The sequence below is a fragment of the Pinus tabuliformis genome, chromosome 9 (genome assembly GCF_031772625.1).
Source record: "Pinus tabuliformis cultivar Carrire ecotype Pingquan chromosome 9, CPIR1, whole genome shotgun sequence".
Lineage (NCBI taxonomy): Eukaryota > Viridiplantae > Streptophyta > Pinopsida > Pinales > Pinaceae > Pinus > Pinus tabuliformis.
The window spans coordinates 597557779-597629867 of NC_142307.1; positions in this window are offsets into that span (position 1 = coordinate 597557779).

Sequence of the window (72089 nt, forward strand, 5' to 3'; positions counted from 1 at the left end):
ATAATAGGCCATGTTGTCATACATTATAGGACAATACCAATGAACTGTTTTCAACATGCAGAGGGAGTGACATGGTTTAGAATAGGTGATGTTGTAGACTAGAGATTGTTATGGACGTAGTGGTTCCATGTGAGGAGTCAACCATTGGGAGACACTATGAAGGCATTCTCAAAAGATTGGGTGAATAGAGTGTAGGTAAAGAATATGGTTAGGATCCGAGGAAACTCAAGAAGGGAATCCCATTGGGTGGAGAAGAGAACCTTAAGTATTGAGTCATGGACAAGATCAATGCGTAAGGGTCAAGAAGCGGCATAGCAAGATACTAGAAATTAGAGGGTGAAAATTGATGAGAGGAATGAGCTGGTAGTAAACAACATGGATGGTAGCAGTCGAGAGGGCTAACCAACAAAATTTGTACGGAAGTGATGGGTGCCGAAAGGACCAGGCATATTTTTTCCAGTTAAGAGTGCTAGAAGGACTTAACACATATCTTCAATAGGATATAGTTAAGATGACTATAGTGTGTATTCAATTTGAAGATAGGATGGATGAAACCTCAATTTCCCTACCTTGGAAGACTAGGGTTACCATGGTTTTCAAGGAAAATGATCTCTGATAGATTATTGAGAATGTGATCTTAGAGTTGGAAGATGCAAAGGAGAAAGTTTCCCTAGATAAGAGGGAGATAAAATCAGAAAGGGTACTATTGGATGTAGCAAAGGAGCATTTGATGCCTCACTTCTCTGAGAATAAGTCATCCAAGGAAATATTCAATGCTTTGGTGGGTGTATAGTAGTGAAAGACTATTAGTGAGAAAATGATGTTGAGGGACAAGATATAGTCTCTGCAAATGACTAGGTATGACAAAATGATAAGATACTTGATAAAATATTGTTCATATCTGTGATCAACTTGCAATAGTGTAGGAAGAGGTGAACGATGCAGAGCTAGTGAATGTAGCATTGAATGGTTTCCTAGAGATGTGGATCCATTCATCCAAGGAATTTGTTCTAGAGATAATTAGAAATCATTTGTTAGGATATGGGATGACCGAATCTAGGAGGAGATGAGGGAGAAACCAAATGGCAAGGCTAGCAACTAGGAATTTTGAGAGTTGTTTGACAACATGGAAAATTGGGACTCAAAGCTGCATGTGGAGTTTGAAGCTGATACTAAACATGCAATGAATGGGTTTTGGTCAATGTCATTCTAACTTGAGTAAGGAGGCACGTGCTAAAAGTGAAGGATAAGCTATGTGTGCTAAAATATAGGAGAATTATTCTCTCATTCTTACGATAGAGAAGACAGGGCTTGGTATAGAATTCAAGGACACAAAAACATTAATTAGACCAATGGGATCTAGCTTTAATGATGGCTATGTCATTAGGGTTAGAGATGGAAACATGTATAGGCTAAAGGATAGTTGATTTGAGAAATGGAAAGAAGTAGAATAGTGGCGGAGAAAAAGGAGTGGGAGGCTCCAAATATTGAATAGTTCTGAGGGACTTATCCTTCAAGCTCATGTGGGGAGGAGCAGTCAACATATCTTTCCAAGTATATGAAGACAATCTCTTGGTATGATATGATCTTACAAGATGTTTAAGATTAAGATGAATCTAGAAACAAGTGTAAAGGGAGGTGGTATTTAAGAATGATTCAAAACAAGATGGCAATGAAGGCTTCTTGTTCAAAGGGAGTAGCCATGAAAGCCTCCCTTGCTAAGAGGGAGTGTTGATATTTGTAGGTTGGGAAAGTATACGTACACAATCTAAAGTATATGTTGGTTGGAAAAGTATATGTACACAATCAAAGCATATAAATGTTGCCCAAATTCTCCTTAGGACACTTTCTAAAGTATTGAGTAAGTTGCTATTGTAACATAGCCTAAGTCTAATGTAGGAAAATAACATAATTACCTATGGTGACTATTGAGCTAAGGAAAATTAGGAAATCTAAACTATTTATATTTGTGATTTTCACCTCAACTACTGATCTCAAGTGTAGAAGGATCTACTATTATCCATCCATCACTTTGGAGATTAGGGTTATGGATTTAGCTCAATGAAAAGTTATAAAATTAAGTCTAAGGAGAGGAGAAGGAAGTACGAAAAAGTGGCACAATCCATTGAGAAAGAAATTTTCTCAATTGAGGAGTGAGGTACTCAAGTGTTTTGGGTCTGAGGAAGGTGCATGGGTACAACATTGGAGATCCAAATAAGCCAATAAGATTAAAAACAGATCTAGGTCCTAGTTTATTGGATAAAATACAATGTATGTTGTATTTGTAAATTTCTATGTTGGTCCATTATCTCAGGATGGAAGCCTAAGTAGGTTTAGATTATTAATTTAATGAAGAATTGTGATTGGGAATAATTTGTATGTGTCCCATGTGATTGATATTGGTTGTGTAAATGTGTTCCACTTAAGAATTGTGTTAAGAACCTAGTTTTATTTTATTAAGTAGAACAATAATAATCTAGTAGGAACTAAATTTTGGGTGTTTGTAGAATCTAATGACTGTTTTGTTTTTGACAACATTTTCATCCACTTTTCCTCTTTTCATCATTGATATGAACTAAAATAAACAGTAAAATTATAGATTTTGACATGCAATGGTACTCAGATGTCTTATTTTTCATATTTATTAATGTGCCTTATTATTAAGTTAAATTTTGTAATAGCTACGGAATTAACATGAATCTATAGTTGTTTTATGTTTCTGCAACTATCTCCATGGTTTGTTAGATTCCAGTACGCCATCCAAGTAAAGAAGCACATGGGAATATAAGGATTGATCTCCTCCTATTCGCTCAAGGCAAATCATCAAGGGAATCGCCCAGTGGCGCATTCAAGGAAGCATGTCAACACATGGATGAACAGAGTAACGAGAGTTCAACTCAATCATGACTCTCTGATTTTATTTCCAAATAGAAAATTGTCAAGAAGTGTTATAAGTTCCATTATTAGATTAGCATTTAGATTAGGATTTCTTTTAAGTTTTCAAGGCATGAAAATCTCAAAATTGTTGGTCGTGAATGCCATATATATATATATATCTTTGTAAATAGAGAACAAGACATGTAGACATATATGTAATTTGTAATTGACAGTTTCAAGTTCCATGACTCTGTTACTTGTTAATTGAAGAAGTATTCTTATGAATATCATGCACAATTAGCTATTGAGATAAGATTTATAAACTTGATGTTTTGTGGAGGGCCCCTGCCGATAGTCGAGGTTCATTCATTTTCTTATTATCCAATTCAGTTCATTTCATTATTTTTCCAGAATTGCATTATCGTATTTTCATTTCTTCATAATTATTTTTTAACAGTCTTTCATTTTTTTTCTGCCGATTTCAAATCATTTACATCCTTTCTAAAATAGGACTATGTATATAAATTTCCTTCCTTTCATAATTAGTCATGTTTTTTTATATCACATTCTTTCTACTTTTGTTTTATTATTTCAATCAAGATTGATAATTGCAGTGTGTAGATCTTAATCTAGATTGCTTTATAGATTTTATCTTTGAATAGAAGTAATTCTTGTTAGAGTAGAGTAATTATATTTGTAGAACATTAGTTTATATATCTCTGTTTTTATCATTTTACATAGCAACTAACAGTATTTAGTTAAAGAAGATCGTGATAACTTTTCTTACTTTCCTTCTCAAGAATTGATTGTATTGTAAATCCTTAGTTTTCATCAGGAACATAGGAACAAAGAAAATATTTAAAATCATCCACAATCATTATTTTAATAAACTCAAAAAGGCTTCTAACATATATAGTGCACTTTCACTTCACAAGTTTACCAACTTCGGTCAATAATTTATGTAAGCAATTCAAGAACATTTAATTGACTAAACATTTTGGTGTCATTGTTGGGGAAGTGTAAATCAAAGTTTTGATTTCTTAAAAAAAACACACACACACACACACACATGATATGCATAGGGAAAGATACTCTAGGGGTAGATTTGTAGGTAGAGGAAAGAGCTTAATTCCAACAACATCACTCACTCCACCATGACCTCGTAGTGCCACACCACCCACACAAAATCGAATTCCATCCATAGCAGGTCAATATAGATTTCCTGAGGTATTAAGATCTGAAATCCAACCTAAAGATTTACCAACTTCATCAATAGAAGCGGTAATCGAAGAAGATCCCACATCCCCAACAAAAGGAATAATTTTTCTATCTTCAACTAGAGAACAACTTCTAGCTCAAGATTTGGAAGTTCCTATTGAAGAAGAGAAAGAAGAAACCTACTTCAAACCATTGATAGAATACTCAGAGGATATGGAAAACCCAATCTTAGAACAAGAATCAGAACCCTATATTAGTTTTGAAGAATGTACAATGGCTGGAGAAGGGGAAGGAGAGGTACATAATTTGAATGGTGAACAACCTAGAATTGGAGGAGGAAGAGGAGGAGGAAGACAAGGAAGAGGAGGTGGAAGAGATGGAGGAAGAGGAAGAGGAGAGAATATAAATCTAGAACCTTTTAGATTTCCAATCCTCGATGAAGATATAACAGTCACAATGAAAAATAACTCACCCTCTATCCTTCCAAACTTTGATGAATTAAGGAGCAAAGACCCTGAGACATTTCTCTTTGAATTTGAAGTCTCGTGTTGATCATATGATTATCTACATGATGCTCAAAAGTTGAAATTATTCCCTGCAACCCTTAAGGATGCAACATTAAAATGGTTTATGGGTTTAGGAATAAACTCCATAAGGACATGGGAACAAATGAAAACTGCATTCTTAGATAAATATAAGGATTATTGTATGCCCCATAAAATTACCGATGAAATATTTAAAATGATACAAAAAGAAGATGAAAATCTTGAAGATGTCGTTGAAAGATTTGCTTACAATATAAAAAGGGAAAAAATGAATAACCTAGATGAAGAAACTTTGAAAGCTCTCTTATTAAAATAAATTAGAGATGAATGGATTGATATTCTCAATCTAATGGGTAAGGGATGTATTTCTCAGTTATCACTAGGAGAAATTTGTGAGTTGTGCATACACATGTCAAGAGGTAAAGCAAGAACTAGGAAAAATCCAAGAGATCCTCTTCTATCAAGAATTAATAAATCTACAGTTGGGATAGTAAGTAGAGCAGAATTAGGAAATTTGTTTGATAACTTTAAAACATATATTTTAGGGAGTCTTAGTGAACAAACTGACACCCTTAAATACAAAAGAAACAAAAAGATGAAAATGTTGCATTGTCCATTTTCTGTCCTAAGTGCAGAAAGAAACATGCCTTGAGAGAATGTCCTCTTGATTTAAAAAATATAGAAACTTATGTTATTTGTCTGGAAAATCATGATACAAAAGAATGTCCCTCAATACCAGGTCTTAAAGTTGTTTATCAAGAAGAAGGAGTACCAAATCAAGTAGACCCTCTATGTTTTATTGCTAAAAGACCTTGGAAGAATCCACAACCAAATACAGCTGAAGATTTTAATCCCCAACCATTTGCACAATATTTGCAAAATAATTGGAATGCTCCAATGCCTTGGAAATATTTGCCACAACCTTGGTCACAAGGATGGAAAAATCCTTATGGGAAATTCCCTCAATATCCTTAATATCTACAATTTCAACAATCATATCCTACTTTTCCTCCACAATATTATCCTCAACCTGTTCAACAAACTCAACCTCACAATGTGAATCCACAACTTTCATTACCATTTCCTCAAAGACCAAATCAATTGCCTTCCCAACAACTTCCAAATCCAAATAATAATAAAAATTCACAACCAGTTTACAATATGGAAGGATAAAATTTTCAAACCTACATGATAACTCCACTAGATCTAAATAATGTTAAACTTAGATCAGGTAGCATATTAGAAAAGAAGTCCCTCTCAGTTGTTATTCAGGAAAGTGAAAAAGAAAATACCCCTGAAGAAGAAAAGTCTCTTATTGATAAAAAAGAAGAAACTCAAAAAACAAGTTATTTCAACACATCCAAATAACTCAAATCCTATTATGGAACAACCTTCAGTATCTATTTCAAAATCACCCTTCCCTGAAAGATTGAAAATTGATGAAGGAGGAGAGAAACAAATTCTATTACCTGATTATGACATGTTAGATAAATTGAAGAATGTTTGCATAAAGATTATTTTTCTTCAAGCTATTAAGGTAATACCAATTTTCGCAAAAACAATTAGGGACTTGAGCATAAAAAACCCTGAAAGAAAGCAAAAAGAAATCAAAAGAATCCATCTTGTTAGAAAAATTGCAGATATCATGATGGGTAAAACAATAATTCAAAAATATCTTGATCCAGGAAGCCCCATTTTGAAAACACACATCAATGGTATAGAGATCCCAAATACATTGATTGATCTAGGAGCATCCATAAATATCATGAGCAAACAAACTATGGATCAATTAAAACTTTCTAATATTCAATATACACCTACACTGTTACAATTAGCAAATAGGTTTGTAATCAAACTCGATGGTGTATTAGAAGACATATATGTATCCTTAGATTCTTGGGAATATTCTATTGATTTTATGATTTTAACACCCAGAATAACTTAGGAGGGCATCCATTTATTCTAGGAAGACCATGGCTAGCTACACGCGATGCTTTCATAAGTTGTAGATATGGTGATATGTTCATTTCTTATGGGAGTACAACAAATAAATTCACATTATATCCACCAACAAAAACAACAGTAGAGGTTGAAAATCAAGAATGGATAGATGATTACTTCGACATAATACAAATATTTGCTACTTCACAATTAGATGATGACGATCAAATTTTAAATTTAATGGAAAATAATGAATCTTCATTATATTGTGAATCTAGTCAGAGTTTTCAAGAACAATACAATATTGAATATTTATCAACTTTTCAATTATCCTTGCACTCTATGGAAAAATTTGGCAACTCTACAAGTGAAATATTTCCAGGAAAAATTTTGAATACCAATAATAATTTGGAAGAATTTCAAAAGAAAGAATTAATCAAGATGTTACAAAAAAATTCATTTGCTTATGCATGGGAATATACTAACATGAAAGGAATTGATCCTAATACTTGTAAACATCATATCGATATTGAATAAGATGCCAAACTAGTTCGACAACCTCAAAGAAGAATCAATTCAAATTTAAGGAAGATTGTTAAGGAAGAACTACAAAAATTGTTGAATGTTAATTTCATCTATCCAATATCAGACAGTCAGTGGGTTCACCCTTAGTAATTGTCCCTAAAAAGAATGGAAAATGGAGAGTCTGTATTAACTATAGAGAATTGAATAAATCCACTTTGAAAGATTACTTTCCACTTCCTTTCATAGATCAAGTTTTAGATACATTGGCAGGAAAGAAATATTTTTTATTTCTAGATGGTTTTAGTGGGTATAACCAAATCCAAGTAGCTCTGGAAGACCAATATAAAACCACCTTTACCTACCCATGGGGAACTTATGCTTACCGAGTACTTCCCTTTGGAATATGTAATGCTCATGCAACATTCCAAAGGGCAGTATTAGGCATTTTTTTCTAATCTAATTCATGATTATGTGGAATTGTATATGGACGATTTTACAGTTTATGGAAATTCTTTTAAGGAAGCTCTTGAAAAATTTGAAAAAGTTCTCACTAGATATAAAGAGGAAAATCTCCCATTAAGCCATGAAAAATGTTTTTTGATGTTTAGTGAGGGAATTGTTCTACGACACCATATTTACGGAAATGGAATTAGAGTGGACACATCTAAAGTATAAGTTACTTCTAAATTATCAATTCCAACATGTCAATGAGATGTTAGAAGTTTTCTTGGTTTCACTGGATATTATAGAAGATTTATAGAAAACTTTACAAAAATTGCATCTCCACTTTTCAAGATACTCACAAAAGACCGTGAATTCAATTGGGATTTTGATTGCCAAAAGCCCTTTGAGTCATTAAAAGAGAAAATCTCGAAAGCACCCATTCTTAGAGGAACAAATTGCAAATTACCTTTTCATATGTTAATTGATGTTTCAGATACAACTTTAAGAGATGTACTAGGACAAAACAACCTAACTCCATATGCCATTTATTACACCAGTAAAAATTTGACTCCTACAGAGTTAAATTATACTATCACATAAAAAGATTTTTTAGTTGTTGTTCATGCCATCAATAAATTCAGACATTATATTACTGGATATGAAACTTTTGTGCATACTGGTCATTCTGCAATTAGATACTTAATGAATAAATCAATCACTAATGACATAATCACTAGATGGTTATTATTGCTACAAGAGTTTAATATTACTATTCTGGATCGACCTGGAAAACAAAACATAGTTGCTGACTTTTTATCAAGGATTCAAAATGATAACAATGATATGCCTATAGAATATAATTTTCTTGATGAATATATTTTTGAAATATCTAATAAATCTCCATGGTTTGTAGATATTGATAACTATATGGCTACATGAAAATTACCATCATACTTGTCTCCTCGAGAGAAAAAAGGTAATTCAAATTAGTGCACCTTATTCAGGGATAAATGAAGAACTGTATAAACCAGGTCCAGATCTGATCATTCGAAGGTTTGTGAGAGAAGATGAAGTACCATAGATATTGAAAGCTTGTCATGATGAGCCATGTGGAGGACACTTCACTGAAAAAGAACTTCTTACAAAGTCTTTCTCTTAGGATACTACTGGCCTTCCCTTTTTAAGGATACCAGAGAGTATGTTAAGAGATGTGATAGTTTTCAAAGGATGGGGAAACATGTTCATTTTGTTTAGATGCCTCTACAACGTCAGGTACTTATTGAGCCTTTTGAAAAATAGGTTCTAGATCTTTTTCGTCCAATTAATCCACCTTCGAAATAAAAATGGTAAATTCCTGTTTGCATTGATTATGTTAAAAAATGGGTAGAAACTAAATCACTTCTTTCTGCTACGGAAAATTTTGTAGTTTCATTTATTTTTTAGGATATCTTTAGTCGTTTTGGTGTTCCAAGAGAAATTTAACAGATCAGGGTACTCAATTTAAATCCAATTTGGTACAAAAGATAATGGAGGAATACAAAATAAAACATTGAAAGTCTGTTATAGACATTTTTGTTCCTTACAGCATTGAGCTTGAAATGTCCATAATCCAAGGGATCCAAAGTCCCTAAACATGTTGTTCCTACCCCTAGAGGAACAAGGCTAACAAACCACAACAATTCACAAAAGTTCTCCACCAGAAACTGCTCAAAAACAAGTCAATTCAGGATCAATTCAGAGGCTCCACTAGCTGTCTGCGCTGAAATGCAAAGTCTGCACTGGCTACCTGCACTGCAACGTAGGTAGAAGCACTACCAGGGTGCACTGAGTGGGAATTGACAAATGGCAAGTTCATTCAACAAGGTGTCAAGACCCTGGAAGTTTCCAGAATCTTCCTCAATGACACTTGCCTCAGTGAATTCGACTAGTGATGAGTAAGAGGTTCTCAATCTCCAAGTGGAAGCAAGAACCTCCAAGTGGAAGCAAGAACTGACAGAGGGAGAGGACACTAGTCAGATCTCAAGCTCACTCATCCTCTCTCTAAACATCTATATATGGATCTCTCCTCCATGAGATCTAGAGGCTGGAATTTTGTTATTGCAAAGAATTGTTGTTGGTTTGAGACTGGAATTATTGGGTGCTTAATGCTTTGAAGGAAGGTGAAGATAGGAATTTCATTTGCTGGGAAGGAGATGCTGGATTGGAGCCCTCTGGGTTGTATCTCTTCCTGAGCCTTGTTATTCATCAATAAAGCTATCTTGGTTTCTCCTATATGCTGATGTGTCTTTGATGTATGATTGCATTAGTATGTTTAGTTTATTTCTAATCCTGAACTAGTTATGAATATGAATCTATGTCTTTGTGTAGTGTTCTCTTCTTGTGATCTTGCAGAAGTCTGTTGAAGCTGGGTGAGCGAGAAGGCAAGTAGCTGGGAACTCTCAAAGATAAGAGAAACCGGATTGAGGGACAAACGGAAGACACCGGTTAGTCCATCCATCTCTCTTCATTCTTAATTCATAAAGGAAGAATACTAGAATAGCTGTTTCTGTTTGTCGCTAAGGCACTGTCACACCTTAGGTGGATAGGATCGTCCTGCATAGGCATTTTTCCCCACAACAAATTGGCGACTCCACTGGGGAGATTTGTTTAGTCATTTTATTTGTGTCTCTATCATTGTTTGTTTCATAGACTCAACAACAACAATCGAACTGCATCTGCTATTCTCAGATGCAAAGTAGACAGTTGCTGCTTTGATCCAATCACTGGATTTGTCTATGATCTGAACAATGGACTCACAAATGATTCGATGATCCTTTGTGATAGATCTTAGCCCTCCCTCAAAGCATCCCTTTGATTGTACCTTGCTTGTTGCTTTGATTTGGCCTGAAACTGTAGATTAAATAGCAAACTGTGACCCAGAACCCAGTGAGAAACTCTCGTTTCTCTTTCAGCGCAGACTCTGTGAAGAGGTTCTGCATTTCAACGCAGGTCCCGTGAAGGCTACCTGAGCTGAATTTCAAAACCTCTGTGTTAGGGGTGCATTGATCCAGTTAGGCCTTGTGCAATTGGGGTTCTCTGCTCTGTTTTGCCTTGTTTTGATCTCTATTTTTTGCAGCCTGTAACCAGCATAGGTACCTGTCTAATAACTCCTTTTCTCTGCTTAAATTCCGCCTCCTTTTGTACAAAAAGACTGTGAGTGTTTTTATGTGTTTGTGGCATCATTTACAGTTTTCCTTTGCAAGAGTGAAATAGTCATCCTGTAGCCCTTGATTCAGATATGTTGATTGTGATCTTAGGAGAGAGTTCATTGGCTGTTTACAGTTGGTTATACATTAATTTTTGCTTTTGGTTTGAGTTTGTCTCTTTTAAGTGTCGAAACAAGTGTTCATTTCAAAAATCGTTTAGTGTTGTAATCTCTTCTACCCTTTCTGATTTCGAAAAAGTAAACTTGTTTGTATTTGTCATTTAAAAGCAAATTCAAAGTTGTACAAAAAGCTTTCTTTTTAGGCATCAATATTAAGAAAGCGGAAAACAAACACCTGCATTGTGCATTTGCATCTTGATAGTTTGCATGTTTGATTTAGGAAAAGTGCATTAGAGTGTGCTGATTGCTCTTTGAGAAAAGATGGTGTCTTTCTTTTCCCTTTGTAGCTAGGATTTTCATGGTTGAAAAGATATAGAAAGCTTGCTTATCATCTTTAGACTGCATTTAGGAATTGTATCATACATCTCGTGGTGAACCTCAAAAGGAAAACTTCTAAAAAGATCAACCTAAAATAAATTGAATGAACTTAACAACGCTTTGTAACTTAACACACAACATAGAGGTCTAGGCTAGAGACGTGTTCCGGCGTCGTAAAGCCTGGTCACTGTCGATCTCGCTGATGGTGGGTGATTCCTCCTGAGGGACGATAGTGCCAGTACGGATTGTGCTCCCACGTACCGTCGAGTATATATTGGGAGACCCCTATAGGCATAAAACCTTTATCCTTAGGAAGTCGTGTCGGACGCCCTACTGATCGCAATGCACTGAACACAGCATTCAGGAAGATCGACCACCCGTACCTTAAAAAGTATTCTGCGGTTTTGCGAAAAGTTTGGCACACCCTCTACCTAGAACTCCAGAGCAGTTCCTTTTGGCCTTTTTCAGACTCTATAACGGAAAAAGTCCATCCGAGCATTTGTCACTTCGGGCTCGTTAAAACATCGAAGGAGACTAGAGTCATCTTTAGATTTTTCTCGACTCTTTAAAAGTGAAAAATCAAGTTGTGTCTAAAGCGTCGTTAAAATTTATTTTAAACGGAACAACCACCCCTTCTTCCTGCATTGATCTTTAGGTTGAGAAAATGGAGCACACCAACCAAGGAATTCCCCTTGGTGGAAATCCTAGTCCCTTCTCCTCTTGGGGAGATGTTGGTGCGCCCCACATGGCCACATTGTCGCTTCCAGGACTGACAATTGGCTTGCCGGTCTGGCTCTTCTCAACCAATGTCGTTCAGAACACCACTATTCCTGAACAGTCGAATCAACAGTTAGACCAGACCAGAGTTTCCCACCAGCCTTCTACTTCATCTAATTCTTCCTCTCCTCCTTCCTCTTCGCTTGACGGAGCTGGTAAAACAAAAAACCAAGTTCCTAAGGAGAAGAAGGAAAATAAGAAGAAAGAGAAGAAGAAGAAGGAGCCAAAAGCGACTGGGGGCAAACATGTGTCATCTGACAAAAATCCACACACAGCACTGACTAGGCCTAAATCGCCATCTGTCATATGCAAGGGAGACCACTTCCACAGAGATTGTCCCTGCATCCCTCGGATACTAAGGGACTGGTCTCCCCGTTTGCACAATTCGGTGGCGTCAACCTCTGATAGTCATGTTGACAGTTCACCGTCAACTAGTGAAAGTGAAGCCACAGGATAGAGAGGGAAAGCTATATTTCCCTGCAAACTGTGTGAAGGTGACCATGCCATCCACCGTTTTCCCTTCTTAGACGAGGCTAAAAGAGTTTTGGAAGATCGCCCGATTTTACGAGCGCAACTTCCTCCTGGATATCAAAAACTCCTGCCAAGTCCTTCACCAGTTGAGAACCCTGCTGGCCCGCTCAGGTGGTCAGCCGAAGCACCTATCATTGAGGATGAACCGTCTGAATCCATACCCGAAGAAAGTCAAAAGGTTGAGGCGGCAGTTGACCTGGTTTTTCCTTCAGAGGCTCTATCTTCGAATGATACCATCACAGAGGAGAATAAAGACGACACCGTCCAAATTCTCTTCATCAACACAGACTCCGACGAACAAGGGGTCAATTTGCCCATTCCTTTATCACAGGAAGGTACTTCGTCAGAGTCATACCCGGCCATCTATTCGGTCCCACCACCAAGCAACCTAGTTGTCTCGTTCGACTGGAACCAAGTAGGCAGACCCCGTTTGCCAGCGAGCATACCATTCAGAATTATCGTTCAAATATAAAGAATGGTAATGAATGGCACCATCATTGATGAGGGGGCATCTATGAGTATCCTTTCCTCTATTGCTTGGAAAGTGCTTGGTTTGCCAGCGCTTTTTCCTGAAATGAGAAATCTGACAGGCTTTGATAAAGGAACCAGTCGACCTTTAGGGATCCTCCCCAATGTGCCTATCACATTGAAAGGGAAGACCGTTCAAATGAACGTGATGGTCGTTCAAGGACCCTTGGATTATAACCTACTCCTTGGATGAGACTATATATATTGCATGGGAGCCATCGTCTCCTCACTCTTTAGAGTAATGTGTTTTCCGCACGAAGGAAGAGTGGTCAAGCTCATGGACCAGCTTTCATTTCCCGGATCACGCATCGCAAATAGTCATATACCATCCCTAAATGGTCTCTTCACGTAAGAAATGTCTCAACCCACGGTCCATCCTCCCGATGAGCGTGAGTAATCCGGAAGGATATGACTGGACCCAAGGGGGCATGCGTCCTGGTCTGCTTCAGCAGGAAAACCTTGGGTATAGGGTAGGTTTCCGCGGGAGAATATGACTAGTCTATACCCCGTTCGTCTTGGAAGAGGGGTTATTCTAGAATAAGATTCTTTTGTCAAAGTTACGTGTTTGGCACTGAGGTCATTCACCTTTGTCCATCTCGGTAGATATCGCCGAAGGAGTGTTTTGTTTGAAAGATTAATGAAACAATCTTTGGGTAGCCTGAAAGAGGTAGGCCTTTCCTGCTTAAACAAATGTTTTGGCGGACAAAGTAAGGGTAACCTTGAAATCATATTTTATACCTGGGGGCATGCAAACCTTTTGGAGTGCAAGCAAGGGGCGGCTATTTATTTTTTAAATTTTTAGGTCCTCCCTTTAAACCTGTAGGTCTAACCCTTTAAACTCGTAGGATTAGTCGTTTCCAAACTTGCATAACGAAAGGATCCAGAGCAAAGCTTTGTAAGATGAAGCTCCATAAAAAATAGAATCTTAATGAGACATTCTTATCATATGACTGGGTATTCGAGCAGTTTTAGCACACAGTTCATGCTCGTTAAAAAATAAACGCAAGATTCGAGCAGTTTTAGCACACAGTTCATGCTCGTTAAAAAATAAACGCAAGATCCGAGCAGTTTTAGCGCATAGTTCATGCTCGTTAAAAAATGAACATAAGATCAAGCAAATGTTTCCACCTGCGTTTAAGCTCGTTAAAAAATGAACTATCCCGATAAATAACCACAGTGAACGTAATATCATCAGCCATTAAAGCCTTGGTCGTGTTTGCACCGTCACCTCCACTTTTCATTGGCCGATCGTTCACCTCCATATGATTGTTTACCCATTTTGAGGAACAGCTACGAAGAGTGATTTCACTAGCCATCCTTGTGACACTGCCGTGATTGGAAAATTCCAACCCGTACCCGGAATCAGCTGCTAACACGTTTTATCACTCGTTCCTCAAAAGACGAGTCTTCTTTAAGCTCTTTTCATCTGACTCATAAAATATGAAAATATTGCCGAGTTTTGGCCTTCCAGCTCGTTAAAGCGACCGGAAGTTGTTGGAAATAATACTGAGAGGGGGGGTGAATCAGTATTATCAGATCAATAAAACCTTTTCAATTTCATACTCAGAAACATATACGCGACTTCAGTTAAGTGAATCCGCGTGTACACGCGACTGTGTCTAAAGAAACTAGCGTATATGCAGATATCTTATGATTCAGTTAATCTTATCTTCAGTAAATGCATCAGAACATTATTAAGCAATTTAACAGTAAACAGGTGCAGTATCACAGAACAGAACTTCACACAAGAGCCACACACATGAACACCATGATATAAGGTGGAAACCCAATGTGGGTGAAAACCACCTGCTGCAATTCGTCTCTTTCTTCTTTAATGAGAAACTTCTTTTACAATATACTGGTGCAGTCCTTTACCAGTATGCAGGCTACAACCTGCAGAGGGCTACAACCCTCTCTTTCGTTTTCCAACTACTTCTGGAAGGGAGCTACAACCCCCTCAGCTCTTGTACTAGCTGATCCATTTACTAGTACGTAGGTGCTGACCCTACAACCTTCAGGGACCACGTTTCATCAATTTTCAGACTGGATCCAAGAGTACAAAGCAAACATTACCGCAATACAATCATCAACTTATACTTGCATCATAATTCATTAAACAACTCAATACCGAATCACTGAAACCCTGTCATCAAGAACACAGAACCCAAACCAGAATCTAGAACTCTGCAACAACCACCAGAATCAGCAACAACCTGAAATATCAACCCTTATCATGCATACGCTACTTCACTGTACCAAAACCGCGTGTATACGTGCTTTCTCCAAAGGCAACCCGCGTGCAGATCTAGAAATGATTACTTCTGCCTTTGTTATCAGATCCGACCCTTGTCAAGCGTCCCGAACAGATAACCAGCAATACCAGATCCTCTCACTGCGTCAGACACCCACACACTTTCTCTTTGCCTAGTGATCTTCTCCTTATATAGCCTTAGGCCTTGTTCAATACCAAGAGCCAAAACCATAGAAACACAATACCATCAACTTCAAAACTAGGGATCGACACGCCCGTCGAGACACAATGGTCCGAAACCATAGGCACAACTTCCAAGGACTAACCGCCATGGACCAAAGGTACTTTTCCACATACACGCGCTTTTTCTGAAGCCAACCTGCGTGTACACGCGACTTGGGCTTAACAAACCTGCGTGTATGAACTTCCTTGGCAAGCTGTACTAGGATCTGTCTTCTGAGTAAGTTGCCATCACCTGTACCAACTTCTGAGCATCTGTACCAACCTCTGAGTGAGTTGCCATCAAGGACAACACTTGAATCATAATGCCAACAATCTCCCCCTTTGGACTTGATGGCAACCACCACACCAAGTCACTCTCCCCCTTTGACATCAAGGGCAAAGGGCGGACCAAGATATTCTCTTCTTTGGTATACCTTCTGCTATCCATACTCCCCCTGAGTACTTGCTGAAATCTCCAACTGTGCTCCCCCTTTGTGTATGCCAAAGTGTACCAATCTATCCATCCTGCTCTTGCTGAATTGTGCTGTTCATGCTCCCCTTGACTGTAGGCAAGATCTGCAAAAGATGTTCTTCAAGAAGAACAAGGACTTATACATCATAGAAGACCTTCCTATCACCAAAAGACTCAACATACATTCATCATTCATCCCAGGCAAAGTGGGGAAACCAACATAGGCCGTTACATGACCTTGACACCATAAAAGAGATATCACAAGAGATACATGACATAGAGACGAAATATCTAGACCAAGACTTATGAAAGCCACCAACAGCATCATGATCTGTAGCATCAGCCTGCAATACCATAGTAAGATGTATCATTTAGCTTCATAGACTTTATCAACAACTTCTAACCATAATGCCAACAATGCATTATTTGAAGAATATTCTCCCCCTGAGTGTGAGCCAACCATGTCTGAACCATTTCCTGAGTCTGTTCTGCTCCCCCTGAGCCTGAGCCAACCATGACTGAACCTGGGTCTGTTCTGCTGCCCCTTCTCCATATACGCGACTTTGCAGCCTGTAACTCGCGTATATACGCGACTTGTCTTCATTATATCAGCGTATGCAGGATGGAATACTGAATTTCATCACTTTCAGATTCCCCTGTGTCTGTTATGTCAGTTGACTGAGTTATCCCACACCTTTCTGTCTCTGTTTTCTTCAATTCCTGCAACTGTGATGATGTATGGTCCCCTTGTCTTCAATTTTGAAATCTGCTCCTGCATTCCCTTGCTTTATGCCCATAGTTGTTGCATGTATAACACCTTATATTTTTCATGTTCCTTCTATCACAATCAATTGCTTTGTGTCCATATGCATTGCAGGCAAAGCAATACCCTCTGAAATGCCTGGAATGCGATGATCTTTCTTGAACCATTCTACTTCTGCATCTGGCTGCAACATGTCCAAGATTATGACATACATAACATTCAACATTATTCAGCGGAGGAAATAATCGTCTATCACGTCCATAGTTAGGAGTAAAGGATCTTCCTTGAGGAATTTCTTTCCTTGGTTGTTCCTTGAGCATTTCAGATTTCTCATTAGAGTTTCTTGCCTCACCTTGTGAACTAGATTCACCTTCACCATATTCATGAAAACCAAGACCAGTCTTGATAGCAGGAGATCTTTGACTATTAAGAATATCATCCAAGACTTTAGAACTATCTTGAAATCGTAAGAGCTTATCCTTTTCTTCTAGTTTACCTTTCAAGATATTTACCTCAACCTGATGTTGTTCTTCCTTTTTCAGATACTGCTTCCTTAGGTCTTCTTCAACTTTTCTCCCTTCTTCCACTTGTCGCTTTAGTTTGATCACTTCATGTTCTTGATCTTCAAGATCTTCTTTTAGAGAGAGGATCTTTGATTCAAGTCTCTGAATAGTTGTGCTCTGATCTTTTGCTATATCCTGCAATCTCTCCCTTACCCTGGTTTCTGTTTCCAATAGTTCTTTTAACTTGGCAGTTTCTTCAGTTTCTGCATTCATCTCTTCATGTGCCATGAGACTTTTAATATCCTCGCTATTATTGGATGAAGCATTCTTCTTCTTGTGCGCCATGAGACTTCTAATATCTTCACTATCATTTAATGAACTTTTAATATGGGAATAATAGCTTCTACCATCTTCTTCATATATCCTTTCTTTGTTATGAGGACATCTAGCAGCATAGTGACCAACTCTACCACATAGAAAACATTTGAAAGGTAGCTTATCTTTGAACCGTCCAGTTCCCCGTTCAAGATTCTTGACAAAATTTACCTCATCTTCTTCCTCTGATACTTCGAATGCGGCCTCTGGTGGTACCTCTTGTCGCATTTCAAAAGCAGTTAAGATCCCGTGAAGCTGTGACATGGTAATTTTCCGCACATTCTCCTTTTCTTCTATGGCAGATACTTTAGAATCAAATTTAGTAGACAGAGATCTCAAAACCTTTTGAACTAAGACAACTTCCTCAAATTCTTCACCCAGATCCCTCATACAATTCACAATCTCATCCATACGCAGGAAATAATTAGCTACGCTTTCATTACTTCGCATCTTAAGAGTTTCATACCAGATTCTGAGAGTTTGAAGCTTCGCTATTTTTACCTGATCATCTCCTTCGTAGCTTGTAACGATTTTGTCCCATATTTCCTTAGCTGATTTGAGATGCATGATCTTCATAAATTCTGATTGAGTCAAAGTACTCAATAGGACATTAACTACTTTGGCATTGAGCTCATATTGCTTTTTCTCTGCTGGATCTGTAGGAGTTGCTGATGGGAATTTGTATCCTCCTTCTACGAGTCCCCAAACTTCTGCTCCAAGAGACTGTAGATATGCAGTGGTTCTTATCTTCCAGTGAGTAAAATTGTTCCCGTCAAAGACTGGTGGCCTGATGTGTGCCTCTCTTTCTGGATTAGCCATTTTGATGGATCTTTTCCTTCAAGCGATCAAGCTTCCTCTGAAGGACCTGCTTTGATACCAATTTTTGGAAATAATACTGAGAGGGGGGGTGAATCAGTATTATCAGATCAATAAAACCTTTTCAATTTCATACTCAGAAACATATACGCGACTTCAGTTAAGTGAATCCACGTGTACACGCGACTGTGTCTAAAGAAACTAGCGTATATGCAGATATCTTATGATTCAGTTAATCTTATCTTCAGTAAATGCATCAGAACATTATTAAGCAATTTAACAGTAAACAGGTGCAGTATCACAGAACAGAACATCACACAAGAGCCACACACATGAACACCATGATATAAGGTGGAAACCCAATGTGGGTGAAAACCACCTGCTGCAATTCGTCTCTTTCTTCTTTAATGAGAAACTTCTTTTACAATATACTGGTGCAGTCCTTTACTAGTATGCAGGCTACAACCTGCAGAGGGCTACAACCCTCTCTTTCGTTTTCCAACTACTTCTGGAAGGGAGCTACAACCCCCTCAGCTCTTGTACTAGCTGATCCATTTACTAGTACGTAGGTGCTGACCCTACAACCTTCAGGGACCACGTTTCATCAATTTTCAGACTGGATCCAAGAGTACAAAGAAAACATTACCGCAATACAATCATCAACTTATACTTGCATCATAATTCATTAAACAACTCAATACCGAATCACTGAAACCCTGTCATCAAGAACACAGAACCCAAACCAGAATCTAGAACTCTGCAACAACCACCAGAATCAGCAACAACCTGAAATATCAACCCTTATCATGCACACGCTACTTCACTGTACCAAAACCGCGTGTATACGCGCTTTCTCCAAAGGCAACCCGCGTGCAGATCTAGAAATGATTACTTCTGCCTTTGCTGTCAGATCCGACCCTTGTCAAGCGTCCCGAACAGATAACCAGTAATACCAGATCCTCTCACTGCGTCAGACACCCACACACTTTCTCTTTGCCTAGTGATCTTCTCCTTATATAGCCTTAGGCCTTGTTCAATACCAAGAGCCAAAACCATAGAAACACAATACCATCAACTTCAAAACTAGGGATCGACACGCCCGTCGAGACACAATGGTCCGAAACCATAGGCACAACTTCCAAGGACTAACCGCCATGGACCAAAGGTACTTTTCCACATACACGCGCTTTTTCTAAAGCCAACCTGCGTGTACACACGACTTGGGCTTAACAAACCTGCGTGTATGAACTTCCTTGGCAAGCTGTACTAGGATCTGTCTTCTGAGTAAGTTGCCATCACCTGTACCAACTTCTGAGCATCTGTACCAACCTCTGAGTGAGTTGCCATCAAGGACAACACTTGAATCATAATGCCAACAGAAGTGCTATCCCTCCTCTAGATTTTAATCTTTTTGGACCTGAGGGATTATTGCACAAAAAGATCGAGCGCTTGTTTTGTTCGGCTCGTTAAAACTATCGAAAACTCATCCCTTCTGTATTGTTTTATACTTTTTCGGACTTAAGGGATTAGATGACGAAAAAGGACTTTCGGAGTTGACTTTATGCACCTTTTCAGACTCTCTAAAAATGAAAAGGACCGAGTTATCCTTGTCGTTAGACTCGTTAAATGCATTAAATAGCGACAAACTTGTCTTTAGACGAGAACGAGTTTCACTATCGCTAGGCTCGTTAAAACATAGCGATGGGCTTGCCCGAAGGGCAAGTTATATAACAAGCATATGTTATCCTCCTCAAGCTTGACAAAAATAAAGAGGTACTGGTCAGCAATGACTGGGGAAAATTGGGAGAAACTCAAGAAAACTTTGATGGTAGCAAGTCGCTCTTGAACATGACACTTTTCCTCCGTACCACAGTCGGGTTGGGTTGTTTCATTCATCGGTCACATCACCATGGTCTCGCCATACCATCCATATTTGGGGTAATGCTACCGATCCATCGCATAAGTGTCGCCATATGTTCAAGAGTAGTCGTTCAGAGAAGTCAACCGTGTCCCATCCACTGCCATACATTATCCTTCATCCTTTCATGACCGCCACCCTGAATCATATGTCACCAGATCGTTTTCACCTCCATCAAAATCATTTGCCCTGTTCCGTGTCACTGATGTGGGATTCATTAAAGCCCTCCTTTGACGGATCGCTTCTTGTCGACATCAGCTCATTATCCAAGAAGTTGATCTAGGAACAACCCCTTCAGTACTTTGAAGCTTGCATGCCTCAATGGCAAGTTTCTCACTTCCGGCGATAGGTATACATCAATGACCTTCGACCGAAAGATTTTGCGTGGTGTTCAACGCCAAGTCCTTTATTCACACCACGTGAATTGTACTACAGTACCTTGAGGGTCATTATCATTATCGGTGACTCCTCTCGCGCTTGTTAACGGTTTACCTCATTGACCGGTAATCAAGCGATGTCTTTCCATGTTCGACTTCAGAAACATTTCTCACATGAATCGACTTGTACTTAGAGTGAAGATCGAACGAGTTTGAAGACCCCAGATCTAGTTTCATCCATCCGGGCTGCGATATATATTCAGGAAAGATAAAGACATTGACATGTACATCATTGCAGCAGATAATCATCCTACCCAAAGGATGATAATTTCATCAAAATTATCAGTCTACCATCAGACGATTGTCTATTCTATGTACAGAAAAATGAATTTATAAAGCTGAGCATGGGAATGCCCACCTCAGCTAGATCATGAAAGTAGTATGAAAAATAATGTATTGTATTGTATTGTATTACAGGTCTCCTCCCAGCAATGAATGAACTTCGGATCCTCCTGATAAATCATTTCACCCGATAAACGGCCTCATACTTTAGGGGGCAACTGTTATAGACATTTTTGTGCCTTACAGCATTGAGCATGAAATGTCCATAATCCAAGGGATCCAAAGTCCCTAAACATGTTGTTCCTACCCCTAGAGGAACAAGGCTAACAAACCACAGCAATTCACAGAAGTTCTCCACCAGAAACTGCTCAAAAACAAGTCAATTTAGGATCAATTCAGAGGCTCCACTAGCTGTCTGCGCTAAAATGAAAAGTCTGCACTGGCTACCTGCACTGCAACGTAGGTAGAAGCACTACCAGGGTGCGCTGAGCAGGAATTGACAAATGGAAAGTTCATTCAACAAGGTGTCAAGACCCTCGAAGTTTCCAGAATCTTCCTCAATGACACTTGCCTCAGTGAATTCGACTAGTGATGAGTAAGAGGTTCTCAATCTCCAAGTGGAAGCAAGAACCTCCAAGTGGAAGCAAGAACTGACAGAGGGAGAGGACACTAGTCAGATCTCAAGCTGACTCATCCTCTCTCCAAACATCTATATATGGATCTCTCCTCCATGAGATCTAGAGGCTGGAATTTTGTTATTGCAAAGAATTGCTATTGGTTTGAGACTGGAATTATTGGGTGCTTAATGCTTTGAAGGAAGGTGAAGATAGGAATTTCATTTGCTAGGAAGGAGATGCTGGATTGGAGCCCTCTGGGTTGTATCTCTTCCTGAACCTTGTTATTCATCAATAAAGCTATCTTGGTTTCTCCTATATGCTGATGTGTCTTTGATGTATGATTGCATTAGTATGTTTAGTTTATTTCTAATCCTGAACTAGTTATGAATATGAATCTATGTCTTTGTGTAGTGTTCTCTTCTTATGATCTTGCAGAAGTCTGTTGAAGCTGGGCGAGTGAGAAGGCAAGTAGCTGGGAACTCTCAAAGAGAAGAGAAACCGGATCAAGGGACAAACGGAAGACACCGGTTAGTCCGTCCATCTCTCTTCATTCTTAATTCATAAAGGAAGAATACTAGAATAGTTGTTTCTGTTTGTTGCTAAGGCACTGTCACACCTTAGGTGGATAGGATCGTCTTGCATAGGCATTTTTCCCCACAACAAAGTCTACTCCATATCATCCTCAACAAAATGGACAAGTGGAGTCCGCCAATAAATTCATTAAAGAAATTCTCACCAAAATTGTGCACTTGCATAGAAGAGACTGGGCAGAAAAGATTCTAGAAGCTTCATGGGTATACTATACCACATGGAGAAATACTATAGGACATACTCCTTATGAGCTTGTCTATGGAAAACAAGTCCTGTTTCCTATTGAGTTTCAAGTCAAAACTTTCAAGAAAACAGTCAAATTGGGCATTGATCTTTCAGAAGCACAAAAACAAAGAATGGAGCAACTAAATGAACTTGATGAGATAAGACAAGATGCAATCCAAAGAACTAATCTAGTTCAACAATAGAGATTTAGATGGCATGAAAAATATATCAAAAAGAGAAAATTCCAACTAGGAGATTGGGCAATACTGTTTGATTCAACGTTCAAATATTTCCAAGGGAAATTTCAAACACATTGGCTTGGGCCTTATGAGATTGAAACAGTCTCTGAAAATGGTCCAGTCAGAATCAAAACTATTGATGAAGAAAGGACCACTTTTCTTATGAATAGTCATCAACTGAGAATCTATCATAAGACATTGACCAAGGAAAAATTTATCAAAAAATTGCAAGATAATACTGATTTAATGTTGGTGAAGAAGGATTTTCCTTCTTCTCCAACTTGATCTCAAAAAATATTTTTCTTTCTAAATTGTTTATATATATATATATATATATATATATATATATACTTGAAAACCAACAATGGTTGGAATGCTTATACAGAAAACCTAAGTTGAAAATCAATTTTTGACACCTTAAATTTTCTTTACATCTTTTGTAAACCCGTTTTCTTTATGTACCACTCTTTTCTTTTTCAAAATAAAATAGCTACAGAATTATTGAGTTTCTGTAGCTTTAACAGATTTTTGCAGCCAATTTGACAGAGATTTCTGATGGAATAATTGAAAGAGTGATTGACTCCCTTCACTGAAAGGCACCTGAAGACAATACAAAGAACAACAACCAAAGGTTATAAGCAATAATTCAATGGTATGAAACTCTTTAATTTGATAATTGGGGTCAAACATTAATCGTATGAATTATATAGACATCATACTACCGGATTCAAAATCATCATTACTAAACATTGATAGTATCGTGTCAAATCAGATCTAATCCGCCATTCACTCCTCATCATTATACCTACACTCCAACCCACATCCCTATTTTTATGGATCCAATCATGCAAATCATGCTCATTCAGTCTCTCAATAGTTAGATTATATCACACTTCTTCATGTCCTTACCACTCACACTCTTATCATTCACACTCTCGTCCTCATTACTCTGAAACCCTCATACCCTATCAAACAAATAGTCTTGAGACAAAGCTTCTCAACCATGGGAGTTATAGTCAGAATAGAACCAACAGGAAGAAATTTTTTGAAAGGATATCCACAGACAAGGGAATTGTTGTAGAAAGCGCACTGGCTAGAATTTGTAGAGAAATTTGATGGATTCCACAAGGAAGTAACCAAGTCCTTCGCCAGAGCGTTTTATGGAGTGGAATTCAAGATAGGGGACATAAAATTCACAGTGACAGAATCGTTTGTTCTTGAAGCTACTAGAATGCCTCGAATTGGAGAAAAATGGTTTAAGAACAGAGGTATTGAGAGCGAAGAATGGAAAGTTTTTCTGAAGAACCCTAGCATGGACACCACCATTTTCAAGAAAGGCATCCCGAGCACAGCATTAAAATGTAAGTGGAGAAATTTTCTTCTGATAATTCAAAGATTTATTACTTACGAAGGGAGGTTTGGATGCATGTTTTTATATCGTATCCGGCTGTTGATAAATTTTATTGTGGATAATGAAATAAATCTTCCTTATTTCTTGCTTAATATTCTAAGAAAGATGTCAAGGAATGTCCAAAGGAAAATTCAATTTATAGAAAACACCATGTATCACCATGGTCTCATTAAAATCCTTGTTGAATTCCATCTTAAGAATGTGGGTGATAATTGGGAAATATTTTTGGTGAGGAACCATTTTAAAGAAGATAACCACGAACAACCAAGCAGTAGCAAGGTTAAGAGAGGAAGAAAACGAAAAACTGAAGGACCAATAGAACAAGTACAACAATAGTCATAGGAGCAGCCATATGATGACATTCCTCTTCCCAATTTTTTAGAGAATATGAACAAGAAGGATGTTAGAAGAAAGAAATCCATCCAAAAGATAGAGAGCACACCCAAAAAAAAAGAAACCTAAGACAGAAATAAATAAGGAAAAAATTCAAAAGCCTCCTGTGAGAATCTTAAGAAGAAGTACCAGACTCAATCAAACAACAAAAGAGAGGCCTACAAAAAGTATGGAGCATATCGACCTAGAAGCACAGGAATATTCAAGGGTTTCTCCAACAACTTTCATCACACCTCCTTAGAGTCCAGGCCAAAAAACACCTGAAATTGATCCTGTACAGTGGGAAATTTATGATTATATTGAGTCTCTAGAGAAAATAGATGCATGAAAAACATCATATTCAAATCAAGAAGAAGTCCAATTTAGTAAACCATAAGAACCTCCAGTAGTAAATGTTTTAAAACAAGAAATTTTCAAGTTGGAGACACTAAACAGGTACATTCAAAAGGAGAATAAAACCCTAAAGGCGTAGAGTGAAATCCAAGTGTCTAAGAGTGACAATATCCTTTTACACCTAAGTCTATGGTATAAGAATAACAAGAAGCTAAAACAGAAAAATAGAGCTCTACAAAGGCAAGTCATAAACTTGAAGTACAAGATTCTCATGAAAAAGCCAAGGATGGCAGTGGGTGGAAAGAAAGGGAAAAATATGAAGTTGGATGTACTTGAAGAAGTTTCAAAAGAAATGAAATAATTAAAAATGAGACATCAGTTTTGTGTTTTGCATGAGGACAGGCAAAGACCTCAGCATAGGGGGATGTAGAGTCTCATGAGGGTTTTATTTTTTACACCATTTCCATCCATTTTTCCTCTTTTCATAACTATTATCAACTCAAATAAATAGTAAAATTATATATTTTGACATGGAAAGGTACTCAGATGTCTTATTTTTCATATTTATTAATGTGCCTTGTTATTAAGTTAAATATTATAATAGCTACATAATTAATACGAATTTGCAGTTGTTTTATGATTCCGCAACTATCTTCATGGTTTATCGGATTCGAGTACGCCATCCAAGAAAAGAATTACATGGGCAGATAAGGATTGATCTCCTCATGGATCTCCTCCTATTCGCTCAAGCCAAATCATCAAGGGAATCGCTCAGTGGTGCAGTCAAGGAAGCAGGTCAACACGTGGATGAACATAGCAATGAGAGTTCAAATCAATCTCGACTCTCTGATTTTCTTTCCAAATAGAAAATCATCGAGAAGCGTTAAAATTTCCATTATCAGATTACCATTTAGATTAGGATTTATTTTAAGTTTTTAAGGCATGAAAAACTCAAAACTGTTGGGCGTGAATGCTATATATATATATATATATATATAAACATAAAACAAGACATGCAGACATATATGTAATTTGTAATTGACAGTTTGAAGTTCCATGACTCTGTTCCTTTTTAATTGAAGAAGTGTTCTTATGAATATCATACGCAATTAGCTGTTGAGATAAGAGTTATAAACTTGTTGTTTTGTGGAGGGCCCCTGCAGATAGTCGAGGTTCATTCATTTTCTTATTATCCAGTTCAGTTCATTTCATTATTTTTCTAGAATTGCATTATCGTAGTTTCATTTCTTCGTAATTATTTGTTTATAGTCTTCATTTGTTTTCTACCAATTTCAAATCATTTACAGTCTTTCTAAAATAGGGTTGTGTATATAAATTTCCTTCCTTTCATAAGTAATCATGCTTGTTTAGATCACATTCTTTCTGCTTTTGTTTTATTATCTAAATTAAGATTGATAATTGTGGTGTGTAGATATTAATCTAGATTGTTTTATAAATTTTATCTTTGAATAGAAGCAATTATTTTTAGAGTAGAAGTAATTATCTTTCTAAAACATTAGTTTAGATAGCTCTATTTTTATCATTTTACATAGTAACTAACAATAGTCAGTTAAAGAAGATCATGATAGCTTGTCTTACTTTCCTTCTCAAGAATTGATTTTATTGTAAATCTTTATTTTTCATTAGGAACATAGAAACAAATAAAATCTATAAAACCATCCACAATCATTATCTTAATAAACTCAAAAAGGCTTCTAGCATATATAGTGCACTTGCACTTCACAATTTTACCAACATCAGTCGATAATTTATGTAAGCAATTTACGAACATTGAATTGACTAAATAGTGTATGGTTCATAATTTAACATCACATTACTACCTATGGTAACAACTAAACTATACCAAAAGTCTAGTAAAGAATACAAGAAACTAATACACAAATTTTCATCTGAAATCCTAATATCAATAGAAAATAGATAACTCACCACATTATTGAATGTATTTAGATGCTCTATCATTGAGTCTTCATCCTTCATTCTTAGGTTATACATCTTTTTCCGTAAGATCATTTTGCTCGTCAGGGACTTAGAGTGTTATAAAGTCCCTAACTTGTTCCATAATGCCTTTTGTTAGTGTCGGTATCTTCATCCCTCCATCAAAGATCAAATCCTCTTGTTGCATTTCATATTAGGTGTCCCACCCAGTCATTTGCATTCAATTAGGTGCATAGATCATCTAACGGTAGTGGCTTTCCTATAGTTTCCCTCATATTAATACCTACTGGTTCATGTCTGTTCATCAAAAAGCATATACATTCTTCTTTAAGTCTTAAAGATTGCAAAGGTTATTTTTAGGGTTTCATGGTCAACTAGGTCTAGGGTTTCATTAGGGTTTTGTCAAAAAAATTTGCAAAGTGTCCAATAATTACCAGTAGGCCATGAGGACGTTTCAATATCAATAAATTTCATCGCCAAGTGTTTTTTGAGGAAAAAAATAGAGTATTTAGCATTTATTGTAAAAAATCATGAAAATTTTGTTTTCCTCATTGTAAATTCCTTCATCTGTAATCTTGGTTTCTTTCCTTAGCCTAGAAGCTCCAACACCTGCAAAGGTAAGGTAATTTAGTCATTACAAAACTCAGAAGAAGTCAAAAAGTCCAAAAAAACAGAGTTTGAAATAAAGTCATTTGTAAAACATTATGAAAGTGGGTTTGGCATAATTAAATTTGGAAGCTCCATGTATAAATCATTTCTCCAAGAGAAGCAAGGAAAAATGATTTTGGTGAGTGAGTGTGAAGTTTGGGTAAAAATTGTTGTAAGTTGCCGGCGCGGCGCACTGGGCAGGAGGCGTGGCGCACTCAATGAGCGCAGCACGTTGGGACTCATTTTACAGTGTAAAAAAGCACGGGTGTCGCACATGCGTGGGGCACGGCACATTGGGCTGGATGTGCGGCACACACAGCCAGAGAGGCCGAAACTGCTAGAACTTGCTCCAAATCGCCAAAAATCGCATCGATTTGCCTTGTGACAAGTAGGTAGAGCCTCCATCATTGTTTTTATTCAAGTTTGGTGCTTATATCATGTTGGTTGATGAATGGTAATTGTTCTAAAAAATCAAACCCTACCATTTGAAATTCCAAGAAACTTGCTGCCTAGGGTTTGATTAACTATTTTGCTACCAAGTCTATCATTCCTCCATCACTCCCTTATCCCATTTGTTTCTTGACTTCATTATTCCCTAAGTTCCCCTACCCCCTAAATTCATTAATCCCCTATCCCAAGTTCCCTTTCCCAAAATTCCAAATGTAAATCCCCAAACCCTAATCATATACAAAAACTCCCAAAACATCCCATACTCCCTAACTAAAATCTATCCCAATAGTCCCTAAATTCCCCACTATTTTTCCCTTCCCTTACAGTCCCTCATTTCATTATTTCCCCTTGGTGGCAGAGGTCAAACACATCACCAAAAACAGTTCAAAACATTTTGACATATTAGCACCTATTTATTCAAGACAATTTACCTACCAGCAGACATGGCATCTAATCCTTTGTATGACTATGAGGAGGGAACCCAAACTGACTCACCAACAGAGGGGCATGCACCCAGGAGGCCACATAGAGGTGGCAAACATATCAGAGAAGAACCAACCACTCTTACTGAATTACAGGTCTGCCCTCTTGCCATCTCTTGTTTCTAGCATCAGTCATCTTATGCATTTTGTGAGAAGGTTGCTAGCATTTAGTTTCATCATGAGTTGGCTCGCTTATTTGTGTTGCATTTACATGGTGATCAAGCTACTCTTGCTGGTGTCACTTTCACATTAACACCAAAATCCATTTCATTAGCAACCGGCATACCTAGCATTGAGAGCCATGGAACAAGAGGAAGGAAATTGACCGGCAGCATTATGAACCATATATCAAACCCGGCTTTTTGAGACAGCTCAAGAGAGTGTTTCCTTTTCGGTACCTTAGGGATGAATATGCTCCTTTAATGAAACATATCATGAAGTATTTCAGCTGCGAGGGCCACTTCTCTCGTTTGTATGCTTATCACATCAGACTGTTGATGCATTTTACCTGGGTACGGATGATGAACATCCCTTACTTCATGTGGCGAAACATAGAGAAGATGACCACCCTTGTGTAGCACAAGACTCCTTAGCAGCAGTTTAACAGTATTTATCATTTTGCTCTCATCAAAATTTTCGTCGTTCATCAGCTTGGATTACAGGGCATCACTTGGGATGACTTCATCTCTCGTGATTTTTTCATAGCTTCACAGGGACCTTCAGAGGCTTTGCATGAGATGGGTGGACCTTCTTGTCAGCATGAGGGCCATGAGACATAGATCGCTAGTGTGCCGGTGTTCATTACATATCAGAGGGGCACTAGACAGTTGTTTGCAGTAGAAAAGCGAGTGTTATCTCCACCCGGGGTGGAAGGGGCCTCGCTTCCATCATCAGCACAGTAGGTTCAAGACTGAGGCAAGAGGCCACTACAGGAGGAAGGACCATTAGGTGGGTGGGAGACTAATTTCATCCTCATTGAGGGTGATGATACCGATATGGGCCCGCAAAGCACAAATCTTAGGGAGATCATTCAGGAGCAGCAGGCGAACATTGATGCCTTGTTAACCAACTTGGATAAAGCCCAATGGACTATACAGTACCTGGAGCAGAGGAATAAGCAGCTTGAGGACCAGCAGGTGATCATGGACTTGCGAAACATTCGGGAGAATCGCCGAGCTGCCCAAAGGAGGAGGGTGGTGTTCACTTCATTGGAGTAAGAGATCAATGCAGATAGGGAGTCGTGGCTTGAAAGAGCCAACATCCACTTGGAGAGGAAGCTAGAGAAGGCCATCAATGAGAAGAATATGCTTAGAAACTTGTCATATCATTACTTGTCCCGGAACTTGGTGTGCCAAGCGAGAATTAGGAGTTTGAAAGAAAAGGTGAAGAGAGCATCAAGAAGGCAAAAAGAGGATGAAGGACTTCAGATTTTGGTTGAGGGTTCCTTGGCTGAACATCATGCTTGATAGAGAAGACTCGGACAACATTTCAAGAAATTTGGAGCATTTTTTGCATTTTGGATATCTTTTGGCACAAAAACAGGTTTTTCTGCCCTATGCGCCACACCACGTGGTGCTCACTTTTGCTAGAGGTCTCCAAATCACAAAAACTCAGAATTTCTGGATTTGTCATGCAAAATTACACTTGCCTACCTATGGCCAAGAAATTTGGGTAGGTTTTGAGCCCTCAAAAAGGTCGAAAACACTCAAAAAATGACCTCACTGCCCCTATTTTGACACACAGGAAGCAGTGTTGGGAGAATGGACTTTTGGAGGGTAAAATGGAGGCCAAATTGAAACATTCCACTTGACTTGGAAAGTAGACATGTAGACCTTTCCAACAGGCACACCTGGAGCTCATTTGGACATCGAGAAGGCCTCCAAAAGTGGGTTCAAAGACAACATCATTCCTAAAGGTCTGATACCTTTAGAGGAGCTCTTCGATCAAGACGATGTGGCTAGAAAACCAACCTTGCTGCCAACAAAAAAAGGAGTTTAGGAAGTGAACATTGGATCAGATAAAAATCCCAAGACGGTGAAGTTATCAAAGGCATTGCCCCCACAGGTGAGAGAAAAGTATATCAGTTTTTTATCCTCTTTTACTGATATATTCTCTTGGGATTATTCAGATTTAAAGGCATATGACACGAACATAATTCAGCATGTGATCCCGATCAAGCCAAATCAAAAGCCTTTTCTTCAAAAGCTAAGAATAATAAATCCAAAGCTGCTGCCCTCAATTGAGAAGGAAGTGAATAGGTTGTATAAAGCTAGTATCATAGTCCCCATAAGATTTTCATATTGGATTTCAAACTTGGTGCCCGTCCGCAAGAAAACAAGTGAGATCCGGTTATGCATTGATTTTAGAAATCTGAACAAAGTTTCCTTGAAAGACAATTATCCATTGCCCAAGATGGATCACATACTTCAGAGAGTATTTGGAGCATCACAAATGTCACTATTCGATGGTTATTCGGGTTATAACCAAATTTTGGTCCATGAGGATGATCGTGACAAAACAGCGTTTCCGTGGGGAACTTTTCGTTATGCAAAGATGCCCTTTGGGTTGAAAAATTCTAGTGCAACCTTTCAGCAGGCGATGGATATAGCATTTGCCAATGAAAAATATGTTTTTCTAGTTGTTTATCTTGATGACTTAACAGTTTTCTCTAATACAGATGAAGAGCACCTCTATCATTTGAAGATTGTTTTTCAGCAGTGTAGGAAGTATGGCATCTCACTCAATCCAAAGAAAAGCTTGTTTGCAATGGATGAAGGCAAGCTTCTCGGGCATATTATCTCAAAGGAGGGAATCCGAATCGATCCAGCGCGGGTGGAGGCCATTCAAAAGATTGATTTCCCACGAAGTAAGAAAGAAATCCAATCCTTCAATGGTAAGATAAATTTCTTATGTCGCTTTGTGCCCAATCTTGCAGAACACTTAAGAGAAATCACAAACATGCTAAAAAATGATAGTGCAGTAAGGTGGACAGAGGAAGCAGTTAAGTCTTTTAATTTGGTGAAATTAGCTCTTTCTTCAGCTCCAATTTTGATCAGCCCGGACTATACTCAGGATTTTATTTTGTTTTCCTTTGCCTCAGATCATACTATGGCAACAGTCTTGATGCAGAAGAGAGACCAGCTCGAGAAACCAATTGCATTCTTCAGCAGAACCATAAGGGATGCAGCATTGAAGTATAATATTATTGAAAAACAGGCCCTTGCATTGGTAAAAGCATTGAAAGATTTTCAGGTTTATGTTTTGCATTCTCACATCCTTGCTTATGTCCCTAATGCTAATGTCAAGGATGTTTTAGTGCAAACAGATCTAGAGGGAAGGAGAGGCAAATGGATTGTTGCCTTGCTGGAATATGATGTGGAAATCAAACCGACAAAGCTCATTAAAGGACAGGGGCTGGCTAAACTAATGGCTGAGTCAAATCTGCACGCTTTGGATATTAATCTAATTGCTGCTATGTCCGAGGAAGATGAAGAAAATCTGCCCACTCAGGTATCAGAAATTTTCCTCCTTTCTCCTTGGCATTTAGACATTGTTTATGTACTCCAAAATCTATCATCACCTCTCAGAATTCCCAAGAATAAAAGTAGGACACTGAAATTGAAAGCTGCAAAATTGTGTATCATGAATGGTGCACTTTATTGGAAAGATCCCCTACTGACTTGTTTAGTAGAAGAAGAGGCAAAACAAGTGATGGAATATTTTCACAAGGGAGATTGTGGAGGCCATCTTTTCTGGAAAACAATAGCCAATAAAATATTGAGAGTGGGGTATTATTGGCCAAGTATATTTGCTGATGTGTACAAAACAGTGGCCAGCTGTCACAAATGTCAAATCTTTCAAGGTAAGCGGAAGTTGCAGCCTTTACCACTCAAGCCCATTGAAGTAAGCGCTCCATTTCAGCAGTGGGGTTTGGATTTATTGCTGAGATTCATCCTTCTTCTTTAGCACAGCATAAGTGGATCCTCACAGCGATGGATTATTTCACCAAATGGATTGAGGCAATTCCTACAAGGCAGGCTACCGATTCGGTAATTATCTCATTTCTTGAAAACAACATTTTGTCTCGTTTTGGATGTCCAAATAAGTTGATCACTGATAATGTAGCAGCCTTTAAATCGAAAGGAATGATTGAATTTTGTGATAAGTTTCAAATCACTTTGGGGCATTCGACTTCTTATTACCCACAAGGCAATGGCTTGGCGGAATCGTCAAACAAATCTCTTGTCAACATCATCAAAAAGCTGCTGGAAACTAATAAGAAGAGTTGGCACAAAAAGTTGGTCAATGCACTTTGGGCAGATAGGGTAAGTCAAAATAAATCCATTGGCATGTCTCCTTTTGAGCTTGTGTATGGTGTGGACACAGTCTTCCCGACCTCTTTGGCAGTCCCGGTGGTAAAACTGTTGCAAGAAGCTGGCAGCGAGGATGATGGTTTGCAGCGAAGGATCAATCAAATGATACATTTGCAGCAAACTAGAGAGGAGGTATTTCAGAACACTTCCAAGCTGTAGGAAAGAATAAAGAGGATATATGACCGGAAAGCAAAGGCAGACAGGTTTGAAATCGGAGATATAGTGCTGAAATGGGATGCAAGGAATGAAGAAAAAGGTAAACACGGCAAATTTGAAAATATTTGGAAAGGACCGTACAAGATTGCTGCACATCGGGGCCAGAATGCTTTCCTTTTGCAAGAGCTGAATGGTGAAGACTACCCTGGCGGGCCGATCAATGGTCAGCTCCTCAAACGATATATTGTGTGAACTGTTTTCTGCTGTCCTATTCATCATTGGATATACTGGTTTGTTTAATTCCATTGCAAGAGTGTATTGTTTTCATTCTGTAGTTTGGGGCCCGAGGTGAAGGCTATAAAGCTGTAGTTTGATTTCAGTTTTGGTTTGGTTTGTTAGAGTCAAGTCTTTCATTCAATTTCAGTCTTGAAAATGAGTCCATTTGAGTCACGTTTAGTCCTGAAATTGAGTCTTTTAGTCAAGAGTTCAGTTTTGTTGTGTCGAAGTTATTGACTCCATAGCCCAATGGACGAAGGCACTACATGCTTTCCCAGAAATCTGTAGTTCTTGGCACCTCCAAGGAGCTACCATCCCCATTGGAGCCAATGTTAGTGTCGATTCTTCATCCCTCCGTCAGAGATCAAATCCCCTTGTTGTATTTCATATTAGGTGTCCCGCCCAGTCATTTGCATTCCATTAGGCACATAGATCGTCTGACGGTAGTACCTTTCCTACAGTTTCCCTCATATTAATACCTGCTGGGTCATGTCTATTCGTCAAAAAGAATATACAGTCTTCTTTCTGTCTTAAAGATTGCAAAGGTTATTTTTAGGGTTTCATGGTCAACTAGGTCTAGGGTTTCGTTAGGGTTTTGTCAAAAAATGTTGTAAAGTGTCCAATAATTACCAGCAGGCCATGAGGAGGTTTCAATATCAATAAATTTCATCGCCAAGTGTTCGAAAATGTGTTTTTCCTCAAAACTCTGTTTTGAGGAAAAAACAAAGTATTTAGCATTTATTGTACAAAATCATGAAAATTTTGATTTCCTCATTGTAAATTCCTTCCTCTGTAATCCTGGGTTCTTTCCTTAGCCCAGAAGCTCCAACACCTGCAAAGATCAGGTCATTTAGTCATTACAAAACTCAAAAGAAGTGAAAAAGTCCAAAAAAACAGAGTTTGAAATAAATTCATTTGTAAAACATTATGAAAGTGGGTTTGGCAAAATTAAATTTGAAAGCTCCATGTATAAATCATTTCTCCAAGTGTTTGAATTTCATTTTTACTCCAAGAGCAAAGAGAAGCAAGGCAAAACAATTTTGGTGAGTGAGTGTGAAGTTTGGGTAAAAATCGTTGTAAGTTGCTGGCGTGGCACACTGGGCAGGAGGCACGATGCACTCACCAGGTGCGGTGCATTGGGCCTCATTTTACAGTGCAAAAAACCACGGGCACGGTGCATACATGGGGCACGGCGCATTGGGTTGGATGCGCAGCGCACACAGCCAAAGAGCCCGAAACTGCTAGAACTTGCTCCAAATCGCCAAAAATCGCACGGATTTGCCTTGTAACAAGTAGGTAGAGCATCCATCATTGTTTTTATTCAATTTTTGTGCTTATATCATGCTGGTTGATGAATGGTAATTGTTTTAAAAAATCAAACCCTACCATTTGAAATTCCAAGAAACTTGCTGCCTAGGGTTTGATTAACTATTTTGCTACCAAGTCTATCATTCCTCCATCACTCCCTTATCCCATTTGTCCCTTGACTTCATTATTCCCTAAGTTCCCCTACCCCCTAAATTCATTAATCCCCTATCCCAAGTTCCCTTTCCCAAAATTCCAAATGTAAATCCCCAAACCATAATCCTATACAAAAACTCCCAAAACATCCCATATTCCCTAACTAAAATCTATCCCAACAGTCCCTAAATTCCCCATTATTTTTCCCTTCCCTTACAGTCCCTCATTTCACTGTTTCCCCTTGGTGGCAGAGGTCAAACACATCACCAAAAATAGTTCAAAACAGTTTGACATATCAACACCTATTTCTTCAAGACAATTTACCTACCAGCAGACATGGCATCTGATCCTTCGTATGACTATGACGAGGGAACCCAAACTGACTCACCTACAGAGGTACATGCACCCAGGAGGCCACATAGAGGTGGCAAACATATCAGAGAAGAACCAACCACTCTTGCTGAATTACAGGCCTACCCTCTTACCATCTCTTGTTTCCAGCATCAGTCATGTTATGAATTTTGTGAGAAGGTTGCTAGCATTCAGTTTCATCATGAGTTGGCCTCCTTATTTGTGTTGCATTTACACGGTGATCAAGCTACTCTTGCTGGTGTCACTTTCACATTAACACCAGAATCCATTTCATTAGCAACCGACATACCTAGCATTGAAGAGCCATCGAACAAGAGGCAGGAAATTGACCAGCAACATTATGAACCATATATCAAACCCGGATTTTTGAGACAGGTCAAGAGAGTGTTTCCTTTTCGGTACCTCAGGGATGAATATGCTCCTTTAATGAAACTGATCATGAATTATTTCAGCTGTTAGGGCCGCTTCTCTTATTTGTATGCTTATCACATCAGACTGTTGATGCATTTTACCAAGGTACGGATGATGAACATCCCTTACTTCATGTGCCAAAACATAGAGAAGATGACCACCATTTTGCAGCACAAGACTCCTCAGCAGCATTTTAACAGTATTTATCATTTTGCTCTCATCAAAATTGTGGTTGTTCATCAGCTTGGATTACAGGGCATCCAAGGATAATTTTAGGGGCGAATGTTCACCCTTTGGTGAAATTAAGGGGTTTTAAATTTTTAGTGGGCGAATATTTTGTATCATAGTACATTTTTACAAATCACCTCAAATAGCCCACCTTATTTTAAGGGAGAGGGTAAAAAAGGTAAATTTAGCCCTTGAAATTAGGACCTACAACCTTCCATTCGCCCATTTTCAAGAATAGGTTTTATTTAAGTGAATCCATTCACCCATTTTCAAGAAAAAAAAGGTAAATTTAGCCCTTGAAATTAGGACTTACAACCTTCCATTCGCCCATTTTCAAGAATAGGTTTTATTTAAGTGAATCCATTCGCCCATTTTCAAGAATAGGTTTTATTTAAGTGAATCCTATGGGCCAAATACCATATTTATAAAAGAGGTATGGTAAATTAATAAAAATATAAATAAATGAGAGGTATGGTAAATAAATAAAACAATTTTTATATTTACTCCGTAAGTCACCTTATATACATGTAAGGGTGTAAACAAATAAAAATATAAGTAAAGTGGAGGTATGGTAAATAAATAAAACGTCTTTTATACTTACTCAAAAGGTATGGTAAATAAATAAAAATATATATAAACTAGACGTATCGTAAATAAATAAAACCTCTTTTTATATTTAGTCCATAACCCTCGTTCTATTTATGAAGGCTCAAGAAAGAGGTTTTATTTAAGTGAATCCTATGGGCCAAATACCATATTTGTAAAAGAGGTATGGTAAATTAATAAAAAAATATAAATAAACGAGAGGTATGGTAAACAAATAAAACTTTTTTTTATATTTACTCCATAAGTCACCTTATATTTACGAACACTCAAAAAATGGGTTATATTTAGGTGAAACTTATTAATACCATGCAAAAAACCATTATTAACCCTAATATTAGAATTAGTAAAAATAAAAATGGCACATGGTATTGACCCATGGTATTTACTTTGAATGTAGCCTATTTAAATGGGGGAATTAAACCAGCATGTAGCCTATGCTAAGATTCACTAGGACTTTACAAAGTTTTATTATTTAGTGAAAGACTCGCCAAGATCTTACAAGATTTTATAATTGAGTAAAATATTCTAATAAAAATAAAAATGGCACATGGTATTGACCCATGGTATTCACCAAAATGGCACATGGTATTGACCCATGGTATTCACCTGGAATGTAGCCTATTTAAATGGGGGAATTAAACCAGCTTGTAGCCTACGCTAAGATTCACTAGGACTTTACAAAGTTTTATTATTTAGTGAAAGACTCGCCAAGATCTTACAAGATTTTATAATTGAGTAAAATATTCGCCATGCCTGGTGAGAGATTTGCCAAAAAATTATATATACATATTATATTATTGATAAAATCGCCTTCCATTTTTCCTATATACCATGGAGATTCGCCCATTTATTATATTTATAAATTTACGGGGGATTCTTAAAATTTTCCCTGAGGGCATCACTTGGGATGACTTCATTTATCCTGAGTTTTTCAGAGCTTCACAGGGACCTTCAGAGGCTTTGCATGAGATGTGTGGACCTTCTTGTTAGCATGAGGGCCATGAGACACAGACCACTAGTGTTCCGGTGTTCATTACATATCAGAGGGGCACTAGACAGTTGTTTGCAGCAGCAAAGCGAGTGTAATCTCCACCCGGGGTTGAAGGGGCCTCACTTCCATCATCAGCACAGTAGGTTCAGGACTGAGGCAAGAGGCCACTACAGGAGGAAGCACCATCAAGTGAGCGGGAGACTGATTTCATCCTCATTGAGGGTGATGATACCGATATGGGCCCGCAAAGCGCAAATCTTAGGGAGATCATTCAGGAGCAGCAGGCGGACATTGATGCCTTGTTTACCAACTTGGATAAAGCCCAATGGACTATACAGTACCTAGAGTAGAGGAATAAGCATCTTGAGGACTAGCAGGTGATCATGGAGTTGCGAAACATTCGGGAGAATCGCCGAGCTGCCTAAAGGAGGAGGGTGGTGTTCACTTCATTGGAGCAAGATATCAATACAGATATGAAGTCGTGGCTTGAAAGAGCCAACATCCACTTGGAGAGGAAGCTAGAGAAGGCCATCAATGAGAAGAATATGCTTAGAAACTTGTCATGTCATTACTTGTCCTGGAACTTGGTGTGCCCAGCGAGAATTAGGAGTTTGAAAGAAAAGGTGAAGAGAGCATCAAGAAGGCAAAAAGAGGATGAAGGACTTCAGATTTTGGCTGAGGCCTTCTTGGCTCAACATCATGCTTGATAGAGAAGGCTCAGCCCAAATTTCAAGAAATTTGGAGCATTTTTTGCATTTTGGAAATTTTTTGGCACAAAAACATGTTTTTCTTCCCTATGCGCCGCACCACGTGGTGCTCTCTTTTGCTAGAGGCCTCAAATCAAAAAAACTTAGCATTTCTGGATTTGGCATGCAAAATTACACTTGCCTACCTATGGCCAAGAAATTTGGGCAGGTTTTGAGCCCTCAAAAAGGTAAAAAACACTCAAAAAATGACCTCACTACCCCTATTTTGACACACAGGAAGCAGTGTTGGGAGAATGGACTTTTGGAGGGTCAAATGGAGGCCGCATTGAAAAACTCCACTTGGGTTGGAACGTAGACAGGCAGACCTTTCTAGCAAACACACCTGGAGCTCATTTGGACATCGTTAAGGCCTCCAAAAGTGGGTCCAAAAAGGCATGACGCATAGAGAATCAGGCGCAGTGCATAGAGTAAAAATTGCCAGTTTGACCAAGTTTTGCTCTGTTTTTCGCCCAGTTTTTCCTAGTTTCACTTTTTCACTTTCCAAATGATAAATTTATGATGTAATTTGATGTAATTTGATGGATCATGATGTAAATATGTTTGATTTTCACTTGTAGAGGTTGATTCATCAGTTTAGAGGTTGTTTGAAACTTAATGAATCGGTTCCCTTGTTTTTAGAGGCATGCTGTTATCTTGCCTAGTTTCTAGTTCTCAGTTTAGAATCAGTTGAATCAGCTCCTAAACATGTGAGCTCGACCCCTAGAGGTAAGGATGAGCTATGTTTGTCTATATTATGTTGTTTTCCAGTCATTAGCATGGTTGGACTCTTGAGAAAGAAAATAACTTCATTGTACACTCATATTTCATTTTGGCTAAGGAATTGAGACCAGGATTTGCAGCACTCTTTTGGATTCATGTGGCAATTTGTCTTGGTACTGTGCTTCTCTTTGTAATTGTGAATTTGTTTATGTATGCCATTATCTATCTTATTTCTTCTGAACTAAACGAATAAGAGTGTAAGTAGAATCCATTGAAAGTGCAATGCTCTACTTGAAGTTTGCTTTAGTTATTTGATGTTTTCATCTATTTGGGGAGGATTTATGGTTGCTCTTGCCCTCTTCAACACCTCACCTGTCTATCCCTTCCACCTCATTTGATTTTAAGTGCCGAAAACAATTACCTACCTTGCCCCATCGAGATCTGTGCAGAACTGAGCCTTAATCCCCGAACCCAAAAGCCATCTTTCCATCTGAGCCAACAAAACTCCATTTTATCAAAGTAGACTCTCTTGCACTCATACCTAGCCTAAGATTAGAAGATTATTCAATCATCTCAAGCCATCATTGATTATTATTTGTTGAGATTGACCCGGAGAGAGCCCTCTCCTGACCTGGTAGGGCTAGCTACCAGGCTGAGCGTGGTTTGATGTTGGCCTTGGATCCTACCTTTTCAGCCTGAGGTAAATCTAGGCTCTAATACCTTTTATGTAGCTTATCCTAAAATATTTAGTAATAATTAATCTAAGAAACACATATGCATTATGTTATTTTCCTTTCTATCCAACCTGGTCCAATCTTTTATCAACATCCTCATCAATGTAGTACATGGATCTACTGTCATTCAATGATCTCTGTCCAACATCATATCTTCCAATTTGAGCTTCAAGAACTCAGAAATCTACCCATTGAATTTCTCAATCTCTATCTTTGAACTACTCACCATTTCATTCCACCACAAGAATTGATTTCATAAAAATCCCACTATAATAAGGCTTGCGATAGGACCAAGCAAAACCCCTTAGACATAAAAGAGTACCCTTGAATCAAAAATCACTCTAATACCAAATGTAGGTTTTAAAACTATAAAATTAACTTATGCAAACAAATTCTTCATAAAATAGAAAATATGGAATGAAAAACACACATATAGACACAAACATTTTAACCTGGAAGCTCAAACTAGAAAACTAGGAAGATTTTTTAGTATATTAGTATTTATAGTATTAAAATACAATATATATATCCGATCAAATCTGTAAACCACCATTGCATTTAACATGAATTAGAATATAACTGTAATTCCTTAATTGAAACTATAAAACCATGGGATAAACCACCATGCACACACAAAACCGCTTAAAGTGGAAACTATGTGATGAAAGACACCAACAATCAATGCAAAAAACTACCCATTTCTTTTCTATGGGTGCTTCCCCAAGCCCCTATGAAAGCATGCTTCCTCCCTCATGTGACCTCCTGTTTCACTTGGCGCAATGCATAGTGTGTGTAGGTACCCATGTAAACAATATAATGCATACCCATCAAAAGAAACAATATTGATGCAAGGATTTGAAACTTTATTTTCTTGGGGTAATCAAATACCACCAAGGCATATCACCATTATGATGAGGTAAACAAGAAGATTATTCTTTATAAAGATGTAATTTTTCTTGAATCTTCCAAGAATGAAAATTTTGTTGAGTGGTAGCATGGTCATCTGGATAGATTCACTTAGGCAAATATATATCATGATTTTTATTATGAGATTCAATGTATTAAAGGGGGGATTACTATCTTTGATAAATCTATTGGATATGATTTTGAAACAACACATCCCCTTCATGAAGATTCAATGAATTCATCATATCAGGAAAATCCATTGGATGATATAACTAAGAGGTTTGGAAGGTGAGTCTTGAAGGAAATGTACCACCATCTCAATTAATGGAGCAACCTAGTCCATTGGATAATAAAATTTCACCAAAATTGCCCATCAAAAAGCTCAAAAGTGTTCATATCAATGAGGTGAGAAACAAAGGAGTCATAGACTCATATAGACAAGATGGAGGTGATGTAAATCATTTTTATTCAAATGTTGTATATGATATCGATGTTTCATATGATTGTGAATCGAATTTATCTACTAATTTTAAACCAATTTGAAGAAGATGCTTCAAATGATGAGTGAAAAAAATAAATGCGCAAGTATGATGCTCTCATAAAAAATGGGACATGGAAGTTTATGGAACCTCCATTTGATCCCAATCAAATTGGATGCAAGTGGGTCAATAAGAACAAGTATAAAATAGATGGTTCGCTTAAAAAAATAAAGAAATAGTCATGGGAAAAGGATTTTCAGAAGAAATAAGTTGTTTATTATGAGACATTTCCCCCCATAGAAAAATGGGCCACCATCCATACTCTATTTTCCTTAACAACATAGAATAGGTAAACATTTCATCAAATGGATGTGAAGAATACTTTCTTGGATGGATATTTGAAAGAGAATGTCTTGATGTCTTAGTTGAAAGATTTTTCAACTGTGAAGGGATGCAAATAAAAAATATGTAAACTCATCAAATCCTTATATGGCTTGAAACAAACATTGTGAGACTCCTATGAAAAAATAATTGAGTATCTTCTGAAATTAAATTTCATGAATTTTAAACTTGATGATGCAACTCTATTTGTTAAGAATGTTTGAAAAACTATTGTATACCTCATAGTGTATGTAGATGATTTGTTGATGATAGGGAGTAATGAAATCCATATTGCATCCATAAATAAAGAGATGAAGAAAGGGTTTTAGATGAAAATTTTTGTAGATATTCACTACTACTTGGGTATTGAAGTGACTCAACATCCAAACTAAATATTCACCTCCCAAAAGAAATACATTGGAAAATTTTTGAACAAGTTTAGCATGGTTGATTCAATAACTATTATGCTTGACTCAACCTTGTACATTTCCCGTGTAACCCCAACAAACTTAATGAGATTTAATTTCTTGAGGTCTCATTGAACTTTAGCATAAGAGAATCTACCAATTGAACTATTGAGGCTCCCAAAATTCTCTAAAATAATTACAACCCAAACCTCACAACCTTATAGAATCACTAAAGTGATAAGGATATCAAAGATATAAATAAAATTAATAGAGAAAGAGTCACACTTTGACAAGTGAAAACAATTAACTTTGTATTCCATAAATAAGAACATGTCGTCTTACATTTATTAAAGGCGATAGGGAAAGATGGTATGTACATTTTCCCATTAATTTAATTTTAATATTAAGTACTTTAGTGTAATCTATTTATGTTAAGTAAATCTAAATCATAAAAAAATTAACATAAATATTAATTACACTAATATCTATTCTTAATAATATTTTTGAAAAAAAACATTATATTTATTTTTCAAATTTTCAATTTTATTTTAATGAAATAATATAGTGAAAATAATTGTAATTTACTTTTATAAGTTCAACCTTATCATTTTCTACATGTTTAATGAAATCACTTTATAAATTAATGTGTTTAGTTCTCTCATCTTTTACTTATCTAATGAACTTAGATAATATATCAGTAAGTTTAGTGATATTTATCTTACACATATATAATCAAATGACATTGTACATTCGACAGAAAAATTATATTACAATATTCACAAAACTATAAATATGAACTTCCAAATTGTTATTATGGTAGGCAAAATACATTCTGTTTTGTCTTAATAATCACTAATTTCTAAACGCTTATAAAAAAATTGTAACATCAATATTGCTTTTATATATGTATGAAAAGATTAGATTTAAAAATTGTTTTGAAAATATTTTATCAAATTTAATATTAGTATTAAATATTAAAAAAAAAAAAGTGTTAAGTAATGTGAGTCCTCAGATAACTGGCACGTTTAACCTATAGCTTGAGTAGTTGCAACCTAAGTATTGGAAAATCCACTAGGGAAACATTTAATTCACTTTTCCTTACATGACATTTACTCGTGATATTATATTCATATTGTTCTTGATTATGTTTATGTTCTTATCATCAAATAAATGCCAAAACAATAAATATCACAACCATAAGAAAATGAACACGAGATATAGGCTCGAAGTCATGGCAAAACCCACCAAGGGGAAAACCCATAAATAAATTATCTTCTTATAGAATCAAATCCAAAGGAGACTACCAAGACCAAATCCTAGACCAAGCCTACCACCAAGAACCAAGCCAACCAAACTTCCTCCTTCTTCAATAAAAGAGAAGGAACAACCTTTACATATCATCAACAAAATATGCAACACCTTCCTGAAGTTTTCAGACCTGTTGCATGGCTAGAAACCTAGACCTCTTGCATGTGTGAGTTGCTATAGAGATAATATAGATTTCTGAACATAATAGAACTTGATTCCTTATTTGCTAGGTTCTTCTAGCCTTCCTAATACTTTCACATGTCTCCTTCAATTGTAAATCAAACGCAAGATATGCTTGCTTGTTCTCTTTAAATAAGGTTGAAGCTCTTCTTTTTATAGCCTTTCCAATAGGCTCCATTAGCCCTCTATAGGTTGACTTCTTCCTCGCTAACCGACTTGGTCTTCGGATCGTTCTATACACTTACAAATAGAATTTTTTTTTTCTTTTATTGATACAAATGCCAAAAAGGGTCTTTTACGTTATGACAAGGACAAATTGACTCATGTAAACACTTGGAGACCTAATGAAAAATATTTTGAGCATCAAACCCATTCTTTTACAAAAATAATTTTTCCTTTTGTTCTTACATCATTTTGTTTCTCCATTTGATAGATACATGAGTTAAATGAAAATTATGAAGAGTGAAACTAGTTACATTTTCCAACACTCTCTCTTAACTAGGAAGGTATTCATAATTTTCCAACCAGTACAAGGACAACAGTCCCTTTGAAAAGTTCTCATAAGAGGAGTTGGATTGGTAAGACATATGTAAGCATTATGATCAATAAAAATTGTCTATGAGGCCTTATTAGACAAGATCAACTTCATTTGAAAGCATTATGGTGGGAGGATTTACGTGTGATACATCACTACCTCTAAGGCACATACCCCATCTGGATGTTCACCGTTATGTCCTTTTAGGACTATTATTATGCTGGATTTCCAAACTTGAGTCCTCAAAGAATATTGATCCTGTCTGACCACTCTTATCTTGGACACATGTCCTATCCTCAAAGAGTATCAGCACCTTTCCTTTCCTAGATGTTCTATCCTCAAGGAAACCACACATGCTTATCCAATCCTATACCATTCTATCTCCAAGGCCTTCACATAGACTTACGGATGTTAGTCCTGGTCAAATGACACATGAAGAAGAGAATGGTTATGTGATATCCAACATCACTCCCTCTCTCCCAAAGAGGATATCCTTATTCTCCTTTTAATCGGAGAATAGATCCATCCTCCTATTCAAGGAGACTCCTTTACACCCTCTCAAATCCAAAGGAGATTCTTGAATTCCTCTTCTAGTTGAGAATTCATACAAGATTTCCATATTTCTTCCATCAAAGTATCAACTACATGTTCTTGATAACTGAATGGATCTTGCTTTCCTTTGCATCTCATTATATTGAACTTTCTTCCTTTATGGGTATCATGGAGCCATGTTTCTCCTTAATCTGTGACAGGTTCCAAGTCATCAGTCTTACACATCACTTTCATCTTGTTATCATCAATGAAGGCATTATATTGATCCTTCCCAAACCTCAAGCTAATTATAGCTTCCTCATGAAAGTGATCTTCTTTGACCTTCAGGTTATCTTCTCACGCTGCTACCTTTCAATCCCAATATGAGTATATTTTTTATAGTTGTCATGTATCATATATTGAGTTTCAATCAACATTCTCCATATAATTGAACTTTCTTCAACTGTCATCATGTATTCTTTCAACATCTTTCCAGGTAGCAAAATAATATGTTCACTAGATAACCAACAAAAATATTAACATCAAACTTACCTCATCATGACAAATTTCTCATCATCAACATCCTAATGGTCCATCTCCACTTGAATCTTCCTTCTTACATCAGAGTTCCCATGGATCAAACTTGATTACCAAGTTACCATTTGCTTTCATATATTATAATTGATCATTAATAAATATATTCTAGCGAGAAGGTATTATAATTTTAGCCATTGTAGAGTAAGTCAAATTTATATTCTTATGCATCATATAACCAAATGAAAGATTCACTATGCATATGACCAACCTTTCTTATAGGATTATATGAATCCTACCCAAATGTTACTTTAAACGTGAATTCTTAATATTTCACACAATCATCTAGTTATTTGTATCCTACAATTAGATTTCAACTTGACCAAATGCATTCCTTCATATTTTTCATAGTATTGTTTCCATACAATATGGAATATATACTAATCCTTGTCATAATGCTTTTTCCAAAACCTCCATAATGATTGTTCTTATAGGATCTTGAGAATCCAACTTAGAAAAATGGATTCCTCTAACATAATGTTAGACAATTTATGGATGAAAACGTATTCATAACGGTCCCAATCTTTTAATTCTTAAAGGAATAGATGCTTTCTTTTAAGCAATTTAAACAAGTAGAATTTAAATATGCTACTATTACATGCTTCTATCTATGATGCCATACTTAGTCAAGATTCTTCTAGAAAATACAATGATGTATGCTTACTCCTTTGAACTTTTTACCATCAATTCCTTCAAGGTCCTTACAATTTATCCTTCCATCATGCTCATCATCTCCAAGGAGAAATCATCAAGCACGATAGTTTCTTTTCTTATTTACTCCTTCTCATCTTCCTTTTACATGCAATCTTTAATAGCAAGTAAAACCAAGAAAAATATACAAATACAAGAGCATGGAATTTATTTTGTCAATCTAGGGTTTCCATGGTTTTATCAGAGGGTAGACTCCTAAGGTTCTCAAGTACAAACCCTAAATTCCTTGATCTTTCCCTAGGAAACATCAACCCTAGGGTTTTGATGTCATATCCTAGATTTCATCCAATTCCACCCTCGTTAGGTTTTACCAAGTCTTAGATTCTTTTTACAAACCCTAGATGTTAAAATCTATGGTTTCTATGAGGGAACAAACAAATTAGGGTTATGGTTTTTCTCTTAATTAGGGTTTTCATATCCAATACCTATCTAAGGTTTACAATCGCTAGAAACCAAAAATATTCAACAAGGTGAAACCTCTAAACCCTAGATTCTTTTACCATTCAAAACATGCAACAAAAACATAATGCATTGCATACCCTTTATTCATAAAACAAATATACATACCTTACAAACTGTTGTGTGTACCTTCTGAAGTTTGATTACTGGTTAGGGCACACATGTTTCCTATTTCAGTCTTCCATCTATGGTTAAACCTCCTTCAGAAATCAATGGCTTCTTTCTCTCTATGAGGTTATGAAACTCGTTTCTGTAGAAGAAACTTCCAACACCTTATTTATGCCTATTCGTCCCTCCCAACAGTTACCACATGAGCTCGACATTTCCTTCATAGATATTTGTACCTCTTGACCTACTTCTTTAAGAAATCAACATCCAATGTTATCATAGATGTGCCCAAAATAGCCTTATTCAACAGATGAGACGTCTGCTTCTATATTCACCTTAGAAACCATGAACTTTTTGCACATGAGTTTGGACTAGTTCTAGAGGTTCATACTCACTATAACAACTTTCCAAAACTAGGCTAGGATCCTTCTTCCAACTTCAGTCTTTCATTCTAGCACTTATTCACCTTGGAAGACAGGCGGCATGCTTCTTTTAGAAATTCAAACCAACTCTGATCTAAGTATGATACTCTAAGGATTTCGGCCCCTTATTAGGGCACCTATAACTTCAATAGGTCTACCCTAATTCAGCCATATCTGATCTCCAAAATCATGCACAATCCTCCTTCTTTATCTCTTTTTTCTATATGTTATACTCTCGGAAATGTCGACCTAGAATGGGTCTCTTTCTATGTACCTCAGACCTCTTGAAATGAGCTTATCCAACCCTTCTAGATACCTCAGAAATTTTGGATTCCAAGCCCAAGACTGCGACCTTCTAAATAGTTGTTGTAACCACAGATTAGCAGCCAAACTAGGTCTCGACTATTCCTGACATAGTATAAATGTTTGTGGCCTTGTTCTTTGAAGATTTTCTCCACATAAAGGTCCCCAGATCAACCCTTTCAAACTTAGTCTTTCTCCTCTTTGTCCTATGCAAATCAAAAACCTCAGAAAGATGCTAAGATGTCTTCCTTCCTTACTTGATTTTCTTCCTCGAAGTATGCAGTTGTTTCATATTGTCTTCTCAAATGATGTATGAACTTTTGGTGGTTTTTTTGGTCTTCAGGGAATTCAAAAAAAATCTCTTTTTTTTTCTTTTGGAGCATTGTAAAAACTCTTCCTGTGATCTTCCAATTGCCCATACTCTTGACCTTAGCTCTGAAACCATGTTGGAAAATCCATTAGGGAAACATTTAATTCACTTTTCCTTACATGACATTCACTTGTGATATTATATTCTTATTGTTCATGATTATATTTATGTTCTTATCATCAAATAAATTCCAAAACAATAAAGATCACACCATGCAAAAATGAACACAATATAAAGGCTCCAAGCTAGGGTAAAACCATAAAGAACTACTCTTCTTATAGAATCGACTTCAAAGGAGACTTCCAAGACCAACTCTTAGATCTAGGCTACCACCAAGAACCAAGCCAATCAACCTTCCTCCTTCTTCAGTGCAAGCGAAGCAGAATAGCCTTTACATTTCATCAGCAAAGTCTGCAACACCTTGCTGAAGTTTTCAGACCAATTGCATGACTAGAAACGTAGCCCTCTCTCACTTGTGAGTTGCTACAGAGATAATATAGATTTCTGAATAGAATAGAGCTTGACTCCTTCGCTAGGCTCTTCTGGCCTTCCTGTGACTTTCACATGTCTCCTTCTATTGTAGATCTAACCTAAGATATTCTTTCTTGTTCTCTTTAAATAAGGTCGAATCTCTTCTTTTTATAGTCTTTCCAACACGCTCCATTAGCCCTCTCTAGGCCGACTTCTTCCTAGTTGGCCGACTTGGTCTTGGGAGCATTCTAGACACTTCCAAATAGAAACCATTTTTCTTTTCTTGATACAAATGCCAGAAATGGTCTTTTATATTATGACAATGACACTTTGACTCATGTAAACCCTAAGAGACCTAATGACAAATGTTTTGAGCATGAAACCAATTCTTCTACCAAAATAATTTTTTCTTTTGTTATTACATCATTTTCTTTCTCCATTTGATAGATACATGAGTCAAATGACAATCATGAAGACCGAAACTAATTACATTTTCCAACACTAATGGCATCTAAGTTGTCAAAATCACCCGAGGATTGAAATCATCCTAGGACACACCAACCATTAGCATGGCTGATTTTTTGTCCATAAAGTTTTGAATCGGTGACCTAACTTGTGGCTTGAATAGCCACGACCTAGGGGCATCTAAACCATCAAAATCACCTGGGGATCACACCTAGACCAAGTTACACCAACCCTTAGCATCACTAGATCTTCACACATGAGGTTTTGAAGTGGTGACTTTTTCACCACGGAGTGGCTTAATAGAACACCCTAGATCTTTGCCCGCGAGGTTTTGAACCGGTCACATTTTCACCATGGGGTGCCTTAACAAAACACCATGTCATCGCTAGTGAGCTTGATTATGGGGATTTGAACCTTCAATCTTATGAATTTCATGATTTACATAATACTTCATAACATTGTGTTTCTCAACTACAATGCCCAATTAAACTACAAATATTTTAAAGTTATTATTTTAATATATAATAAATTATTTATAATTAATAGTGTTTTTTATAAATTTATAAATAATATTAATATTATTTAAATATTTTTTTAAAATATAAAAATGATATCCACAACAAAAATATATATAAATATCTAAATAATATTTTTTAATAAATAATTAATAGATATATATAAATATCTATGTAATATTTTTTAATAAATAATTAATATTTTATAAAAATAATATTTAAAAATAATATAAATATGATATATATTTAATTGGAAATTATTAAAATACTTATTTAATTAATTTTATTTGCAACAATAACTTTGTTAATTTGAATATTTATTTCAAAGACTCCTCTTTTTTAATGTAGAATTTGACAATTTGGGAGATTTATAATTTCAGGAGGAATCATCTCCCACTTATTACATTACACCGGTCCTTTCCGCTGTTTCAAACTTTCATCGGCTACCTTTGTACTATTTATCTTGACTATATTGATTTTTTCTTTCATTTAAATGTTTAGTTTATCTTATACTTTATATTCACATTTTCATATTGGCTTTTTCTTAGTTTCATAGACTTTTTATTACATTCTTGGTTTTCTTGGTTAGATGAGAAAGAAAATAAAGAAAACCCTCCACTCATCCTTCTTCTAGTTACATTTGTGTCCTACGCCCAAACTTTGAGCAGTAATTACATTTCCTCCCAGGCCTCTGCTTCGTCTTCACCACGCGGAGACTTATATTAATATTCAAATATTAAAATCTAATATTAAAACCCTATAGTAAAACCTCCTATAGTAATTACATCTCCTCCCGGGCCTCTGCTTCGTCTTCACCACGCCGAGACTTTGACGGGCCTCTGCTTCGTCTTCACCACGCCGAGACTTTGGCGGTATCCGTCAAGAATTACACGCCAGAGACTTTGGAGTTTTGGTCACTAATTACGCCTCTCCTCGCTCCAATAATCACTTTCAGCACACCAGAGACTTTGTTGTTTTGGTCACTAATCACACCACTCATCTCTCCAATTACGCCTCTTTTAGATAGGAAACGAATGGTTACATTTAGGCCACCTCTGTACAGTTTTTTTCACCACGCAGAAAACTTCGCTGAAACTTTGGAACCTGTGGACAATTAAAGCTACTCTTTCCAACAATCACAGAAGCGGACGAATAAGGACACCACTTCGTCTTCAGCGGTCTCCGTCAAGAATTACAGCTCCTCTCATCCTTCCAATAATTACAGAAGTGGACGAATAATTTGTGTTCGACGCCCCCTCTCCACCACGGCCAAATTTTTGGCTATCCGTCAATAATTAAACCTACCCTTCACCACGCCAAGACTTTGGCGATCTCCGTCAAGAATTACAGCTCCTCTCATCCTTCCAATAATTACAGAAGTGGACGAATAATTTGTGTTCGGACGCCCCCTCTCCACCACTTTGTCTTCAGCGGTCTCCGTCAAGAATTACACCTCCTCTCATCCTTCCAATAAGCGGACGAAACATTTGTGTCCGACCCGCCGAAACTCTGGAGTCTCCGTAAATAATTACAACTTTGACCTACCCTTCCCAAAGCCTCCGTTCTGTCTCAGCACGCAGAGACTTTGGGGGTCTTGGTCACTAATTACACCGCTCATCCCTCCGATAATCACAGAAAGGGAGGTATAACTACATCTTTTGTTTTCCTTCGTGGAATAAGGACGCGTTTTCGGGCACAATAATTTGACTATTGTTTTTGTTCAAACTTGAATTTATATATTTTTATTAAAAAAAAATTAATAAAAAATATAAATTCAAGTTTGAACCAAAATAATAGTCATTAATAAATTTATTTATATATATATATTCAATTCAAAATTAACAAAATATTTATATTATATATTTCTTTATATGGAATATAAATTAAGTTTAGCTTGAGTAATTAGGTGGAATAATGGTTATTTGCTCTAAAAGATTAAATCTTGTAAGTTAACATGTTGACACTACAAAATAGAGTAACTATTGTTGGAAATAATCCTAACCACCACAATAAACAGTCTCACAACAGCCATACCTGTCAGAGGTTTGCAGGTTGTGTCTCTGCGTGAAGATAGAAGCATTGAAGCGAGAGGTGAACCATTCAGAAACTCACCAAAGACATTTAAAGAAGTTATGTACTTTGGTAAACAGATATGGGCAAGCATTTATTCAACAACCTTTGCCCACACTCCAGAAACACCTTTTTGATTCTGAACACACTCAACAACAACATCACATTAATTATGTTGCTCTGTTATGAATTAAATGTAAAATTGTATGTTGAGTTAAAGAAAGAAACAAAGAAAGAAAGAAATTATTTTAACGTCCACGAGGCTAAAGATAGCCTATGGGATAGATTGCTTCTTCATCTGCTTGATGTATTCGACCCCTTTTCTATGAAGCTTCACAGTAAATGCTCCTAGCTTCTCGACAAACCCCTCACTAAATAGATTATCCCAAGAGCTTGCTCCCAACATATTTGCATAACTTTCCCTGTTGTCTTTGAAGGCCTCACATTCTGAAATGAAATGTTTTTATGTTTTCACTTTTCCGGAAGAACAAAAAATGCATACCCTTTCCTCCCACACTGCCTTTGGCCTTTTCCACCGCCCTATTTCACAACGAAGTTGATGAGAATTAGTCCTTAACTGAGCAATAAGAATTTTGGCTCTCCAAGAGATATTGGCTTCTATGTATCCTTTTGGTTGATGATTATGAGTGGGATTAAACAATTCAATATAGTAAATTTTCTTTCTTCCTAGCTCCTTATCCCAAGTACATTTGTGGAACTTTTGCATAACAAAAGCTTTACGTTCAAGCAAATACCCCATTTACTAAACCATTTGTTATTTTGCTGCATCCAAGTTTTTTTGCTCTTGCACAATCTATCATTAAAGACAACCTTAGGTCATCTACCATCTTCCATTTGCTCAATTTTTTTTAAATACCTTATGACTCACACCATAGCGATTGCTTCAATAGGCACAATCCCCGTTTCACTTAACAAGATATCATAAGGAACTGCACTTTTCATCTTAAATTTGTTTGTAATCAAACACTTCTTAATTTTCTCAATTTGTCTTCACTGCATGTCGGAGGTACTGCTAGCCCACAGTTCACAACCATAGATAATCACTAGAAGCCCAAAAATAGTTTGAGTGGTCTTCCAGTCCGATAACTCTGCCTCTCTACACCTATTTTGAAAAGCATAAAATGCTTTCCAACCCCCCAAAGTTCTTTTCTTTCTACAACAATTCCAGCTTAGATTTTTGTTGAAGTTAATCCCGAGGTATTTGTAATCCGCAACTTCTTCCAGAATGTTGCCTTCAAGGTAGAACTGATGTTGGTTATGTTTTCTTTTCTTAGAGAAGATCACTACTTTCATTTTGCTGATATTGACTTGCATCCCCACACTTCTACAAAAATGCTCAAGGAATAGTAAGTGCTCTTGCAAACCAAGAGCCAATTTAGCAATCAGAATAAGGTCATCTGCATACAAAAGAAGCCTTATAACAAACTTGCACAAATAGATACCATCAACCCCTTGCGAATTTAACCACTCCTCAAGCTTGTCGATATATAAACCAAAAAGGGTAGGAGACAGTGGGCAACCTTGCTTGACCCCGATATCGCTTCTAAAACTTTCAGAAATTCCTACTAAAGTTCTAATTTTGACGTTTACATCTTCATACAATCTATGCACAACTACTCTCAAATGTTTAGGAACCCCAAGTTCCTCTATTCTCTACCAAAGTTTATCCCTAGGAACCGAGTCAAACGCTTTTCTGAAATCAACAAAGCAACAAAAGGCTTCTTCCTTTTTCTCCAAAACTTTTTCAATGATGTGCCTTAAAGTTATGCAATGATCAACTGTGGAATGTTTAGTTCTAAAACCTGCTTTCCCTTTAGCACGCTTATCTCTTTCTTCTGTCCACTTGCTAATTTTGTTTTCTAGCATGCTTCCAAATAGTTTTGCAAACAAAGGGTTTATCATGATGGTCCTATAATTGGAGGGATTATTGACGTCACTACTCTTGAAAAGAGGTATTGCCAGACTAGTTGACCAATCTGTGGGGAGCCCTTGTTATATGATGTTGTTGAAGATTTTTGTAATGTGAGGTCCAAGAATCTTTGAGCCCCACTTTAGATATTCTTCTTGGAGTTTCGCTAAGTCTTTTGCTTTTCCAACACCCAACTTCTTGATACCCATCTCTACCTCTTGTACCGTGAAGAGTCCAGTATCAGTGTTGACCAAGGGGGGAGGGTCAACCTTGGGAACCTGCTCATAGAGTTGTCTTGCATAATCAAACCATTTAGAAGCTGTAATATTATTTCCAATTTGTATCTTTGTCGGTTGGAGCTCCTTCCAAAATAATTTGGGATTATTTTTCCCAAGGAAGATTAGTTCTTCCCTCCTTTAAACCATGAAATCGGCATCTTTCTTGCTTAATAACTGCTTGTATGATTTGAGCTTTGTGTTTTCCTTATTTGACTCTTTCCACATTCTCCTTGCCTTTTTGCATTCCTCGTCAAACCAAGCATTAACCGGAAAGCAATTTGTTTCAGACTTCTTAATTTTTGTTCTTTTGCACTTTGCAAGTACGCATTGAATTAAATGTGTTAATTCATGACTATGAAAACTGTGAATTGTAATTTTCTCATTCTCAAAGAGCCTCTCTAGCCTCATTTTGAAGGTATTACAATTTTTTGGCATCAAAAGAATTCTGCCCTATGGGAGATTTTGTTGGACATGCTGAATTTTTTACTCTAATTGTTTTTTTTGAATATAAGAGAAACATAAATAAATTGACTTGTGATCTGATTTCAAATCCCACAGCTGATCTCCAACCAAAACTTCTTCCATTTTCTCACACAAACCATGCGAGCAAATTACATAATCTACCACACTTGCTCCATTGTAAGTATTGCAAGTGAAATTATTGGACTTTGCCCATCTAGTCAAGCCATTACAAATGACTAAATCAAAGGCCCCACATAGAGTAAGCAATTGTTCACCAAAGAGATTGCAGCCCTTGTCCTCTGAAATTCTTTCCCACTGATGATTACTTTCTTCTGTAAGCCAAATAGGGTCACAATCATCTTTACAACAAAGAATGCTAGCTTGCTCACTTGCAGTCCTAGCATTGAAATCACCCACTATAAGGACTTCATTTAGCTGTGAATATGTTGCAATATCCGCTTTTAAAGCTTCAAATGGATCTTTGTGGTCAAGACCTCTACCTTTGTAGATTTTTGAAACCTTTCGTGCAAAATAGCATGCTGCAATTCTGATGTGGTTTCCATTTTCTAATATTTGAAACCAAATGAATTGCTTATTTGAGTCTTCTTTCTCTAACGGAATAAGACGACCTTCTTTCTCCCTTACTAAAACCATGATACCCCCGTGCCCTTTTCCATTCCCTGCTACCTTGTTCCACACTGCCATCTTCCAGTATCCTTCAAACAAAGGTGTCTTGCACCCTTCATGATCATGTGTTTCTATGAGGCAAATTATGTCTCTATTTTCCGCAATAGGCCCTAACCCAGGTCCTCGTCTCCATGGGTAACCTATGTAGTTCCAACAAACTAATCTTAAGGAAAATTGGGTATGACTTGATTGCTATTTATTTTGACATGAAAGACTCACATTTGAGTCTTTGCCCCTGTTTTCCCATACCGACCTTGCTTTCTGATTTCTTGTTGAAGAGTTTATTGCCTCTTCTTTATTACCATCTTGCTGCTCTGTTCTGGAAGGAGGTCCAAATTGCACTATCACAGCTTTGCCTTTATAAATCCATGCTCTCTTTCCTTCATCTCTTGCTTCCCTAACCTTTAAAATTTCCTCCCTTCTTTCCTCCTATTGTTTTACAGTTAAATCTTCTTCTAAGAAAAAATGAGAACCTGTCGAGAGATGTTTCTTGCTTAGAATAATATATTTATCATGCAAGCTAGGCATAATGACTTTTATGGGCCTAGCTCTCTCCCCGTTCAACTTACCCACCCTCCATGCTTGACATATTTGTCCTTTCCATAGCAACTTGTCTTTCAAGAAGTCTCTTGCAAGGTCAAGAGTACATTCATTTTTCCCATAGTCCTTCACCCATTTAATAATTATGTTTTCTGCCCTATTTTGTCTTTCCTTGCCTTCACTATCTTGCATGTTGTCAACCTGAAAATTTGTTTCTCCTTCCTTATTAGAAAAATTGCTAATAACTTGAGCCCAAGTTTTGGAAACTTTGGTGGAATCTCCTTTCGTTTCTTCTCTTGCATTCTCTTCATGGTTGTTTATTTGGGAAATCATTTTCCCTTTATCCTCGGATGATTTCACATTCACCAGCTCTGTACTTTCCACTACATATTTCTTTATGTTTTGCACATCCACCTTCATGCGTTGCCATTCTGTCTTCCCTATCAAGAGAGCTTCCTATAGCAATGCCACTTGTTCTTTTAAAATTTTATTGCTTTATGCTAACGCATTGTTCTCAGCCATTATTATATGAATTTTATGATCTCCTTCATGCCCTTTAGCTTCTAAAACCTCCAGCCTTTTTTTTGTATTTAACAATTATTTCACATAAACATCAGATGACCAGGTGAGAGGTGTGGATGTGGGACTATATAAGAAAAAATCATCAATAACTTTTCCTTTGGACTTTTTGTTGCCATGTGCTTGTGGAGGAGACTTGTTTGAGTGTTTTTTGCGAAGGGATCGATTACTTTTCTTTTGAGACTGTTTCTTCCTTGCTTGCTCCCATTTTAGATGGGCTATTCTTCGTTTTAAAATTCCCCGATATTGTTTGGCATTGACCCAAACCCACTTCCCAGCTTTGGCGGATGAGGCAATTTTCACTTTTCCTAAATCATTTGTCTCCACATGTTCTGAAATTTCTAGTTCCTTTGTCATGTTTGAATGCATTTGTTGTTGCTTGCTCACTGCTCGATACTTCTGCTGCATAAAAACTCCCTGCTCTCACACTACTCACTGCTCACTGATCACTTCTCGCTGCTCGCTGCTCTCACTACTGCCCTCACTGCTCACACTACTCTGCTCTGCTCATACTGTTGACCACACTGCTCACCACGCTACTCATGGTTGGACAAAAACCTCCAGCCAATTCAAACCCAGCTACTCAATAATTCTTCCATTGTTATGCCGGCGATATTTCTGTAGACCCGCCAGGTGGATTAAGCCCAAAGACAGCTCTAGAAAAATATGAGCAGTGGTGTTTTATCACTCCAGGGTTTAACATAAAGCTAGGGAACCACTACCCTGGTGAAAAATCAGTAGTTATCCCTGATTTTAGCGTTGAAGTGGTCGATAATAGGGTTTCAACTGTTGCTCCGCCTCAAAGGAAGTCTTCAAAAGAGAGATGAGACAGTATTTGTGGTTGATAAGAAAAAGAATGAAGCACCCTGCACTTCCTCGGTGACAATATGGCAGGATCCTTACTGCAAACACAGGAAATCTCAGTAAAAGAGTGGATTAACCACAATTCCACTCTGTGCTAATTTCTTTCCAGGATCACTAAACTTCCGCTCATAATGTTGCTAGGATCACAATACCTATAATTTGTCAGTCAAGAGATGCAACGTTTTCTCTTTCGTGCTTACCTTACCTTTAGTTCTCTGCTTCGAACAAGTAATTCTATCAATAATAATAATAATAATTAATTCATTAAAAAGAAGCTCACAAAAATTCTGATCACGCACCAAATCCCCTACATTTACTTGAAGACAGAGTAGAGAGGTTAGAGAGTAAGAGGTAAAAAAAAAGAGTGCAAGTCTCTATGGAGAAAATGGTGGAGCAATTTTTGGTGGGTGCGTGAAAACAACAGTTACTCTATTTTACTGTACGTTATTCTGCGTAAGTTTAAATCATTGTAAAACTCTTATTTTACTTTGTAAATGAGTTGCAGTCTCATGTAAATGTATTTTTCATGTTTAAGAAATGAATACTAAGTTTTAGTGTGTTGCTCCAAACCTATCTTGTTAATTTTGCTATGAGTATTCATTAAGTCTCTGGAATAGTTCTGCGGTGCGCAAAATCCAAGTCTGGGAAATAGCTTTGTGGTGCGCGAGGGTAGCTTCGCGAAAGTCATAACTCTCTGCCTCTCCCCTCCGCGAAAACGAAAATTAAATTTCCCAAATATTTTTAACATGGTATCAGAGTAGCCTAAATATTGTTAGTGTAAAAGCAAGTGTTTTACTAACAATGAAAAATTGTTTTGAGCACGGATTGTGTTTAGCATATTTACGAGCAGGTAGAAAGTTTTTTTTACGCTCAGAAATGGCAACATCAGGCACAAGTTTTACTAATCCTCAAATACCTCAGTTTAATGGAAAATATTATGATTATTGGGCTATTACAATGAAGGCCATGTTTTCTTCTCAAGACATTTGGGATTTTGTGGAGAATGGTTTTCAAGAACCAACAGATGTAGCAGCTTACAATGTCTTATCTCAACAAGAAAGAGATGTGTTAAGGGACAACAGGAAGAAGGATTGAAAAGCCCTATTTTATATCTTTCAAGCAGTTCATGAAAGTATTTTCCCAAGGGTTGCAGCAGCAACGAAGTGCAAGAAAACATGGGACACCCTCCAAACAGCCTACCAATGCATGGCAAAAGTCAAGACAACAAAGCTGCAAATGTTGAGGAGAGATTTTGAAACACTTTGTATGAAAGAGTCTGATAATGTAGACTCGTTTTTTACACATGTAAGTGGGTTACTCAAATCATGTCTCATGGTGAGACACTTGAGGAAAGAAGAATAGTTGAGAAAGTTTTGAGAAGTTTGCCAGCAAGGTTTGAGGCCATTGTTGTGGCCATAGAAGAGACAAAGGATCTCTCATAGTTCTCAGTGGATGAGCTTAATGCATCACTGATTTATCATGGACATAGACTGAATAGAGCAGCGAGCTCCTCATTGGAGCATGCCTTCAAGACACAAGTATCATTTGGTCAAGGTCGAGGCAGAGGAAGATCATATGCTAGAGGCAGAGGTAGAAGCCCACACAGAGGTGGAACAAGCAGCGGTTCAAGCTCAAATGGAAGAGGCAGCAATCAAAATCCAAGTCAAGGCCCAAGCAAAAATCAAGCACAACGTCAGAGGTATGATAAATATCAAGTTCAATGTCATTACTGTAGGAAGTATGGTCATTATGCAAATGAATGTAGAAATAAGCAATATGAAATTAGTAACAAACCAAGTGTAAATTTCACAAGAGAAAATCATAACCATGATAGCATGTTTCTATCTTGTAATGTAGCACAAGAAAAATAGAGTGATATATGGTATCTAGATTGAAGGTGTAGCAACTACATGTCAGAAAACATAGAAATGTTTTCTGATCTATATGAAAGTGTGAAATATAAAGTGAAATTAGGGACTGATAGCAAAGTCTCTGTCATGGGAAAAGGAAGAGTTAATATCCTAACAAAGAAGGGGGAGAAGAAATACATCTCTGATGTTTACTTTGTCCCCGATCTGAAACATAATCTCATGGGCATTGGACAGCTCATGTAGAAAGGCTACAATGTCTTTGTCAAAAATGATTTGTGCACAATTTTGGATAGGCCTCTAAGCAGACAGCTGATTGCAAAGGTTCAGATGAAAAAAAATAGAATGTTTCCCCTAAAAATAATATCAGATTTGCAGAAAGAAGGTGCACAAGCACAATATCTATGAACTCACAAGAAGATGGAAGAAAAGAGGCAGTTGTCACAAAAGTAAACCTTCAAGCAGAGGTAAAAGATGAAAGTTGGTTATGGCACTTGAGATTTGGACATCTCAACTTTGAAGGTTTGAATCTGCTACATAGGAAATGCATGGTTAAGGGTTTACCACTCATAGAAAAACCAGACAACATATGTGAAGGATGTATCTTGGGCAAGCAACATAGAGAGACATTGCCAGTAGGAAAGTCAGTGAGGGCAAAGGCACCTTTGGAGATTGTCCACTTAGACTTATGTGGACCAATGCAGACACCATCAATTGGTGGCAGCCACTATGTATTGACCTTCATAGATAACTACACAAGGAAGACATGTGTCTTTCTCCTAAAATAGAAAAGTGAAGTGTTTGAGCGCTTTCGCCCATACAAGGCTCTTGTTGAAAAGCAAAGTGGACATTTCATCAAAGTCCTTAGGACTGACAGAGGTGGTGAATACATCTTAAATGACTTCCTTCGATTTTGGAGGGAGCATGGAATTCATAAGCAATTTACAACAAGATATACATCGCAGCAAAATGGTGTGGCAGAAAGGAAGAATAGGACCATTATGGAGATGGCAAGGAGTATGTTGAAGCCAAAGCATTTGCCAAATGATTATTGGGCTGAAGCTATCGCTTGTGCAACATATATCTTGAATAAATGTCCAACCAAAAGCATGCAGAACATCATTCCTAAAGAGGCATGGAGTGGAAGAAAAAAAATGTCACTCACATGAAAGTTTTTGGATGTGTGGCTTATGCACATGTCCTGGATGATTTGAGAAAGAAGTTGGACAACAAGGGGAAAAATGCATATTTGTTGGATAGAACGAAGAATCCAAGGCATACAAACTCTACAATCCATTAACCAAGAAAGTCATAATCAGCAGAGATGTGCAATTCATAGAAGAGGAAGCATGGGATGAAAGTTTAGAAAAGACAGCCAATGTTAAAGCATTCATACCAAATGAGGATAGAGAGGAATTAACAGCATCAAGTAATTCCTCAACAGTGACTCCCTCTACTCCTATTCAAGTGCAACAAATCAGGCAGCAAGCGACGCCATCAACAAATAATAGGACAGTTTTGCGCAGCCAAGCAAGTGCTTCTCCAAGCACATCACAAAGTGCGACACCAAGTGACATGTCAAGCCCATCTTCAACAAGCACAAGAGGACCAAAGTTCAGAAATTTAAATGAAATTTATGAGCAAGATGAAGTTGATAGTGGTGCAGGTCTGAATTCCTTATTTGCAATATTTTGTCATGTAGATGATCCAATCCAGTTTGAAGATGCAGTGAAAGAAGAAAAATGGGTTGCAGCAATAGAGGAAGAAATAGAAGCAATAGAAAGGAATGATACATGGGAGTTAGTGAGCTTTCCGAAAGGAAAACATGTCGTTGGAGTGAAGTGGGTCTATAAGACCAAAAGAAACATTGAGGAAAAGATTGAAAGGCACAAAGCAAGGCTAGTTGTCAAAGGATACAAGCAACAGCATGGAAGAGATTATGCGGAAATGTTCACACCAGTTGCGCGGATGGAGACAGTGCGCGCAGTTGTGGCGATTCCTGCGTAGCATAAATGGATGATGCATCAGATGGACGTATGCCGCGCAATTTCCTGGTTATGAGATTGAAGGCCAAGAAGACAAAGTGTATCGGTTGAAGAAATCTCTTTATGGGTTGAAGCAAGCACCACGCGCATGGTACAATAGGATAGATGCTTACTTGTTGCACAATGGTTTCGACAAAAGTGATGGTAGGCATACTCTCTACATCAAAGAGAGCGAAGGTAAGATTCTCATTGTCGTCTTATATGTAGATGATTTGATTTTTACAGGCAGTGATGATTTCCTCATCGCTGATTTCAAACAAGTCATGAAGAGTGAATTTGAAATGACTTACTTGGGATTGTTAAGATATTTTTTGGGCATAGAAGTGAACCAAACAGAAAATGGCATTTTTATCTCTCAAGAAAAGTATGTTGCAGAAATTTTGGAGAGGTTTAAAATGTAGAACAGTAAGTTTGCACCAACTCGAACTGTCATAGGGTTGAAGTTGAGCAAAGAAGATTGTAGCAGCAATGTCAATCCGACATTATACAAAAGCATGATAGGCAGCGTGATGTATTTGACCTCCACTAGGCTAGATATAATTTATGCAGTAAGTTTGGTGTCAAGGTTCATAGAGACACCCAAAGAGACACATTAGCAAGGAGCGAAAAGATTTTGAGGTATGTTAATGGGACAAAACAGTATGGCGTTTTGTACACAACAATAAGTGATTTCAGGCTGGTTGGTTACATTGATAGTGATTGGGCAAGCAGTGTCGATGATAGAAAGAGCACATCAGGGTATGTTTTTCATTTGGGTTCTGGAGCCATTTCATGGGCCTTCAAGAAGTAGCCAATAGTGTCATCGTCAACAGCAGAAGCTGATTATGTCGTAGCAACAACAGTAGCGTGTCAGGAAGTTTGGATGAGAACGATGTTAAAGGATCTTCGTCATGACCAAGAGGGCGCGACAACTATTTTCTTTGACAACACCTCAACAATTGCATTGTCAAAGAATTCTGTCTTCCACAAGAGGACCAAGCATATTGATGCTAAATATCATCTTATTAGAGAGTTGATTAACAATGATGAAATTGTGTTGCAGCACTGCAAGTCACAGGAACAATTTGCTGATATTTTCACAAAGCCATTGGCAGGTGAAAGTTTTGTTTATCTCAGAAATTGTTTGGGAATTGTCAATGGCAGCAATTGTGATTAAGGGGGAGTGTTGGAAATAATAATCCCAACCACTGCAATAAACAACCTGAGAGCAGCCATACCTATCAGACGTATTTTTGCAGGTTGCGTCTCTGCTTGAAGATAGAAGGACTGAAGCCAGACGCGAACCATTCAGAAACTCAACAAAGTCATTTAAAGAAGTTATTTACTTTAGTAAATAGATATGGGCAAGCATTTATTCAAAAACTTTTTCCCACACTCCAGAAACACCTACGCGATTCTGAACAGACTCAACAACAACATCACATTAATTATTTTGCTCTATCATGAATTAAATGTAAAATTGTATGTTCAGTTACATATGAATGTAAAACTTATTTTGACAGAGTAGAGAGGTTAGAGAGTACGAGGTAAAAAAAAAAGAGCGCAAGTCTGTATGGAGAAAATGGTGGAGCAATTTTTTGTGGGTGCTCTGTTTTACTGTGTTATTTTGCGTAAGTTTAAATCACTGTAAAACTCTTATTTTACTTTGTAAATGAGCCGCAGTCTCATGTAAATGTATTTTTCATGTTTAGGAAATGAATACTAAGTTTTAGTGTGTTGCTCCAAACCTATCTTGTTAATTTTGCTGTGAATATTCCACGAAAACGAAAATTAAATTTCCCAAATATTTTTAACAATTATGTTGTGCTGTTAAGTGAGTATACTAAATGCCCAAAATTCTATTGGCCCAAAGGTTAGCTCAAGTATTCTAGACCCAAGAAGTAAATTACACGAGCAATATGTGATTTTGTGCTCAATTTGTAGTTGAAATGTGTTCCTCTTATAATAAAAATAAAATATTCTCTATATAGGAAAGCAATGTCAGTTATAATAGAAAACAAAAATGAGTAAACATGTTTAGTTAGTTTTAATTGAAAGCATTACAAAACATCAATTATCCCAACCTCACTACCAATCAATAATCCAACCTCACTACCCTCACTCAACCTTTTGTTAATATTACAACCCAATGTGGTAAATTATTTCACTCACACTTAATCATAAGACGTAACATAATTTCTTATCAACTTTAAAAAGATATAAAATAATTAAAAGTAAAAAAAAGTGTGAATAAAATATTTAAACCTTATACATTCTAGAATATTTCACGCAAGGATTTAAATAATTTTTTTGAAGATATATATATATATAGAGAAAATTTTTTGATGTTGTACAAAATAAGATATTCAATGTCCAGAGAAATAAGTAATTAAAAGTTGAAAAATAAAATAAAAAATATCAAATAATTCCTAATAAGAATAATAAGGAGATGTGTAATTCATTCAATTCTTAATATAAAAATAATATGTGACATTTAAACATATTCATAATAATAAACAAATTTAATGTGGGTTACTCGTAAAATATTTTAATATCCAAGATCAAGTAATATTGACATAGACTTAAAAATATATTAATAACCAAAAAAAATTAATGTGGACAATGTAGTCTATAGATAAAATGTCTCAATACATATGTTATGCAAAATATTTTAATGTCAACTATGTATATATTATATATTGGTTTTTTTTTTTTTGTATATGTCCTATAAAGAAACAACAAAAAATAAATTTTATGGGTAAAATGTTTGAAGTAGTCTCATTATTTTACATTTTCATATTTTTTAGGTGTATATATATTTTTGCCAATTTTCCGTGAAATCCAATAATTTTTCTTTGTACTAACGAGTTTAATATAGCATTCAAAAATACAATTTAAACAATGAAAAAATACACATTATATATAGAGAGAGAAAACCAAATTTATTGGGATCTATAAAAGGATGTAACTTTTTTCATATTTTACATTCTAAAAGAGGTTTGCATCCAAAGAGATTTATCCCTCTTGCAACATGTTAAATCTATGATTAAGATATATCTATAATATAATAAATTTTCATTAACAAAAAATATGATAAAATCCTTCTTATATTAAAATTTCTTAGTTCAAAGACACTCTTTTTCTATTGTACAATTTGACAATTTGAAAGCATTTTGATGTTAGGAGGAATCACTTGTAACTTACGACAACCCTTAAAATCTAGATATTTGAGATATTGAGTTTTGTGATTTCATATGGCAATGATTCTAAATGACAACATCCATTGAGATCCAAAAATATGAGTTTTTTTAGATCTATCATTTCACATGGAAATGATTTTAACCATTTACATCCCTTGAGGTGTAAAAACTAATTGTTTGAAATAGTGTCAATGCTTCAATGCACATCATCGATTTTAGTATGATTCAGACCAAGAAATTCAAGAGTTTGTGTTTGTTTGTTTTGTTTGTTTTTTCTTTCAAGAAAGAAAAAACCAACAAATTTCTATTAAATAAAAAGATGTTTACATAATCATGCATATAGGATATGTTCCAGTATAATCCTCGTTACATATGATTGATAACAAGATACATGTTGCACAAACCCCTCAAAGAAACACCAACAGGAGCACAATATATACCCCAACAGTGACCTTCCACACACCATTCTAGCACCGCCAGAAGATGCTCCAACCGACAAGATATGAAAAAGGAGAATCAATGTATAAAACCCTAGGTCAACAAGCGCCATACCACATCACAAAGAGATTTAAAAAAATTTAGCATGGACGCATGACCAAATAAAACACCAAGGCATGCAGAGCACAGAAATCCCAAGTGGAAACTGTAAACGACGTGAAAAGGTGGCCAACCCACAAATACAAAATGTTCAAACCCCAACAACCAATGCTAGAGGCAAAACTAGGGATAATGCCGCCATAAAATATGTTGTAGGATCAGCAAGCCAGAATAGGGCTACGATAATAAAAAACAAGTGACAAGACCTGACAAATCTCGCTGCCATGACCCAACAATCATATCGACGAACCATCACCGAAGAAATCTACAATGATGAAAACTAGTAACAAGGCAACAATGACCCTCACCAACAAAAGACACAATTAGAAAAGCCATACGAAAGTCCTGAACCCCAGTGCGAACAAAGCTTCCACATAGCAACGTTGATGACAGTTGTAAAGGAAGGGGGTGTAGTCAAGAAAGGCATGCCAAGAGGCACTATCAGGAGAGTCGATCAGGCAAGCATCACCGCACCACAGTTCCATCTATAATGACGATAACTGCAAACAGGGCGACGGTGACCTCGAATAGCAGAAGACACACTGAGAAGAACTGTAATGAAGTCCTGAACCCCAACACAAATAGAGCTTCCACATGGCGGAAATGACAAAAAAAAAATAGAGGAGGGGGGAACAATCAAGAAAGGTGGGCCAAGATGCAGGAAAAAGAGGACCAAGTAGGCTAGGGTTCATTGCTCGAACCTCCCTCCCTCAACAATTATTCTGCACAAATTGCACCCCTCGTGGTTAGCCCTTACTCATTCTCCTTCGCAATGAGAAAATGTAGGGACTGAAATTCGAATTGTTTCAGTTGCCACAATGATCTTGGAAATAATTGTAGTTGTGTTTCACCTAAATCTAACACCCTCAAAGGCATGAGTTTAAGGAAGAATGCTTTTGAAATCACTTCCAATTCAAATTTTCATACCAAAGTTAGTCACCTGTTTTGGATATACAACTCCTTTGTTGGCAGAGATGTAGTATCACTACCAAAAAGGGAGAGTCGTCTGCAATTATTGCAACAAAAGGATCTTGCATCTAAAGGGGCTACAAACATTATGGAATAGGTAAAATATATAGATAAGAAGATACGTAGAATTGATTAACAGGAATATATATATATATATATATATATAAAAAGTTATATTTCTTATAATATATATACATATATATATATACATATATATATAGCCAAAGGATATCCACCATCATTGAAAAATTTTAAATTCTATATATTGTATAAAAAAATGGTTTAATATAAATTTTATATAGTAAGATACAAAATATTAATAGTGTTTGGTTTACATATGTTATTTAAGAGAACGTAGACTTATGAGAGTTAAACAAAATCAAAGTAGACAAAATAAATTTAGCAAAACTCAAAAAAATATCAGGAATAATGTTGGTTTTCTATGTTGAAGACATGCTTTAAACCATTGGAAAGTGAATATTTTTGTTGCAGACCCCTTTTTTTGACAATTATGGTGGGGTTGGACATACTGCTTGGAAGAGAATTCATCATAGTGTTCACCTAAAGAGCCTATTTCCTAGCATGTAATCTTATTAATTTGATGTTGTAGTGCATTGAGATGATCCATCTGTGCTTTTAGAATGTAAGTGTATTAACTTTTTGTTCGATTGTACGTAGAGAACTCATTTTTGAATTATAGCAAACTCAATAGTCTTTAGTAATAGGAAGATAAAAAAATGACCAAACTCTTCCACATAAAGATACAAGTAAGGAAGATACATATTAATGCTCTCATTGACTAAGGATCACATGCAAATCTCATTTCAGTAAAGCTAGTAAACAAATTTGCATTGGAAGTTCGTGATCATCCAAGCTTATACTAATTAGGATTGGTAAATAAGGAAGAATAGTTAAAGATAACAAAACAATGCAAAATTAGATTAGCTACCAATGTTTATTTGATTGATGAAGTAGAATTAAATGTAGTTCCCTTCGATGTATGTGGAGTGGTGTTTGGAAGTCCCTACATGTACATGCAATATGCAATATTCATGTGCAGAGCCAACCAATATCAGCTCGACAATGATGGAAAATCGTTCACCATCAATATGCACAAAGGAAAGTTAAAAATCTCACCAGTAAATGCCAACCAAGCCAAGAAAATGATCAATTATGGCAAGAAGTTTTTTTATTGTTTTTAACAGAGAATCATCTTATAGAAGATTCAGTAAGAGCAAAGGAATCCTTGGAGGGATGTACTAAGAAACATAAAAAACAACTAGAATATTTTCTATAGGCTTACAGGGATGTGTTCTAGGAACCTAAAGGGATACCACCCAAGAGGGAAGTGGAGCATAAGATCCAGATATTTCAGGACTCCCTCGCTAAACATTGGGTTGTACAGTTAGTTTGTTATATAAGCAAGTGAGGTGAAGAAACAATTGTAACAACTACTGGAATGGGGTGTCATTCGAATGAGTACACCACCATGTGGGTCAACCATCATCATAATGCCAAGAAGAATGGGACTTGGTGGCACTGAAGAAAATCACACTCAAGAATATGTACTCTCTACCCAAGATTGATGATTTTTTGAACTAGTTGTAGCAAGGGAAATACTTCACCAAGGTGGACTTAAAGTCTAAATATCAGCAGTTTTGAGTCAGAGAATAAGATACTTGGAATACCACCTTCAAAACTAGGAAGGTTTGTATGAGTGGGTAGCCAAGCCATTTTTCCTATGCAATGTACCAATTATGTTTATGAGGTTAATAAATAATATGTTCCACCATTTTATAGATTCTTTTGTTATTTTCTATTTGGATTATATACTGGTATATAGTTCTAACTAGGAGGAGCACATATCACATTTGACGTAGGTGTTGGAGACATCAAAGAAGCACCAATTTCTAGAAAATATCAAGAAGTGTGAGTTTTTACAGTAGTCTCTAGTATATCTAAGGTATGTGACAGGTGGAGGAGAGATAAAGATAGATCCTTCTAAGATGGAGACCATCATGAAATGGTTGGTGCCTACTAATGTTTCTGAGGTTAGAAGTTTTGTTGGGGCGACACAATACCTGAGGAAAGTCATAGCCTCGTTTTTAGTGGTAGCAACATCACTCCATGACATAACAACAAGTTATGAGAGTTTGGAGTGGGGAAAGTGTCAACAAAGTGTCAACAAAGTGTCTTTGATGAGTTAAATAAGAAGATCAGTTAAACACTAGTTCTTGCACTACCAAACTTGGATAAGCCCTTTCAAGTGGAGATAGATGTTGGTGAGTATGTTATGGGAGCTATCTTGATGTGGGGAGGAAGGCTTGTATTTTACCATTCTAAATTATTTCATTGGCCAGTTGTTAACTACCCTACCTATGATAAGGAAGTTTATGCCATGGCGTAATCTATGAAGAAGTGGAAGAATTATCTAATGGGAAAGGAGATAATAATCCACATATATCACCAGCCACTACAGTACTTGCAGGCCCAAAGTAAGCTATAGATGACATAAGATATAGTTTTTTATAAGAGGTTTAGAACTAAAAGATAGGGACAACATGAACTTTGACAGATTGGGTTGAAATGAAAACTTCTAGATAAAGCTAAATGGCACACCCGAGAGAAGGTGGAGGAAAAAATTCCTCACATCATTTAGTGGAAGAATTTTAGGACTAAAAGTCCCCAAAAATGGGGAGTGATTCATATTTGATAGTTATATTATTTTTCATCCATCTCAATTCTTTTAGGGTGGAAAAAGTGGAGGAATCAGCTCATAGGACCATTTTTATCGACGAGATCCAATTTGGAAAATTAGGGCCTAAAATATTTTGGGAGGATTTTGAGGCATCAAAGAGTGTTTTTTAAGGGGTAAAATTTGACACTTTAGTGCTACACTCTTTTATCCTATTCTACACACAAATACCTTTCCAACAATGCAAGAATCAACTTAGTTGGAGTCCCTATGGAAAATTTATTCCACTCGGAAGTTGACCTTCTTGTTTTGGCCACCATAATTTGAAGGGATTCCACGTCAGCCCCCATTATTCATGGAAAATGGGCTAGACACATGATGATGATGAAGAATACTCTAGAATAGTCCATATTGTAACATTGGTTAAGAATTAAGGAAGTCAAATCTAACTACTAGTTGGCTATCAGGTTGTGCTATAAATGGGCCACTAGGAGGAGAAGGGGTTCCATTCTTTTCAAGTGCATTTTGTTGCATAGAAAAATAGAGTAACTAAGAGGGATAGGGGGAGAAGAAACATAGAGTATTTTTGCATTGTGGTAGCCCACGAACTGCATGCCTTCTTTGTACTTTCATCCATTTTCTATTCAAATAAATTGAGAAAAGCGACCTCATCTTCCAACTGGGTTTTCTTGTGAAAGGGTTTCCCAAGATATATCTTGTGTCAATCGCAGTTTGTGAGTTTTTATTTCATTGCTATATTTTTTTGCGTAATTATAATCAACATGCATACACAATAATGAGTAGCTTACATATCTAGAAATGTAAAGAGAAATAAACCATCGTGATGTAGATTTCAGATTTTTAAGTAAAATTTATCATATTTGTTGTGATGATCTATCAAGTGGAATGTCCACAAATATTTACAAATCACATATGCAACAATAGGCAAGAAAATTGGATAGTGATGAAGAAAATCAAAAGGACGAAGTGGTTGAAGATGGAAAAAAAATAAATAGAAGCATGGTTAACGATGAAAAAGAAAACAAAATGAGTTATAAATAAAAGTATTTTGTTGTGGGTTTGAGAGTTATATACAATAAATCCTTGAAGGAATACATCCCTAATAAATAGTAGTTGGATAATGTCATTTAATAATGATATTGGTTAGAGATTAAAAACTTTTGAAATTGTGTACTTGAGTCAATAAAGTTCGTGGTAAAAAACCACTAATGTAAAATATTTTTTATTGTGTATTATTGTGGTAAGCATAAACCAAAATAGGATGTAAAATCATTAAGAGAGAAACTCTATGTGGATAGAACCACCGATTTGAGGTATTCTACACCTAATAGAGTCATCGATCTTAGTGAGAAGGTAGTGAGGTAGATTTCAAGTCATGAAAAAAGGGCTTGTGTAGGAATAAAATTATCATTGAGGATACGAAAAAGAAGAGATATCTATGAGGAAAAAGTTTGCAAGCGATAGAGGACCCATGGACATCTGTCCATGAAGAGTTTTTGTTCCTCAGGAGTATGATGTAGGAGCATCGACATCAAGGTTACAATTGAGTGAGGAACCCAGGAGATTGAGGACGGTGAAAATGATAGTGGTGATATAGAGTAACAGGGATATCTATGCAAAATTTTGATGGAAGAATGGTTGATGAAGCATGTACGAGAAGAAGTTTCCTTGAGAACTAGTGGATATAATGACTGACAACCCATTTATTCTAGTAGATGGTGATTCTTTCATATGGAATTCAACTAATATTTATGTAGGTACAAGATGATAACAGAGAATATCAAGAAGGAAGAAGACCAAATAACTATTAAATATGAAGACAAAGGATAACAAAGGTAAAGAATGAGAAAGGACTAATTTAATGAAGAAGGCTCATTAAAGAGGAGACATAAAAAAATAACACCTATTTGTAATTTTTAATGGATGATATTATGAATATTGTAATAGTGTAATAGTGTACACATATTCTAGAAAGTCTATGTAAGAGCAAGTGCTGAAGGGTAGGGTAGTCCCTGTTACTCAAGTGGAAATTATGCTTTTAGAACATTTGCAAATTAGTATATGAAGTGGAAAAAATAATTTTATACAAGGGGAAAAGAACTTGGATAAATTTTTGGTGGGTAGTAACCACAAGTAAGCCTTGACATTTACATTTCTACTCCTACTTGTTAAAGTGTTGAAGGACACATAAATAAGGGTGGGAAGTTTCTCTTAGTAAGTATATTTATTTACATCTTGTTCCTATCTATATTTTATACAAATACTTGATGGTAAAAATGTTATTTATGTGAGTATGAGCTATTTTCGAAGAATTTAATTTATATGGTTTTCCTATCAAGATTAACAATGAAAATTTATTGCACAAATATCTAAAAATTTTGGCATAAATATTGCAACTGCATTTTAAAATTATGGAAAAAAAATGAGGTAGTTATCCACATGTCATTTTATTATACAAAGGCTACAATAAGACCTTCAATTTATGGTGCAATCAAATGATTGAAAAATAATTTCTTCAATAATATTGAAAAATAAATATTTTTTTTAAAAGTTAAACATTATAACTTGCATTGATCAATTCTAAACTAATAGTGCTCAACAACAAATTGATTGATAGAGTCCTGTCTTGGAAGGGACTAATAAGAGATGGAGTGATCCAAGTTGACTCAACTCCCGGATTTAACCAAGATCTTTTACTTCCATGATGTTATGAGAATTGCATTTATAAGAACATAAATGAACATATATGCACGCTTAAACAAATGGAAACATAATGACAATAAACAAATCATAGACATGAGACGTTGATAACAAAGTTTGTCTTAGAGGGACTATGTCTTCGGGCCCCAGTGTCAAGATGGTGTAGGATGTTGCATTAAGTGTTGGAAAGAGTGATGATGTACATGAATGTGTTTTCTCTATCATGCAAGGAATATACCCTCACGCATGAGTGGCTACATGAGATGTTTTGTTGCAGGAACTCTCATTCACAAAAGGACTCCTATCAGCATGACATAATTTCATGTATGAGAATAATGAGCATCCCGCCAACATGGCATCAAAGGGATCTCAATTCAAACATACATGGAGACACATGAGTATCCCATCAACATGGCGACAAAGGGATCTCAATCAAAACATGACAATAAGTACATCTCACATCAAGAACAAAACAAGATCCCACATCAAACATGGATCTATACAACACAATGCATATCAAGAAAAGAGACAAAGAAGTACATGATCACATTGCATATACCTCACATCAAGGAGTTATCTAAAGAAGAGGATGATAAAATGCTAGATCTAGTTGTACCATAAATCTCGTGGCATCGAATATCATGAAAATGAATGCTCACACATTGAATGCTAACACCTACACTCCACTTTGAAAAGTGGCCGAAAAATGGAATGATCAAATGGAAAATCTGATTACACCATCAGATTTGTGGCATCGAATAATGTAAAATCAACTGTCAAATTTCTGAATTATGACAAAGTGAAAATCTGGGGCTACAAGAATCTTTTAGATCCCCCCTAGATTCCTCAAGGATTCCCTCCTCTGGGTCATCTGAAGATCTGATTCTCAGATCAAAATTCTATATGTGCCATTAGATTCGTGTCATTGAGAGGTGTAGGATTGACATAAAGTTTTTCCAATTTGGACACTCGAAAAAATTTTCCCTCCTGAAAGTTGGGCTCCATCATGGGCTCATGGTTCCACCTGCAATTAATTAAAAAATTGTCTCGAACTCCGCTCTCTTCCTTGGCCCCCGTTTCTACTCTGTTCCATTGTTTAGTCCTCAGTCTCCCGTCGCACTGTTCAACAATGTTTAAATATTTTTCGTGGGCGGATATATCAACGCTGGCCCTTGTGGCTCAACGGTGGCATGCTATGTTTGGCGAGTGGAGGTCACAAGGTCAAATCCCCCGTACTTTCGTTCCATATTTTTGGATTTTCATTTTTTTGAATTAATATGGTTGGAATCGTGGCATTTAAATATGGCACGTTGGGTTGGTTTTTAAACAATGGTTATGTGTTGGATGTTTTGGGTTGCGCTGCTTGTGGAGCGGGTCAGCCACGTGGCCAAGCGGGTTCAATTCCCGCTAGTCCATATTTATATACATTGTATTTTGGTGGGGGCATGGACCGGGTCCACCGGAGGTGGCCCGCCCACTGCCTATATTTAATTTTCCATTGTGTAATGGAGTAGGGGCTAACGGGGGTCATGGCCCGTCGGCCATTTTTAATTAAAAATTTGTTTTTTTAATATATTTAAACCGACTGGTGGGGGTGGCAGGGGTGGTGGCCCACCACCCCTATTTTATATATATTTTTTTATTTTTAAAATATAACAGTCATTTTTTATTTTGTCTAGTATAAGGGATATTAGACAATTTAAGTATCCAACAAATTCACCCACTTTTGGGAGCTAGGTTTCCACGTTGGTTGACAGTGAATTTGTAGGACACTTAAACCTGACCCACTTCCCAACTTTGACTGGCTCTTTCTCCCTCATACAAGCTCGGATTTGAGTGTTGTTCAAACCATTGGAATCAGGGCGACACATGCTTCGATTTGGTGTTGGTTTGGGAGAAATATAGCTACTTTGAATTTTGACCCTTTCTGAGTC